This window comes from Panicum hallii, chromosome 4 (genome assembly GCF_002211085.1).
Source record: "Panicum hallii strain FIL2 chromosome 4, PHallii_v3.1, whole genome shotgun sequence".
In the NCBI taxonomy this organism is placed as follows: domain Eukaryota; kingdom Viridiplantae; phylum Streptophyta; class Magnoliopsida; order Poales; family Poaceae; genus Panicum; species Panicum hallii.
This window is the reverse complement of record NC_038045.1, coordinates 37,264,631-37,336,719: the sequence shown is the minus strand read 5'-3', so window position 1 is coordinate 37,336,719 and position 72,089 is coordinate 37,264,631. Positions and strand designations below refer to the sequence as shown.

Genomic DNA, 72,089 nt, shown 5'->3' with positions numbered 1-72,089 from the left:
GTACCACAGACGGTGAAGGAAATCCACTCTTTTCTGGGCTTAGCAGGATATTATCGGAGGTTCATTGAGAATTTCTCCAAGATTGCGAAGCCTTTGACTTCCTTGCCAGAGAAGGGTGTGGACTTCTCTTGGACTGATGAGCGTCAGAAGGCCTTCGAGGAGCTGAAGAAGAGGTTGACTACGGCACCAGTCCTTACTCTGCCAGACCAGAGCAAGAGGTTCACAGTGTATTGTGATGCTTCGAGGAATGGTCTTGGTTGCGTCCTGATGCAGGAAGGCAGAGTGATAGCTTATGCCTCGCGACAGTTGCGCCGGCATGAGCTAAATTATCCCACACATGATCTGGAGTTAGCCGCAGTTGTGCATGCTCTGAAGATATGGAGGCATTACTTGTTTGGGCAAAGGTGTGATATTTACACCGATCACAAGAGCCTCAAGTACATTTTCACTCAGAATGAGCTAAACATGCGGCAGAGAAGATGGCTAGAGTTGGTCAAGGATTATGACCTGGAGATGCACTATCACCCGGGCGAGGCCAATGTTGTAGCGAATGCTCTGAGCAGGAAGAGCTATGTTAACATGGCCGTGGCTTTTCAGATGCCATAGGAGTTATGCGAGGAATTTGAGCAGTTGAGTCTGGATTTCTTGCATCACACCTCGAGTGCATCATTCGAGGCAGAACCCACTCTAGAGGCGGAGATCAGGCAGCATCAGAAAGATGATAAGAAGCTGCAGGAGATCCATGAACTGCTCAAGGTTGGCAAGGCACCTCATTTCAGAGAAGATGATCAGGGTACCTTGTGGTACAAGGGTCGGATATGTGTGCAAGATGTAGCGGATCTCAGGAAGCTGATCTTGAGCGAGGCTCATGATACGGCGTATTCCATTCATCCAGGCAGCACGAAGATGTATTATGACCTCAAGGAATGATTCTGGTGGTATGGAATGAAGCGTTCCGTTGCGGAGTACGTGGCTATCTGTGACACTTGTCAGCGTGTCAAGGCAGAGCATCAGAGACCAGCAGGTCTGTTGCACCCGTTGAAGATTCCAGAGTGGAAATGGGAAGAGATCACTATGGATTTCATTATGGGATTGCCTCGTACCCAGAAAGGGTACAACTCCATATGGGTAGTAGTGGATCGGTTGACGAAGGTTGCTCACTTCATTCCGGTGAACACTACTTACTCCGGCGCTAGACTCGCAGAGTTGTACATCTCCAGGATCGTCTGTCTACATGGTGTTCCGAAGAAGATCATATCTGACCGAGGATCTCAGTTCACTTCACGGTTCTGGGAGCAGTTGCATGATTCGCTGGATACGAAGCTACGCTTCAGTACTGCTTATCATCCTCAGACAGATGGGCAGATAGAGAGAACCAACCAAGTGTTGGAGGATATGCTTCGAGCCTGCGCTATTCAGTATGGTACCAGCTGGGATAAATGCCTGCCGTATGTAGAGTTTTCATACAACAACAGCTATCAGGCCAGTCTGACGAAATCTCCTTTCGAGGCTCTGTATGGTCGGAAGTGCAGGACTCCATTGTATTGGGATCAGATTGGCGAGAGGCAGGTGTTTGGCCCAGATATTGTTCAGGAGGCATGTAACACCCTAAGGTAAAATTTTTTTATTTATAATGAATTTAATTGGGCTCCAAAAATTTTCTAAGGATTTATTTTACCTAGATTGCATTTATTTATAATTTAATTCACAAAGAATTAAAATTTATTTTGGCTCAACATGTTTGTGCATTCATGCTGGTGCATAAGTTTTATTTGGTTGAGTGCATAGGAGTTGAATTCAAAATTTAGTTGAATTCCAATAGATTTGAGTTGCTTTGAAAAGAAAGGGAAGGGAACAGGAAAGTAGGTCAGTCATTCTTTCTATTCTCAGTCATTCCTTCTATTCTTAGTTATTCCTTCTATTCTCAGTTATTCCTTCTATACTCAGTCATTCCTTCTATTCTCAGTCATTCTTTCTTTCTCAGTCATTCCCCTAGCTCGACCCCACCTGTCGGTGACCATCTCCTTCTTTTCCTTCTTCTTCCCCACGCCGGCTCCCTCTGTTCCGCCCCGCCGTGCCGTTGCTGTATGTGGCCCCGCTCCACCCCGCAACCGAGCACGAGCCCATCGGCCAGTCTCCCGTGCGCACCCTCCTTCCAGAAGTTTCCTTCTCCGAGCCAGGATCGCACCGAGCGGTTGCACGATCCGCTTCTTCCGCGCGGGTCACGGCCGCAATCTCTACCGGGGCACGCACGCCGAAACCACCGGCCTCTTCCTTAATTGGCCCCTGTAACCCTTCCCTTAAACCCTCCTTGTGCCCTACCGCCGCACTGCAGCCGCCCCGAATCCCCAGCACCACCGGCATCTTGCTCCGCCGTGCAGCACCTCTGCTCCGACGTGGGCCGACCGCTCCGGTGCATCCTAGCTCCGGCCAAGGCGCGCAGCAGCTTCGCCGTCCCGCCAGGAAGCTCCCCGAGGCTTCCACTCTCGACCCCGAGCCTTGCCCGCGCCGGAATCGAGCCCGAGGACCGCCGCCGGTATCCTGCTCCGCTCTTGCGATTCCTCACCGCCGGTGATCCCCGGAACTCCCTAATCCCCATAGGACCTTCGCAGGATCTCCACGAGTCAACCAACAGTGAGCAGAAGCCCGGAGCGCCTCTAAGTCGACCTTTCCGCGAGCGCCGCCCATCCCCGCCGCTCGGCCCTCTGCGCCGACCACCCTACGCTGTTTCTCCGGCCAGTTCGAGCCCTCGGTGAGCATCAGCACATTCCCCTCTCCCTCTTACGCTAGCTATCATGGACCGTAGGCTGCACCCGAAGTCAGAACGCCGTCGCCGGCGTGCGCCACCGTGCAGACCCGCCATCCCTGCGAGCCCAACCAGATCGGACCGTCCGGACCATCGCCGTGCAGATCGGACCGTCCGAACTAGATCGGGTCCGAAACGTTCAATCCAGATCCGAAGGCCTAGATTAGAAGATACCCGGTTCAGCCTGGTCTTTTTGCTAAAGAGCCCCTGGGTTTTCCCGAAATCAACCCGCAGTCCACTTCCGTTCAAAAATAATTCCAGTTAAGCCCTGTTTTTGCACCAAAGCCCTTGAACTTTCCAGAAATAGGGTCCAATGTCCCTGGACGCGTGGTTTTGCAGTCTAAAACCGAAGTTTAAGGGTTAATTTCATTTTAGTCCTCAGTTTTTGCGCAGAACCCCTTGGGACCTTCTATTTTCTTACAGAAAAGCCCCTGGACCTTGTTTTAACCCTAGTTTTCGTGTCTTAGCTCCGTTTTAGGTGGTGTTTGCGCTCACACGATCGTTGTAGCGTGTAGAACAGTTCTACCATAGTTTTGTGTGCTGTTTTTAAGTAATGATGTACTGTTTCTTATCTTTTGTCTTTGTTTGCATGTATGTGTATGTGCTGGACCATGTTTTGACGCTGCGATCGTGAGTAGACGCTGAGCCTTTGGACGAGTACCAGGAGCCCCTTTCTGCAGAGCAGTTTGAGCAGCAGCAGGAGAACTTTGAGGAAGGCAAGTATAACATGAATATCCTATCACTTTTAAATACAATTTCATATTGCATTTTAATTTTGTATGCCTATAAGGATTTCCTAGCCACCTTTATCCCTATATATATATCCTTGGGTTGCATTGTGGTTAGTTTTGCTAGGTGCTGCGCTCTCACCTATGTTGGTCCTTTTTAATTAAATTTGATTAATGGATCTATGCAATTTAATCCTGAGAGTGGCCCTCTGTGCTGTGTGCTTGAGTGGCTCACGTCTCCTTAAAAGATGTTTTTGATAGAAACATGGTTTAGGGGGCCAGCACGGTGCTTAGTGCTTGGTTGGCCACTCTCCATAAGGACTGGTTCATAGAGCGACAACCTGGGACAACCGCGCAACCACAAGACTGGAATGAGACGGTCTTGACTTACTAATTAGGTCATTTTGGTTCGGGAGTAACTTACCTGCGTGGACAAGAGGGGTGGTAAGCTTCAATGGTCCCTGCTCCTCCGGATTGGTCTGTGCTGTGTGTTTTGTACCCCCGGAGGTGGGCCCGATCGTAGCTGATCCAGAAACCTTAGCGGTTACACCTTACCAATGTGATCCTTTGTAACGGTCTCGTAGTGTGCTTGCTAGCCATCTCACCTAAGGAAGTGAGACGAACAACTAGCGTAGCTCACGACTTGTGGGTAAAGTTGTGCAACCTCTCGAGAGTGTAAAACTGATATATCAGCTGTGCTCACAGTCATGAGCGGCCCAGATCCTCCGTCTGATTAGTTGGGTTATCTTGGTGGTTTGGATGGTTCTCAGTAGTTCTTAATTAATATTGATTAATTTCTTATGCAATTCGGGTTTATGGTAATTCATCCACTTGTAGTAATTAGCTTTAATAAAATTTACCAAGATTAAAAGCTAATGCAGTTGAGTCAGCTAACCTTAGAGCCTCATACTCGTGTTATACTTGTTGAGTACAAGTTGTGTACTCATACTTGCCTTCTCTACTCCTCTGTTTTCTCGGGTATATCTTCGACTGCTGCTCAGTACCCGGCGACGTGGAGAACCACATCAGCGGACTCGACGATTTCTAGGCGTTGTCACCCAGCCGACGTCCCTGTGGCGCCCTGCTTCTCCTGTATTCATTTTACGCTTCCGCACTCCTTGAACTGATTCTTGATTCAGTTGTAATAAAGATATTCATTTATAATTTATATGCTTTTATTTTGAGATACGTGTTGTGATATCTTGATGATTCTGTTGTATATATGCGTGACTTGATCCTGGCGCATATATGATTGCTCGATTTATGTTCTTATAAATCGGGTGTGACAGGATTGGTATCAGAGCCATATCGACTATAGGACGAAGCCTAGATAGAATTGGTCAAGTTTAGGACTTCTTTTCTCTTGCCTTGCTTCCGCAAATCTTCTAACATCATTTCCTACTTCTATTCCTTGAGTCTTAAGTTCTTGATTTGCTATCTCTCTCCCGTCTTTTCTGAGAAATAGCTTGAGTTTTCCGTAGACGTTGGCCTGAGTGTCTAACCCTATAAGCTATAAGTTTAAGCTATCCCAATGAAAATACGCTAGAACGAGTGTGTTAGTCGAGTAGTGTGATAAACTCGACTAAGTTGTGAATATTGAATGTTTGTTATTGTGCAAATGTTTGATTTGAATTTTTGGTTGATTGCATAGTCTAGTAGTTACACTTGTTCATGCAAATCGACCCTAACACAGACTTGAACAAAATAATAAAATTTAGTTAGATCGTTGGGGGTAAAACCTATACTCTTTTCTCTCTGCCATATCCTGTCGAAGTTTCATTTCCGCGGCTGCACAATATCTTCTTCTCATAAATTTCGTTCTGCTGCAAACGGATGGTGAACACCTGGAGCACCGGCACCGGTTCTGGCCAGCAGGGGCAGAACAACCAGAGCACCGACCAGCCGCTGCCGATGCCTCCACCTCTGACTCCGGAGCAGTTCTTCTAGCTCCAGATGCAGATGATGGCCACTCTGAACAATACTGTTCAGCCTCTGCAGCAGATCCACGCTCAGCCACCACCTCCTCCGCCGCCGCAGCCTCGCGACAGGCGTGCGGATTTTCTAAGAGGACACCCGCCGACGTTCTCTCATACAGCTGATCCACTCCAGGCTGACGACTGGCTTCATTCAGTGGAGCGTCAGTTGGATGTCGCTCAGTGCGACGACAGGGAGCGAGTCATATTCGTGGCAGGGCAGCTGCGAGGCTCAGCTCTCGATTGGTGGGAGTCCTATCCAGCTCGGGACCGCGACGTCCTCACTTGGGTCCAGTTCCGGGAGTGTTTCAGGAACCACCACATCCCTGCTGGAGTGATGAAAATGAAGCACAAGGAGTTCCTTGCACTTAAGCAGGTAAATTAGAGTAAAATCTTTCCGCAATTCCTATTTGAGCTCAAGCCCACCCTTGTTTATCTTCATGGAATTGGAAATGCTGAGTAATTTCCATTCTCCTTTTACCGGTGATTATCCTTTCAGGGAGCTATGACAGTGACCGAGTACCGTGATCGTTTCCTCCAGCTCGCTCGCTACTCCCCCGCTGAGGTCGCCAATGATGGCGATAAGCAGGAGCGCATCAGGGAGGGACTCGATGACCACCTGGAGTACGCGCTCATGAACCACCGCTTCGACAACTTCAACCATCTGGTTGATTCTGCCCTCAACATCGAGCGCAAACGCCGGGAGATTGAGGACAAGAAGAGGAAGATGGCTCCTGCTGTGTCGGGTAGCAACACTCAACCTCGGTACCAGTACCAGCAGCAGCAGCACCAGAGGCAGATCCAGCAGTACCAGCAGCGACAGCAGCAGTACCCGCCCCGTCCTCAGCAGCAGTAGCAAGCTGGACAGGGCCAGAGGCTTCCAGCGCCCCCAGCACGCTCTGCTCCACCGGTTCCACCAGCTCCGCGGCAGGGAGTGCCTACCCCTCCTGCCGGGCAGCAGGCTCCAGCACTTCCACGAGCGTGCTTTCACTGCGGCGAGCCGGGACACTACGCCAACATTTGTCCCCGGAAGGCGCAGTCCGGACAGCAGGGGCGCCCAGCTCAGCCCAAGGCGCCATCTCAGGGCAGGGTGAACCACGTGACAGCCGAGTCAGCGGCCGAGGCTTCCAACGTGGTTATTGGTACGTTCATGGTCAATACTCACCCTGCTACTGTGCTTTTTGATACTGGTGCTACGCATTCCTTCATTACTCGGTCTTTTGTTGAGCATCATGGCATTCATACTAGCACCCTGAAGAGGGGCATGTTAGTATCTTCACCGGGAGGGCAGTTGAGGTCTCATATCTTCTGTTCCAGAGTCAGTGTTGTCATAAGGGGGGTAGAGTTCAGTGCCAATCTGATGGTGCTAGACACCAAGGGTATGGAGACCCTTGTTAGATGGGGTGTCAAGATTGATTGTGCTCAGAGGACTGTCCACTTGTTGGCACCAGATGGACAGGAGGTCATAGTCAGTGCTTCGGAGCCTTCTGGAATTCTTTGTCAGATGGAGGCTAGACCCACGCATGGTATTCGCGTGGTGTCTGAATTCCCGGATGTCTTTCCGGATGATTTACCAGGTATGCCGCCTGATCGCGACATTGAGTTTTCTATTGATCTCTTGCCTGGCACAGCTCCTATTGCTAAGCGGCCCTATCGTATGGCACCCGTTGAGCATGAGGAAGTTAAGAAGACTGTCGACGAGTTGCTAGCCAAGCGCTATATCCGTCGTAGTTTCTCTCCTTGGGCTTTACCTGTATTGCTTGTAGAGAAGAAGGATGGCGCGAAGAGGATGTGCGTCGATTATCGGGACCTGAATGCAGTCACTATCAGGAACAAGCATCCATTGCCTCGTATTGAGGATCTCTTTGATCAGCTTCAGGGTGCTTGTGTATTCTCGAAGATTGATCTGCGTTCGGGTTATCACCAGCTGAAGATTCATCCTGAGGATATTCCGAAGACGGCATTCACCTGCAAGTATGGGCTATACGAGTATACGGTCATGTCCTTTGGCTTGACCAATGCTCCGGCTTTCTTCATGCATCTGATGAACAAGGTTTTCATGGATTATCTGGACACCTTTGTGGTGATATTCATTGATGATATCCTGATATATTCCAAGTCAGAAGTAGAGCATGAGAAGCATCTGAGGCTTGTGTTGCAGAGACTCAGAGAGCACAAGCTGTATGCCAAGCTCAGCAAGTGCGAATTCTGGATTGACGAGGTTCCATTCCTCGGTCATGTCATCTCCAAGGGAGGTAATGCTGTGGACCCCGGAAAGGTGAAGGATGTGCTTGACTGGGTTGTACCGCAGACAGTGAAGAAAGTCCGCTCTTTTCTGGGCTTAGCAGGGTATTATCGGAGGTTCATTGAGAATTTCTCCAAGATTGCGAAGCCTTTGACTTCCTTGCTGGAGAAGGGTGTGGATTTCTCTTGGACTGATGAGCGTCAGAAGGCCTTCGAGGAGCTGAAGAAAAGGTTAACTACGGCGCCAGTCCTTACTCTGCCCGACCAGAGCAAGAGGTTCACAGCGTATTGTGATGCTTCGAGGGATGGTCTTGGTTGCGTCCTGATGCAGGAAGGCAGAGTGATAGCTTATGCTTCGTGGCAGTTGCGCCGGCACGAGCTGAATTATCCCACTCATGATCTGGAGTTAGCCGCGGTTGTGCATGCCCTGAAGATTTGGAGGCATTACTTGTTTAGGCAAAGGTGTGACATTTACACCGATGACAAGAGCCTCAAGTATATTTTCACTCAGAATGAGCTGAACATGCGGCAGAGAAGATGGCTAGAGTTGGTCAAGGATTATGACTTGGAGATTCACTATCACCCGGGCAAGGCCAATGTTGTAGCGGATGCTCTGAGCAGGAAGAGCTATATTAACATGGCCGTGGCTTTTCAGATGCCATAGGAGTTATGCGAGGAGTTTGAGCAGCTGAGTCTGGGTTTCTTGCATCATACCTCGAGTGCAGCATTCGAGGCAGACCCCACTCTAGAGGCAGAGATCAGGCAGCATCAGAAAGAAGATAAGAAGCTGCAGGAGATCCGTGAACTGCTCAAGGTTGGCAAGGCACCTCATTTCAGAGAAGATGATCAGGGTACCTTGTAGTACAAGGGTCGGATATGTGTGCCAGATGTAGCGGATCTCAGGAAGCTGATCTTGAGCGAGGCTCATGATACGGCGTATTCCATTCATCCAGGTAGCACAAAGATGTATTATGATCTCAAGGAACGATTCTGGTGGTATGGAATGACGCGTTCCGTTGCGGAGTACGTGGCTATCTGTGACACTTGTCAGCGTGTCAAGGCAGAGCATCAGAGACCAGCAGGTCTATTGCAACTGTTGAAGATTCTAGAGTGGAAATGGGAAGAGATCACTATGGATTTCATTGTGGGATTGCCTCGTACCCAGAAAGGGTACAACTCCATATGGGTAGTAGTGGATCGGTTGACGAAGGTTGCTCACTTCATTCCGGTGAACACTACTTACTCTGGCGCTAGACTCGCAGAGTTGTACATCTCCAGGATCGTCTGTCTACATGGTGTTCCGAAGAAGATCATATCTGACCGAGGATCTCAGTTCACTTCACGGTTCTGGGAGCAGTTGCATGATTCGCTGGATACGAAGCTACGCTTCAGTACTGCTTATCATCCTCAGACAGATGGGCAGACAGAGAGAACCAACCAAGTGTTGGAGGATATGCTTCGAGCCTGCGTTATTCAATATGGTACCAGCTGGGATAAATGCCTGCCGTATGCAAAGTTTTCCTACAACAACAGCTATCAGGCCAGTCTGAAGAAATCTCCTTTCGAGGCCCTGTATGGTCGGAAGTGCAGGACTCCGCTGTATTGTGATCAGATTGGCGAGAGGCAGGTATTTGGTTCGGATATTGTTAAGGAAGCAGAATAGCTGGTACAGCAGGTGCGAGAGAATCTGAGGGTCGCACAGACTCGTCAGAAGAGCTATGCGGATGTTCGTCGCCGAGATCTGACCTTTGCCGTGGGTGATCATGTGTATCTGAAGGTCTCGCCGATGAGGGGAATTCGCACGTTTAATGTGAGAGGGAAGCTAGCCCCTCGATACATTGGTCCGTTCAAGGTGTTGGAACGGAAAGGTGAGGTGGCATACCGCTTGGAGTTGCCTCCCAACCTCTCAGGAGTGCACGATGTGTTTCATGTATCCCAGCTGAAGAAGTGCTTGAGAGTGCCGGAAGAGCAAGCACCATTGGAAGGGTTGGAAGTACAGGAGGATCTGACCTACACCGAGCATCCAGTGAAGATTCTGGAGACGTCTGAGAGAGTTACTAGGAACAAGAAGATCAAGATGTGCCATGTTCAGTGGAGTCATCACACCGAGGAGGAGGCTACCTGGGAGCGAGAGGATGAGCTGAGGAAGACATACCCCAATCTCTTTGCTAGCTAGCCTATCTGAATCTCGGGACGAGATTCCTGTAAGGGGGGTAGGTTTGTAACACCCTAAGGTAAAATTTTGAGATTTATAATGAATTTAATTGGGCTCCAGTAATTTTCTAAGGATTTATTTTACCTAGCTTGCATTTATTTATAATTTAATTCACAAAGAATTAAAATTTATTTTGGCTCAACATGTTTGTGCATTCATGCTGGTGCATAAGTTTTATTTGGTTGAGTGCATAGGAGTTGAATTCAAAATTTAGTTGAATTCCAATAGATTTGAGTTGCTTTGAAAAGAAAGGGAAGGGAACAGGAAAGTAGGTCAGTCATTCCTTCTATTCTCAGTCATTCCTTCTATTCTCAGTCATTCTTTCTTTCTCAGTCATTCCCCCAGCTCGACCCCACCTGTCCGTGACCATCTCCTTCTTTTCCTTCTTCTTCCCCGCGCCGGCTCCCTCTGTTCCGCCCCGCCGTGCCGTCGCTGTACGTGGCCCCGCTCCACCCCGGAACCGAGCACGAGCCCATCGCCAGTCTCCCGTGCGCTCCCTCCTTCCAAAAGTTTCCTTCTCCGAGCCAGGATCGCGCCGAGCAGTTGCACGATCCGCTTCTTCCGCGCGGGTCACGGCCGCAATCTCTACCGGGGCACGCACGCCCAAACCACCGGCCTCTTCCTTAGTTGGCCCCTGTAACCCTTCCCTTAAACCCTCCTTGTGCCCTACCGCCGCACTGCAGCCGCCCCGAATCCCCAGCACCACCGGCATCTTGCTCCGCCGTGCAGCACCTCTGCTCCGTCGTGGGCCGGCCGCTCCGGTGCATCCTAGCTCCGGCCAAGGCTCGCAGCAGCTTCGCCGTCCCACCAGGAAGCTCCCCGAGGCTTCCACTCTCGACCCCGAGCCCTGCCCGCGCCGGAATCGAGCCCGAGGACCGCCGCCGGTATCCTGCTCCGCTCTTGCGATTCCTCGCCGCCGGTGATCCCCGGACCTCCCTAATCCCCGTAGGACCTTCATAGGATCTCCACGAGTCAACCCACGGTGAGCAGACGCCCGGAGCGCCTCTACATCAACCTTTCCGCGAGCACCGCCCATCCCCGCCGCTCGGCCCTCGCCGCCGACCACCCTACGCTGTTTCTCCGGCCAGTTCGAGCCCTCGGTGAGCATCAGCACGTTCCCCTCTCCCTCTTACGCTAGCTATCATGGACCGTAGGCTGCACCCGAAGTCGGAACGCCGTCACCGGCGTGCGCCGCCGTGCAGACCCGCCGTCCCTGCGAGCCTAACCAGATCGGACCAGTCCGATCCAGATCGGACCGTCCGGACCCCCGCCGTGCAGATCGGACCGTCCGAACTAGATCGGGTCCGAACCGTTCGATCCAGATCCGACGGCCCAGATTAGAAGATACCCGGTTCAGCCTGGTCTTTTTGCTAAAGAGCCCCGGGGTTTTCCCGAAATCAACTCGCAGTCCACTTCCATTCAAAGATAATTCCAGTTAAGCCCTATTTTTGCACCAAAGCCCTTGAACTTTCCAGAAATAGGGTCCGCTGTCCCTGGACGTGTGGTTTTGCAGTCTAAAACTGAAGTTTATGGGTTAATTTCGTTTTAGTCCTCAGTTTTTGCGCAGAACCCCCTGGAAGTTCTGTTTTCTCGCAGAAAAGCCCCTGGACCTTGTTTAGCTCTAGATTCCGCGTCTTAGCTCCGTTTTAGGTGGTTTTTGCGCTCACGCGATCGTTGCAATGCGTAGAACAGTTCTACCATGGTTTTGTGTGCTGTTTTTATATAATGTTGTATTGTTTCTTATCTTTTGTTTTTGTTTGCATGACTGTGTATGTGCTGGACCATGTTTTGGCGTTGTGATCGTGAGTAGACGCTGAGCCTTTGGACGAGTACCAGGAGCCCCTTTCTGCAGAGCAGTTTGAGCAGCAGTAGGAGAACTTTGAGGAAGGCAAGTATTACATGAATATCCTATCACTTTTAAATACAATTTCATATTGCATTTTAATTCTGTATGCCTATAAGGATTTCCTAGCCACCTTATCCTTTATATATACTCCTTGGGTTGCATTTGGGTTAGTTGTGCTAGGTGCTGTGCTCTCACATACCTCGGTCCTTTTTAATTAAATTTGATTAAAGGTTATATGCAACTTAAATCTGAGAGTGGCCCTCTGTGCTGTGTGCTTGTGTGGCTCACGTCTCCTTAAAATATGTTTTTGTTAGAAACATGGTTTAGGCGGCCAGCACGGTGCTTAGTGCTTGGTTGGCCACTCTCCATAAGGACCGATTCATAGAGCGACAACCTGGGACAACCGCGCAACCACAAGACTGGAATGGGACGGTCTTGACTTACTAATTAGGTCATTTTGGTTCGGGAGTAACTTACCTGCGTGGGCAAGAGGGGTGGTAAGCTTCAATGGTCCCTGCTCCTCCGGCTTGGTCTATGCTGTGTGCTTGTACCCCCGTGAGGTGGGCCCCATCGTCACCGATCCAGAAACCTTAGCGGTTACACCTTACTAACGTGGTCCTTTGTAACGGTCTCGTAGTGCGCTTGCTAGTCATCTCACCTAAGGAAGTTTGATGAACAACTAGCGTAGCTCACGACTTGTGCGTAAAGTTGTGCAACCTCTCGAGAGTGTAAAACTGATATATCAGCTGTGCTCACAGTCATGAGCAGCCCTGATCCTCCGTCTGATTAGTGGGAATCTACCTTGGGTGGTTTGGTTTGGTTCTCAGTAGATTCATGCTTAATCTTGATTAATTATTATGTAACTTGGGTATGGTAATTCATCCACTTGTAGTAATTAGCTTTAATAAAATTTGCCAAGATTAAAAGCTAATGCAGTTGAGTCAGCTAACCCTAGAGCCTCATAATTCGTGTTATACTTGTTGAGTACAAGTTGTGTACTCACCCTTGCCTTCTCTACTCTTCTGTTCTCTCTGGGACATCTTCGACTGCTGCTCAGTACCAGGCGACGTGGAGAACTACATCAGCGGACTTGACGATTTCTAGGTGTTGTCTCCCAGCCGACGTCCCTGTGGCGCCCTGCTTTTCATGTATTTATTTTACGCTTCATTTATAATTTATACGCATTTATTTCAAGATACGTGTTGTGATATCTTGATGATTCTGTTGTATATATGCGTGACTCTATGGGTCACCAGTTCTTCAGCGAGCCACCCAAGGAGATCCCGCACAGGTACATGTGTGCTTATATACCGGACAGCAACAATCTGGTACATTCGGTGCAGAGGGCGGCTGGAGGAGTTTCCGGAGCAGATGCCGATAAGCAAGCGTGGCTAGCTGCTTATGCCACCGGGCCGAGTCATGATGGTACACACTCGACCCCAGGAGCGTAGATGGTAGACCAGATCAGTGCCATCTTAAGAGATCAATTTTGCATTCTACCAAAGAGGCAAACAATCGGCTATACTAAGCCGTATCCTAGTGACTATGATCTAATTCCCCTGCCGCCCAAGTCTCGGCTCCCTGAGTTCACCAAGTTTAGTGGAGTGGAAGGATCTAGCTCCATCGAGCATGTGAGCCGATACTTGGCGCAATTAGGAATGATTTTGGTGTCGGATCCCTTGCGAGTAAGGTTCTTCTTGCAGTCTCTTACAGGGCCAGCCTTTGGATGGTACACATCATTAGGCCCTGACTCGATCCGCACCTAGAAGCAGCTGGAGGAGCAGTTTCACATTCAATACCACTCGGAAGCTGCAGAGGTCAGGAGTGCCAATTTGGCACAAGTACGGCAGAAGCGAGGGGAAACCGTGGCAGAATATATCCAACGCTTCAGAGAGGTCAAGAACCGATGCTACTCAACCCGTATTTCAGAAAAGGAGGCGGTCGAGTTGGCATCCTTGGGGCTAGTAAAGCCGATCAAGGATCTAGTTTTCCAATTGGAGTTCAATTGTTTGGTGCACTTGGTGCAGAAGTTAACAACATATGAGCAGCGCCACCCAGAACTGTACCAAGATAGGTTCAAGCGTCAAGTAACATTGATCGACACAGAAGACGCTGAGGATTCTGGGGATGACCAAGAAGTAGCAGTTGCAGAGTGGACTCGGGGGGCGAATCCTATGTCCTGTAAATGGGTGAAGCAACAGGGACCTGCAAACGGTTTTTGCTTTGATGCGAGCAAAGTTGAGCAGATATTTGATCTGTTATTGAAAGAGAAGCAGTTGAAGTTACCTGAAGGCTATAAGCTTCCTACAGCACAAGAGCTGCAAGGGAGATCGTATTGCAAGTGGCATCATTCTTTCACTCATAACACCAGCGACTGCAAAAAACTCCATCGGCAGATCCAATCGGCTATTGAGCAAGGCCGATTGATCTTAGGTCAAAATGCCATGAAGGTCGATACCCAGCCTTTTCCAAGCGTGAATATGGTAGAGGGTTATGCCCGAACTGCGAGACGATAATTAGATTTTGCACTTGGCATTACCATGGCAGGGCTTGCCCCACGTCGCCATGCTAGGAATGAAGAGGCCGATCCTTGCGATCGGCCCCCAAAAGGGGAAAAGGGATATATCACGGAAGAGCAAGTAAGGCATGTTAGGAATCAGCGGTCAGCTTCTTTCGATCTCCTCAAAAAGTATGAATACCAGTACCAGCAACGCCTCCAGCGTGAGTCGGAGGAGGAAGAATATGAGCGCCGTACTGGGAAAAGTTTAAAGTAGCGGGGAGATACGCGTGATCATTGGCATTGCCCATTCTTCAAGTATTGCTGCGATTCTGGCATGAGCCGATTGCCTACCATCGAAGATTGCCCGGAGTGCAGATCTCGAAAGCATGATGCCGAAGGGGTCTCGGTGTTCCGACGTTTGGGACCTGTGCCACCCCAGCATGAGCAAATTCAGCCACTGCGCAAAAGGGAGGACTTTGAAGAGGAGGAGGATAAGTATCACCGGCCGCGCTGGTGCCCTGATGGACTTAACCGTTCCCAAAAATGCAGGGTACAGCGGCTGCGCAGTCTGGAGGAAGCCGAGGCCAGATATCTTGAGACACTAAGAAAGGCACGCCCGGATCTGGCGAACAAAGTTCACTACACTCAGAAAAGGGAGTCGCGTCCTCCCAAGGAGTGGCATCCAAAGCCAACAAGAGATGATGCAAAGATATCGGCTGATGCACATATGGTGTTTGTACTCCCTGCGGAGTTCCACGCCCAAGGCCGTGAAGAGTTACCGGTAGCCCAGCTTGACTTGGGGCCACGGCCAGTTATATTTGAGAAGCCCCGAGTGAAGAACTACAAGCATTTGAAGGCTTTATACCTCAAGGGTTACAAAAACGGCCAGCCTGTCAATAAGATGTTGGTCGACACAGGAGCAGCAGTCAACATAATGCCGTACTCAGTGCTGCGTCGGTTGGGGTGGTCCACTGGAGATCTAATCAAAACCAACATCACGCTAAGCGATTTCAACGGCCAAACATCGGAGGCACAAGGCATCCTTAGTGTGGATCTAACCGTGGGAAGCAAGACTGTCCCAACCTCTTTCTTCATCATCAACAGCAAGAGTACATACACTATCCTACTTGGTAGGGATTGGACCCACGCCAACTGCTGCATCCCTTCCATGATGCATCAATGTCTGATTCATTGGGATGGAGACGAGGTAGAGGTGGTTCATGCGGATGATCCGATCGAGATTTCACATGCCGCCATGAGCATCTGGGACGCGGAAGATCAAGAGCCGATCTCAGGGATCAGTTTGGAAGGCTGTGACCACGTCAAAGCTACAAAAAATGGGGTGAGGCTGGTCTTATCCACTGGCCTTACAGAGTAGACAAAATACAAAGGGCGAGTTGTTCTGACGTACTTGGCAAGGCCGATCCCCGCGATCGGCCCTAAAAAATAAAATGTAAATTTTTGATGACAAGTGTTTTACATGATTATAGCAGTTACAAGGAGGCCCGCTCTAGCAGCCGGCCATACATCAATTGTAAAGTTTCAAACATCAATGAAGATTATAAAGTGGCCGGTCTTAACGATCGGCCGAAACTCTTTTTGTTATTTTCTTTGTCCATTTGCAGCATTGACTTAATAGATGATGGAAAGTTAGGATACAGGTTTACGTCGGCTGACGAGCTCGAAGAGGTTGACATCGGTCCTGGGGATAAACCGCGACCAACATTTATCAGCAAAAAGTTAAAGCCCGTGTCTACGAGAGCCGATGATAGCTTTGTTGAAGGAGTATGCAGATTGCTTCGCCTGGGATTATACAGAGATGCGTGGGTTGGACAGGAGCATAGTCGAGCATCGGCTCCCTCTCAAGAAGGGATTTCGGCCATTTCAGTAGCTAGCGTGACAAATGAAGGCTGAAGTTCTGGTGGAAGTCAAGAAAGAGGTGGAGAAAATGCTAGAAGTAGGATTCATCAGGCCATGCAGGTATGCCGAGTGGATTTCAAATGTCGTGCCTGTGCAAAAGAAAGATGGCTGATGGCGAGTCTGCGTAGACTTCAGAGACCTCAACAGGGCTACTCCAAAGGACAAATACCCGATGCCTGTCGTGAAGACATTGATCAACGCAGCTACTGGTGACAAGATTTTGAGTTTCATGGACGGCAACGCCGGCTATAACCAGATCTTCATGGCTCCGGAGGATATAAACAAGACCACGTTCAGAGTGCCCGGGATAGTAGGACTGTTCGAGTATGTGGTCATGACCTTCGGGTTGAAGAATGCCGGCGCTACATATCAACGTGCCATGAACTACATTTTTCATGATCTGATCGGCAAGTTGGTTGAGATATATATTGACGACGTCATGGTGAAATCTGCGTCGGTTGAAGGGCACTTGGGGGACGTACGGCAAGTTCTGGGACGAACCAGAAGGTTCGGGCTTAGGATGAATCCGTAGAAATGCGCTTTCGGCGTATTGGCCGGTCAGTCAGTTCCTAGGTTTCTTGGTTCATGAAAGAGGAATCGAGATCACCCTAAAGAGTCAAGAAGCTGTAAAAACAATGGTGCCACCTACTACAAAGAAGGAGCTCCAGCAGCTCATTGGTAAAATCAACTTTGTCAGAAGGTTTATTTCCAATCTCTCCGGGCGGATTGAGACTTTTATGGAGTTGGTGAAAATTAAAGCTAATGACAAGTTTCGCTGGGGGCAGAGCAGCAACGGGCATTTGAAGAGATCAAAGAATATCTATCAAAACCACCAGTGTTAGTTCTACCCCAACAGGATAAGCCATTCTATGTGTACTTATCAGTAGGTGACACCTCCATCGCTTTAGTAGTGATACAAGTGCATGACGGCAAAGAAAGGGTTGTGTTCTACCTCAGCAGAAGAATGCTAGATGTGGAGACAAGATAGCCTAACATTTAAAAGTTATGCCTTTGTTTGTTCTTTACATGCACAAAGCTTCGTCATATCCTGTTATCAGCCGAGACGATTGTCATCTGCAAATCGGATGTTATCAAGCACATGTTATCGGCTCCTGTGTTGAAAGGCCGACTCAGAAAGTGGATGTTTGTATTGTCAGAGTTCGATATCCGATACCAACCCGTGAAGGCAGTCAAAGGGCAAGCGCTGGCGGATCTCATTATAGAAAGGATCAATACTGACATAGCAGCACTCTCCGTACGCGCATGGGCCATGTACTTCGACGGATCAGCTTGTGGAGATGGATCTGGCATAGGTATCCTGCTTGTGTCGCCTCGGGGGGCAACATATTCTTTTTCAATCAGATTACCTACCGCTTGCACCAACAATCTGGCGGAATATGAAGTGGTGCGTAAGGGTATGGAGTTGCTTCTTGAGGTCGGAGCTGAAGTAGTGGAAATTTTCGCGGATTCAAAGTTAGTGATTTCTCAGCTCATAGAGGAGTACAGGCATGAGAGTGAGTTGCTCTTCCCGTTATGGGTACAATGTTCAGTGGCCAATGATCTTGCACAGATGGCTTCGGGATACAAGGCTGTGGCAGACGGAGCCAATCTTCAGGTAGACCTATTGGACCAAGGAGATTGGAGAGCCGATATCTTTAATTACTTGAAGGATTCGGCTCAGGGGGCACCCAAGAGGATACGTTACAAGGCCATAAAATACGTCCTGATAGGGGATGACATGTTCTACAAGACTTTAGAAGGTTTGTTGCTCAAATGCTTGGGGCCGATTGAATCCAATCAGCTCTTACATGAGGTCGATGAAGGCACTTGTGGGACTCACCAATCGGCTCATAAGATGAAGTGGCTGATTAGGCGATCGGGGTATTACTAGCCCACCATGCTTGAAGATTGCTTCAAATATTATAAAGGATGTCAGGCATGTCAGAGGTCCGGGAAGATACAGATGGTACCAGCATCAGTAATGAACCCTATCATCAAACCACGGCTGTCCAGAGGCTGGGGCATGGACATGATCGGCAAAATTAATCCTCCATCCGAAGAGGCTCGATAAGAGGGTCCAGGAGCTTCCTCGAGGTGTTGTGGTCTTGCTCTGACGATCGGCGAGGAGTAGGAGCTGCTGGACGTCATGGACTTATGGAAGAAGCCGATAGGGCCGGATTGGTTCGCTATGCCGACTCCTCCGCGAACCTCAGGGTCCTCCTGTTCACGGGCTAAGCCTCCTCTGCTCACGTGCGTGTGCTGCAGAAACACGGTCGGCACACCCGCGTAGCCTCCTGCAGGATCGCCACGCCTGGTCGCATCTCCTGCGCGCTGTTCCCGTTCTGCTCTCACACCACTGGCCCTCAACTTGCTCGTGCGTGGCCTATTGCCTTGCACGCGCACTCGCCTGCGGAATTGAGCCGAGCCGGCCATCGGTAGAACACTCCCGCTCGCACCCGCGGATGTGCCAGTCCAAATCCACCTGGACCTCCGGGTCTTGCAACTCTGCCGCCCTCTCCACTTGCTGTGACGCCATCAGGGCCGGCCTACCACTGCCGCCGGTCTTGCGCTGCGCGTCGGACCCGCGCCGCGCTATTTCCACCTCGACCGCCTCGTGCTGCTGCATAGCTTCTCCTTCCGAGCTTGCCGCACCACAAGCGTAGCCGCATCACCATCCGTGGCCTCAGCCGCCCCACGCCGAGCACTCGACATGGTCGAACCATGGGAGGAGGCCCTGGACGCCATGCTGTTTGCAGACAAACTGCTACCAAACCCGCCTCTACTACTCCTTTGCTCTCTTGCGTGTGCCTCTGCTGCATGCACGTCCACTCCTCGCTACTCCTCTTCCTCCTGTTGCCGGACCCGCGCTCGCTCCAGCCTTGTCGCGCCGCACCTGCACATGCCCGAGCCGCGTGCGCCTCAGCTCCACGCCTACCGTGCCACCACGCGCTCGGGGCTGGCCGCTCCAACGCCTCCTGGCCCGCGTGCCGCTCACGCGCCTGCACCTGCACCTTCTCGCGTGCCTGGCCGCCAGCCACTCGCGCCCGCTCGGCGCCGCCCGAGCCGCTCGCCCGCGCCGCGCGCCTCCGCTCGCGAGCCACAGCCGCCCGCCGCGCGCCCCACACCAGCGCCTGTGCCAGCGCCCGCGCGCCTGCGCTTGCGCCGCCCGAGCCGCGCTGCACCGCGTCGGCTCGCGTGGGCCTGCGCGCCTGGCCGCCCTGTCGCCGCCGCCAGCCGCGCCGTGGCCCGCACCACGCTGCGTAGGTGGACACAGGGGAGGAGATCCCCTGGGCGCCATCGCCGGTGGAAGAAGAAAAGAAAGAGACGCCAGGGAGAGAGGCAGAACAGAGAGAGAAGAAAGGGAAATAGGACTTCCCAAGGACTTAAGCGCAAATCTAGAAACTTTCAGAGACCTTTCTGTAAAGCATAAATTTCTCACTAATCTAAAACCCTAATGAAGAAATGCCCAAAATGAAAGTTGGAGTGTTTTTCAAACTCTACAACATTGCTTTAGGGCTCAAATTCAAAAACTCAAAGTTTATATCTTTACACGCTAAATTTTGAACAAAGGTTGGATTTGAATTACTTTTGTCCTAAAGAGTGTAATGTCATAACATTTAGGGCCTAAATGCAAACATTTATGACATGTCATGATGATTTATGACACGTCATAATGATTGGATAAACATGTCATGATGACTTGCACCTTTTACACTTTAGTCCTGAGTAACTTCGAGAATTACTTTTGTAAATCAACTACTTGCATAAAAGGACTTATACTTTTATAAAATTACATAAATACCCCTATTTTCACAACTTTATCCAAATTTTTATACAATTCAACACATGCATTTCTAATGCAACTTTTTGGATAAATATATATTTTTACAGGACATAAAGTAAGAAAAACATGTTTGCAAAACCACCCTTCACTTATTTTGAAGTTACCTTACATCCAAATACATTTTGCAAAAACAACCCTAGTTTTTCCATAATTACAAAAATACCCTTTTTACTTGCACTTTAAATTTTCAAAAGCTTCACACAAACACACACAAGCTTTACACTAACAAGCACATACTTCACACTAACAAATAATATGCCTAGCTTACAAGTAATTGAACTGTCACAGCATCGACCCAAAAAGCACTGAAGCTACTCGCATCCTACGATGCAGCAAAGGGTATGTTCTAGTCGGGGACAATTTGTACAAGCATGGATCAGCATCAGGCATACTGATGAAGTGTGTCAGTATGGAGGAGGGCAAAGAGATACTCCAAGAGATTCGCGAAGTCGTGTGCGGGAACCATGCTGCTTCATGCACACTAGTCGGCAAGGCATTTCGATCTGGTTTCTACTGGCTGACTACTTTGGCAGATGCCGAAGCACTCGTTCGCCAAGGGCACCAACTGCCAATTCTTTGGCAAACAGCCCCATGTTCCGGCTCATAACCTCATCACCATACCACCTCAATGGCCGTTTGCATGCTAGGGCCTAGACATGATAGGGCCCTTAGCAACTGCGCTAGGAGGTTTCACACACGTGTTGGTGGCCATCGACAAGTTTACCAAGTGGATCGAGTACACGCCAATTGCAACGCTCACTGCAGATCGAGTGGTTACTTTCATCTGCAACATCTTACATCGCTCTGGCTTCCCCAACACAATCATCACAGATTTGGTATCCAATTTCCACTCGCATCAGTTCTGGGATTTCTGTGAACGCAGGTCCATTAAAGTCAAATACGTTTCAGTAGCTCACCCATGGGCCAATGGCCAGTTGAGCATGCCATCAGGCTGATTCTAGATGGATTGAAGAAACGACTCTATGACAAGAATAGTAAAAAGGACGGCAGGTGGATTAATGAGATTTCATCAATAATCTTGGGGCTTCGCACACAACCAAACAAAGCCACAGGACAGTCACTTTTATTTCTTGTATACGGGTCTGAAGCTATATTACCAGCTGATGTGATGTGGAAGTCTCCACAACTGGAAATGTTTGAAGAAGGCGAGGCTGCCAATGCAAGACACCTTGAGCTTGATTCGGCCGAGGAAATCCGATGCAACGCATTGTTGCAGTCGACTCGCTACTTGCAAGGAGTTCGTCATTATGATGATAGGAACATTCAACGATGCTCTTTCAATGTTGGAGATACGGTTCTTTGATGAACCCAGGATGATACCGGGCTACACAAGCTTAATTCACGGTGGGAAGGACCTTTCATTGTGCACAAGGTTACAGGCCCTGGATCTTATTGCTTACAGTATCCAGATGGCTAGGAGGTACCAAATTCTTGGAATATTGAACATCTACAACGTTTTCATCCTTGATCTACTGGGGACATCTTCTATTGGTGCCTGGAGACTGATACTTCCAGTACAACTCCGTTTTACCAGTTTACGACTGGTATTATATGCAAGTTGGCTGAAGGGGCCTTGCTCCCATACTCTTCCAGTAACTAAATACTAGTTCCCGACTAGTATCTTGGGTTACTAAAGGGGCCTCGTGCTCATACTTCCAGTACAACACCGTTCTACTGGTTTACGACTAGTACTACATGCAAGTCTGCTGAAGGGGCCTCTCTCCCTTATTTTCTAGTAACATATTACTTGTTTTCGACTCGTGCACTATGTTATTGAAGGGGCCTCGCTCCCATGACAAGAAGTTTACTAGTTTACGACTAGCTCTGCATACCAAATGACCCCTCATCTTCCGAATATTCCCTAAAATGACTCTTCAACATCGAAATAGTTAAACTATATCCAGCCGCTGGCTATTTAACCCCGCGGTAACGCCAAGTTAAAACTGTGCTTCCAATCTGCAATCCGCCAAGAACTTTCCAAAACTCCCAAATAGAGCCGCACTCCGCCTTCACCCTCTTGGAGAGCCCCAATCCAACCAAAATCTCCCCACCCCTTTCCCCGCAGCCCCCGAGCAACTCGTGGCGAGCGGATCTGGAAATGGCGCCCAAGAGACCTGAGAAGGATGGGAAGAAGGAGGCGCAGCCGCCGACCGGGGAGTGGACACACAGTAAGTGCTCTGTCAACGATCTCAATAAACTTATTTCTGAGGGATTGCTCCAAGACAAGAGCCTTGTCAACTGGCGCCCCTCTTTTTGCGAACCTTTCCCCATGGAAAATGTAAACGAAATCGTCACATTTTACCATTTTGCCGACGGGGTCTCGCCCTCCCCTCTTGCTCTTTTTTCATGGCTTTCTTTATTTCTATGAGCTTGAGCTCCATCATCTCAACCTGAATTCCATTTGCCATATCGCAATCTTCATCCATTTCTGTGAAGCCTTCCTCGGAATCGAACCCCATTGGGATCTTTTCCGCTTCCTTTTCCGGGTAAAACCACAACCCACATCCAAAAACCTATCCATTGTAGGGGACGCCGGCATCCAGCTTAGACAGCAAGCTGGCGATAGGTACCTCTCCTATAAATTCCCCTCCAACATTCCTAGATGGAAGAACCACTGGTTCTACATCAAAAACCATGCCCCCCAGCTTCCTGACAAATCCGGCAAACCCCCAGTCGTGAGGCCAGAGTGGAACACCGAGTTCCCCAGAGGAGACCTGGACCAAGTCGATGAGTTGCTGGCCATCATAGCAGCTCACAAAGAAATAGGGGTGACCGAAGCATCTATAATGTTCTCTTTCTTCAAGCACCGAATCCAGCCACTCCAACAACGCCACACCTTAGGCTTCGAGTACATAGGCGCTAAAGATTCCTCTCAGATGTGCACAGAAGAACTGACTGATGACGCTGCACTCACCCGGGTCAGGCGAGTGCTGCTGGATGTGGATGCGGTTCCCTATGTCCTGCAGCTGTGTTCTGCGCAAAATCCTCCAAAGCCAGTAAGTATTCGACTACTTTTTGTTGAAAACAAGTTCTGCTGCTCTGCCACTGCTAACTGAAATCCTTCTGCAGGGACACACAGAATTGTACCAGAGCTACCCTCCACAACCCGACATCCCTCGACCGGACCACCTTCTCCCCAGCGCCACAGCCGAAGTGAAGAGTTCTCGAGTGGCCGAGACTCTGCCCGGCAGCGAGTCCACTGAAGGCGGGAGCCCCCTGGCGGAAAGGGAAGCCGAGGGGGAGGCAAAAAGGGACAACTCCCCCGGACCCTCCGTGGAGTTGACTGAAACTCTGCCTTCGGTCCCGCAGGGTCGTCGGGTTGTGCGCAAACGGAAAGCACAAGTAATGGAGTCCTCCAGGTATGAATTTCCTGCATTGTTGTCATATATCGGTATTGTTGCATGCTAACATTATCCTTTTGCAGTCCGCCTGCTTCTCCTCCCAAGCCCGAGTGCCAAGAGGTGGGAACGAATCTATCAGCTTCTGCGACAGGAGTGGTTACCGTTGCCGTGGTGGGAACGGATCCATCAGCTTCTGCGACAGGAGCGGTAACCATCGCCGTGGCGGGCGCCACGCCACCAGCTGGTGTGACCCTACCGCCAGCAACGGGTACCGTGGTTGAGACGCCACGGGCTATGAGGGTGAAGAAAGTTGTCATGAAGAAGTCTTCGCTGTAACTTTACGTCTTGTTGCATAATGATCATCCTGTTCTCTTTGACTTGTGTAATGATATAACTAATTCTGCTTCATTAGGTCTGTGACTGCCAGGGGGTTTAAACCAAAGTCTGTGTCGGCTACTCCAGCCCCCGAGCCGCCAGTCCCAGTAGGGCCTGCGCCCAAGGGACCAGCCCCCGAGACAGACACGACACTGCCCGACCTGCCACCTCCCGAGCCCCAGCAAGCTGAAGCCAGAGTTGGTGGTGAGGAATAAGTCGAGGCCCCTGCAGCCGCTCTTGCAGATGGCACAGGTGAGTGCCTGACCGCCCACGGCTAGCTGCTTAGACCACAGGTATTATGTACTGAATGCATCTTGACTCGTAGGTGCCCAGCAACCACCTTCTAAAGAAACCGTAGGGACCTCAAGGAGCCCTGGAGACCTGCTGATGGCCAGACATGGATACCAAAACATCACCACCACAGATCTGGTGGATGATCCAATGCTGACGGATGACAACATAAAAACCTTCAAGAAGGCCTACAAAGAGTTGTACGATTTTGCCCTGGTAAGACATGATTACTCTTCTGCCAGTGTACGTTGTCGAGTTGCTTGTCTTAATCTCCCTCCTTATGCAGAATGTGATCAAGCATTCGCAAAAGAAAACCGAGAAACTGAAAGCAGTCGTGAGTGGCCACCAGGAGCTCACTTGTCACACCCGATTTACAAGAACATAAACCGAGCAATCATATATGCGCCAGGATCAAGTCACGCATATATACAACAGAATTATCAAGATATCACAACACATATCATGAAGTAAAAGTGTATAAATTGTAACTGAATTCTTTATTACAACTGAATCAAGAATCAGTTCAAGGAGTGCGGAAGCGTAAAATGAATACATGAAGAACAGGGCGCCACAGGGTCGTCGGCTGGGTGACAAACGCCTAGAAGTCGTCGAGTCCGCTAATGTAGTCCTCCACGTATTCAAAACAGGTGGCTCAGATTTAAAGAGAGGGCGAACCGGTATCTGCAGATCTGATCCATTGGATCGAGATCTCGCGGCTCAGATCGAAGGGATGTACGATCTAATCTCGACCGCGGGCTCTGGATCGGACGGCCGACACTTAACGTGAGCGAGGGGCGGCGGCGCTGGGTCACTGGAGCGGTTTCCCACGGCGGCGCGCGGCTCAGGCTCGCCGGACTTCACCGTACACGGCGCCCCGGGGGTCAAATCGACCGGGCTCTGGGTCCGGTGTGATCAGCGCGTCATGCGTGATCTTCCTGGGCCAAAGCGGGGCTCGAGGGTGCTCTGGGCTGCGCGTGCGGCGACGGAGGTGGGTCTGCATGGCGGCGCACGCCGGCGCGCGGCATTCCGGCCTAAGCAAGGGCTAAGGTCTACGACATATAGCGCCAAAAGGACCAGGGGGACATGCTGATGCTCACCGAGGGCTTGGATTAATCGGAGAGGCAGCGCAAGGCGGTCGGCGGCGAGGTCCGAGCGGCGGGGACGGGCGGCACTCGTGGGGGAGGTCGATGCAGGGCGTCTCCGGGCTTCTAATCCCCACGGATCGGCTTGTGGTGCTCCTACGGAGGTGCCACGGGGGTTAAGAGGGTCGGAGGGCTACCGGCGGCGAGGAATCGAGGGTGAGGAGCAACTCACCGGCGACTGTCCTCGGGTGGAATTCCGGCGCTACACGGGTCGGGGTCGTGAGGGAAGAGCTTGGGGAGCTTCCTGGTGGTGAGGTGAAGCTGACGTGGGGATTGGCTGGGGCTGGGGTCCGGCGGAGCGGCCGGTCCACGGCAGGGCAGTGAGCTCTGCGCCGCGGAGCACGCGGGTGGTGGCGCTAGGGTTCAGGTGGTGGCCGCGGGGTAGGGGGTAAGGGTGCAGGAGGTTTGGGGATCCTATTTGTGGGGCGGCGGAGCACCCTTGGCGTGCGGGCCCGGCGCAGCGGCTCGCCGGAGATCTGGGCAGTCGTTGCGCGACTGGTGATGCAGGGGAAGAAGAAAGGAAAGGAGAAAGGGGGTGCCGACAGGTGGGGTCGGGCGATCAGCGGGAAAGGGAGGGAGAGCGCGGGCTGGCTGGAGCAGGGTGCTGGGCTGAGCACGGGAGGAGGAGGTGGGCCGAGCGGAGCAGGCCACGTGCGGGAGAGGGAAGGGGAATGGGCCGCGGGGGCGGGGGGGGGGGGGAAGGGAGCTAGCCTAAGGGAAAGAAAAGAAGCAGGCCGGGCTGCCTGGGCTGGTCTGCCCTTCACCCAATCCCTTCCTATTTACTTTTCTAGTCTTCGAACTTAAATCCATTTGAGTGCAAAACAAAGTTTGAATTCAACCCTAGGCACTCACTCAAATAAAACTTATGCGCCAGCATGAATGCACAAACACGTTGAACCTAAATAAATTTTTAATTACTTGTGTAATTTAATTAAATTAAATGCAAGCTAGGCAAGATAAATCCTTAGAAAATTAATGGAGCCAATTTAAATTCATTATAAATCTTGGAATTTTACATTAGGGTGTTACATCGCTGCCAAGGAAAAATGACTATCCGAAGAGCGGACGAAGAACTGCTATCTTCAGAGAGAACTTGACCAACTGAAGCAAGAGCGGACTCGAGAGACGTGGCTCCTCAAGAACGATCTGCGCAATCTCGAGGAACAACTCAAGGAACAAAAGAAGGCACACCAATGCAAGCCCTTACTCTCCTCGAGTACTTCCACTTAACAATTTATCCTGGATTCTGAAAATATCTTCACCGCAGAGCTTAGGAAAATCTTAACATATAAAGAAGAGCTGCTTACTGACGTGAAGAATATGCTGTATCACCGTACAGATGATGTCGAGAGGCTGCAGAAGGTCATCGCCGACACCGAACAACAGTTCGCCGGCAGCCTTCAGCAGATCAAGACGCTGGGCGAAGAGAAGGAGCAGCGGCAAAAGGAGCTGGAGGACCTCAGGGGAGCCGCCAAGAAGCTTATGGACATTATGGACCCACAAGACGATGGTGAAGCAGGCGAGTGGCCCTTGCTGGATCGACTTCTCGGAGCGTCGTAGAAGGTCGTCAAGTTCCTTACTGAAGCCCCGGTTGCGTGTGTCAGCCACGCTCTTGCCTTTGTGAAATCCTTTTAGCCGGAAGCTCAACTAGAAACATTTGCGTAGGGAGTGGCTGCGGAGTGTACTGAAGAACAATTCAACGAGTACCTCCAAGAAGCCCGACCTGTAGCAGAACAAATAGTAAAAAGTGTACTGCAGGATTAAGATGTAAAAACAAGTACTCATTTCCTTGTGTATATATATATATTCTTATTTGATGTCTCTACTTGTATGTGCCTCAACTGAATTGTCATCCAGATTTAAAGGCTAAGTAGTAGACACTACCTTGGGTGCAGCGACCCTGGAAGTAGTCGTAGTAGCTCCGGGTAGGAACCCATCCAACAAGTTAGATACAACCCGATCGAGCAGGTCTAACCAGTTAGGAAAGAACGCGAGCATCGTCGCAAGACTGCCGTGCTTATGGCAAGAAAAACGAAGCTACCCTGAGTGCAACGACTCTGGGTGTAGTTGAAATCGCTCCTCGTGTGAGCGTGTCCAACAAGTTAGGTATAAACCAATCGAACGGATCGAACTCGTTGGGAAAGAACGCGAGCGTCATCGTGTGACTGCCGTGCTTATGGCAAGAAATCGAAACTACGCCAAGTGCAACGACTCTGGGCGTAGTCGAAATAGCTCCTCGTGTGAGCCCACCCAACAAGGTAGGTATAAACCAATCGAACGGATCGAACTTGTTGGGAAAAATGCGATCATCGTCGCAAGCGACCATCAAAGGTCACGACGAAAGTCGACTCATACAAAGCCTGAACGTGGCCGAAGCCTCCGTCAAAACTAGTAACACGAAGTCGATAGAACACAAACGTGGCCGCAGCCTCCGTCGATTTATAAAACATAAACGTGGCCGGAGTGTGACACCCTAGGTGTCAAATTGTACCATAATAGGTTATGAAATGTAATGAATGTGTTGAAATGTATAGGTTGGATGTATTTGTAGAAATAAGACCTTATGTGTAATTTTATAAGAATATGAGTCCTTTTGTGCAAGATGCATGAGTTACAAAAGTAATCTTCAAAGTTACTAGGGACCAAATTATAAGAATGCAAGTAATCATGACTTACCTGAAAACTTGCATTTAGGCCCAAAGTTATGTGTAATATATTTAACAAGGACAAAATCCTTATAAAGCTTAAAGTTAGTCCAAAGTTTCAAAATAAAGTTGCATACTTCGAGTTTGTTATTTCAAACCCTAAAACAAAGTTGTAGAGCTTGAAAAGTTTTACAACTTTCATTTTGAACACGTTTTCTTTTGAGCCCTAGCTTAAAAGTTATCGCTGGTTTACGGATAGGTCCCTAGAATTTCTGAAATTTGCAAATCAGTCCAGTCGTCTTCAACCTTCTGTCTGCTCCTCTGTTGCCCCGCCGCCGCACTGCTACCTCGGATTCCGGTCGCTGCAGTGCCGCCCCCTTGCCCTCTCACCTTCATGCGCCGCCTCTAGCCCTGCCCGCCGCCTTAGCCCACCTCCGTGGCCCCTTCCTGCACTGCCACGCGTGCGCCACCGGCCGCCTGAGCGCCACCAATGCTGCCGCCGCCCACCCGAGCCGCCGCCGTGGCCCTCGGCCTTGCGCCTCTCCCTTATCTCTCTTCCTCCCTATAAGTAGCTGCCCCGGGACCTCCTGAAGCTGGTTCCCCACTCCCTTGCGCCTCTCCCTCGCCGTAGCTCTGCTTCCCGTGCCACCACACCGCCGCCGCTACTGCCACCGCCGGCGACCCCCTTCCCAACCTCCCCAAGCCCGGCCAAGCCTTAAAACGAGTGCGTCTCGGTGCCCTCTCACTCCCCACCCCCTTCCCCTTGCCATCCGAGCTCCTCCTTCGCCGGATTTGAGCCAAACCGAGCTTGCCTCGACCGGCCATGGAAGAAGGACGAATCTCCGAGGATTCAACTCTTTCCGAGGGTCTATATGAAAGTTTTTGATTCTTTCTCCCTTCCAATGTGCTGAACTTCGAAAATTCATAGGAAAACATAGAAAATTCAGAAAATTGTAAAACTAGTTGGATCTGCATCGTTATTTCAAACTCTATCACTTTTATTTTATGATCATGTTGTGAAAGTGTATAGTTTGTGCTGTGTTTTAAATAGAAACAAAAGGGTGTTTTAATTAGATCTTTTGATCTATAAGAGAGTTGAAGCCCAAACTTGGAACATGTGATATATGTGTTATGGATAGCTTTGTGTAAATTTTTGAAGCCTAGACAAGCCCTCTAGCTTTGGAATCTTGCTACCTTTGTTCTATGCTAATAAAAGATTTATGATTTGATTCTAGGATATCTTTGCACGTATATAGTTGTAATCTTTACCATAGCCGTGTTTCCTTAGGTGCAATTCATGGTAAAATTTTGAGAAGAAGGAGTAGGAGTGTAAAAGACAAAGAAGTTCACGGGGTTTTCTGCAAGTTTTAGACTCATAGAAACAGTGTTGGTTGAGGACCTCTGTGTAAGAATGTTTGTTATTTCATGTGAGTGGTGTTGCTGACTTGTAAATTCAATAGAAAATTGTAGGAAATTCCAAAAATTGCAAAACCAGTTTTGTTGGAAACTAGATTTTGAACTCTACAACTTCTATTAAGTAAGTTTTATATGAAACTAAATATTTTTGAATCTATGTTAAATCTAAGATAAGAGAGTGTAATATCCATAGTTCCTACATGTTAACTTTGTTGATCATGATTTTTGGTATACAATCTCTATAGATTAAGTATGAATTGATGTGGAATTTTCAAACCTAATCTTGTTTTGTAATTTAAATTCTTTTAAGTTGATAAATTTAATTGGTTTTATAGTAGAATTAGCTAGGTATACCCTTTACAGCTTATCTAATTAGATCCATTTAGATCACACGATCAGTTGCCAGGATTAGCCGGTCGGCGGCCGAAGCTGACGGCGACACGCACGACGTTGACGCGGCGGCGGGGCGCACCTGAAAAATGGAGAGCTCCATGAGAGGAGAGCACACGGGAAATATAAAAGCAAGGAGCTCCATGTTAACTTTGCTTGAAGGGAAATAGAGGTGGCTATAGTATATATATATATATATAACCCTAACTACCAGCATTACTTTTCTGTCAAAACTTAAATTCATGCACAACTCCAACTTTACATTCTGTAACGACACCTTCGACGATGAGGTAAGGAGGTAAGGATCCTCAGCCAACTGAGGGAGCTTGGCCTTCCCGTCGGTGATGCGAACCGAACGCTGTTTCTCAAGCAGTGGCCTACTTGAGATGCTGCCAATGTACCAACTTAGGTTGACTACATTGGGAGTATAAGGTTCGGCGCAGGGTATGGCGATCGCTGTTCATACCCCCGCATTTTGCGGTACCCCCTGTGAATACGTTGTTTCGACGACGTATGTTAACGTTGTCTGTACGGCGGTAATGGTACAGATGCTGTTTCTATAGTGAACAGTAATGATTGGGGACGCTTCCATGATATGCTGGCATGAAAGGTTCATTGAATATATATATATATTGTGATTTTCTGCAGGTACACTAACCACGTCTACGAAATTAGGACGGCTAGGGTTTATCGACTAGATAATAGTGAGAGATGTATGTATAATGCCACCGAAATTAACCACGTAAGTCCAAAGATATTTGGCAGTTATTTTGGGTTGTGAGGACGAGTAGAACGTGCATGCATAACTCATCATCAAATACAATGTGTGTTTTGGTTCTTCTAAGGATGTGTGGTAGGTTGTTAATTTTTGGTGTGGTTAACGGGATTCTTGTGGTAGTGTTGGTCAAGTATCTTAAGTATCTTTCTGCTTTCCAGCCCTTGCTATATCAGAATAGTGTCTCGTCTTATTTACCTTGTAAGTCTTCAGTAGGGTAAATAAATTTTATCATCTGAATTTTGTTTCAGATGGTTGGAGCCACACGTGAAACCCCGGCAGGTTTCCGGGCAGATCAGTCCAGCAATTCCCAACAACCGTCACCACTACTTCCAAATCTAGCCGAAGTTTTGGCTCGGCAAACTGAACTTCTCAATTTATTAGTACAAGCACAGCAGAATCAACAACACCAGCAGTCGCAAGGTCGTGATGAACCTCTGGTAGCAACCTATCAAGATTTTCTCAGTACTCAGCCCCCGCTGTTCAGCAAAGCGGAGGAGCCCTTGGATGCCGATGCTTGGTTCCGCACCATTGAATCTAAGTTTGCTCTTCTTACGATTCCATGTGTGGACACTAACAAGGTTCATTTTGCTGCCCAACAATTACGCGGAGCTGCCCGTGTTTGGTGCGATAATTATTGTGCTATGCAAACTGATGGCCATGTTACCTCCTGGGAAGAATTCCGTAATGCCTTCAGGGCACATCATATACCTGAAGGGCTGATGGAGCGGAAACTGAATGAGTTCTTGGTACTTACTCAAGGCACCCGCACTGTACTGCAGTATGCACAGGCTTTTAATCACCTGTGTCAGTATGCGGGCTATCATGCTGATAATGATGCCAAGAAGCAAGATCGTTTTCGTCGAGGTTTGAATACTAAGCTTAAAAAAATGTTTGAACCTTATAAAGGCAGGTACATTCAGCGAGCTAGTCAACATGGCACTGACTCAGGAGGATTGTATTACGGCACACCATGCCGAAAAAGAAGCAAAGGATCTCCCCTGGACCCGCGGGCGTTCAACCCTCGCAATATCAGTTTGTTCAGAATGCACTGCCTAGAGTACCCCAATGGAATGATCCGTTTGGTGGACTGGTTTTCAAGCCGTCTCAACCACAAGAAGAGTATCAACCTCCTGTACCTCTGCAACAACCACAACAATTTGGCCCACGGCCAAATGTTCAACAAGTCCAACAGAGAAGCAGCACCTATCACGGTTTCAATTGCGGAAGTGCGGATCATTTCATCAGAGATTGTCCGCAGCCCAAGAAACCTAATCAAGGGTAGAGTTCCAGTCAGAATAACCAGAACAAGGGCAAAAGACCGATGATGCAAGTCCGGCAAGGACAAATCAACTTCACTACCCTTGCAGAACTTCCGAATGGAGCTCCTATCATGTCGGGTACATTTTCGGTACACCACAAACCAGTTGTTACATTATTCGATTCAGGAGCAACTCATAGTTTCATTAGTAACAACTGCAGTACCCGAATAGGACTTGATCTTTGCCCTACTAAGGGGTCATATGTGATCTCTACCCCTGGAGGAAAAATTACATCTGGCCAAATGATCAAAAAGGTGCCAATTCAATTGGGTAGCAAGGAAATCAGAACTGATTTGATTCTATTAAACCTAGAGGGTATTGATATTATACTTGGGACAAATTGGATGACAGAACATAGAGTACTGCTAGACATCTCTTCCCGAGTTATCGAGATTGACTCACCACATCAAGGAGCAACTACCCTCTATCTGCCCTAGCAGGAGTATCTGCACTCTTGCACTTATGCCATCACAGACATCAAGGTAAAAGATATTCCTGTAGTCTGTGAGTACCCCGATGTCTTTCCAGACGATTTGCCTGGAATGCCACCGGACAGAGATATTGAGTTCATTATTGAACTTCAACCTGGCACTGCTCCTATTTCCAAGAGGCCATATCGCATGCCTACAAATGAATTGGCCGAGTTAAAGATCCAACTCCAAGATCTTTTGGACAAAGGTTTCATACGCCCAACTGCTTCACCTTGGGGTTGTTCTGCTCTCTTCGTAAAGAAGAAAGACAATAGCCTAAGGCTATGTGTCGATTATCGTCCACTCAATGCGGTCACTATCAAAAATAAGTACCCTCTTCCCCGCATTGACATCTTGTTCGATCAGCTAGCTGGAGCTAAGGTCTTCTCTAAGATTGACTTATGCTCTGGTTATCATCAGATCAAGATTAGGCCTTGTGACATTCCAAAAACGGCCTTCTCAACCAGATATGGACTTTATGAATATCTGGTTATGTCATTTGGGCTTACCAATGCACCGGCGTATTTCATGTATCTCATGAATTCAGTCTCTATGCCGGAACTTGACAAATTCGTCGTGGTCTTCATCGATGATATTCTGATATATTCCAAGACTAATGAAGACCATGCTGATCACATACGCATCGTTCTTCAACGACTACGTGATCATCGCCTCTATGCCAAATTCTCAAAATGTGAATTTTGGCTGGATAGTGTGAAATTTTTGGGACACACCATCTCTAGTGAAGGCATATCGATTGACCCAACCAAAGTCCAGGAAGTTATGGATTGGAAGCCTCCAACTTCGGTCCATCAAATACGGAGTTTCCTCGGATTGGCGGGATACTATCGTCGATTTATTCCAGATTTCTCCAAGATAGCTAAATCTATGACTGAACTGCTTAAGAAAGAGGTTAAGTTCCGCTGGGATGATAAGTGTGATAAAGCATTCCACACTTTGAGAAGACTTCTAACAACTGCCCCAGTGCTAGCTCAACCAGATAATATTCAGCCTTTTGATGTCTACTGTGATGCTTCGGGAACTAGCCTTGGTTGTGTTCTTATGCAAAACAACCGAGTCATTGCTTATGCATCCCGAGCACTTCGGAACCATGAACAAAATTATCCAACTCATGATCTTGAATTGGCAGCTATTATTCATGCTCTCAAGATCTGGAGACATCATCTTATGGGTGCTAAGTGTAACATCTACACTGACCATAAGAGCCTCAAGTATATTTTTACCCAAGCTGACCTAAATATGAGGCAAAGGCGTTGGTTAGAACTGATTAAAGACTACGATCTTGAGGTACACTACCATCCTAGCAAGGCCAATGTGGTTGCGGATGCCCTTAGCCGCAAGGCACATTGTCACTGTTTATCCATAGCAACCATCAGTGACACTCTCTGCAATCAGATGAGGAAACTCAAACCATGCTGGAAATTGTGTTGACATCATTTCTTCAATATTGTTGACCTGTTGTTGTTCCAACTCTGCCCTATACATGCTGCAAAGGAAGAAAGTGGTTAGTTTACTGTGAGATTAATAGTAAATAAGGTCCGCAGAAATGAAATGATAGAATTTACTTACTTTTTGTGTACATCGACCTCTGCACAATTATTTAGAGCAAACCAAACCATGGAGTCATAGTCATTATCAAGGTAATTAAGTTTAGAAGCACCCAGCAGGTTAATACCATGTGCAAAAATGGAGGAATCAGTGGTTAAGATGTTGTGCCCTCCATCTAAGTTTCTTTCAGGCCTTGTGAACCTAGTAATAATGTCACTGAAATATGTTGAGCATTGGGTTAGACACTCGTATGCAGTGTATGCCTCTACAACAGATCCTTCAGATCTTGCTCTATTGCGGATGAAACACTTAAAGGTGCCCAATCTTCTCTCTATGGGATACATCCATCCATATTGAACCGGCCCCATAAGCAGTGCCTTGTTAGGCAAGTGTACTGCTAGGTGAACCATGACATCGAAGAATGCAGGAGGATAAATTTTCTCCAGTTTGCAAAGGATAATTACAATATCTTTCTTCATCAGATGTAGTTTATCAACCTTTAGAGTCTTCGAGCAAAGTTCTCTAAAAGACCTACCCAATTCAGCAATTTCTTCATATACATCTTTGTGCACCAACCCTTGAAGGGCAGCTGGTAAAATACACTGCAGCAGTATATGACACTCATGTGTTTTCAGCCCATTCAATGTTCCTGCCTCCATATTGACACATCTTGATATATTAGAGGCAATACCCATCTTGAATTTAACATTGCTAAAAAACTGAAAGAACTTCTTCTTTGCTTCTGGTGATAGAACATAACAAGCCCTTGGCTTTGTGAAGGAGTCACCCTCCTACACCATATGAAGCTCTTTTCTTATACCTCTATCTTCCAAATCTAGTCTAGCAGCAATGGTGTACTTTGACTTGTGATTAGAGAGTAGAGTTGCCACAATATTTTCACAAATATTTTTCTCTATGTGCATAACATCTAGGTTCTATTGTAGCTTCAGTTTGGACTAGTATGGCAAATCATACAAGCTAACCTTCAGATGCCATACTAGTTCTCCATTTCATCGTCATTTCCTTGTTTTTAGCTTTTCAGGATTCTTCCCTAGAACATAGGAAACTGCATCCAACCTTGCCATAACCTTATCTACTGTGAACTTCCTTGGCTGCTCTCTATTCTCATGGTGGCCGTTGAATGACCTATTTTTCCTCCATGGATGGTCACTTGGGAGGAAACGTCTATGGCCTATGAACCCAATTTTGTTTCTCAGACATTCGGAGCATGGATTCTCATCATAGTGCACACATGCGAAGTAACCCCCCATGCTTCTGCCTGACATGGTGTCTAGTGCAGGATAGTCATGGATTCCCCACAGAATTGCTACACGTAGTTTGAAATCTTTGCATTCATATGCATCATAAGTAGAGGTAACCTCCCAAAGTTTAAGCATATCTGCTATCAAAGGTTGCATGAACACATGGAAATCTTTGCCTGGTGATTTCTTGCTGGGAATAATCAAAGAAAGCATATAATTGGATTGGTCCATACACATCCATGGTGGAAAATTGTAAGGAACCACTATCACTGGCCAGATGCTATATGAATTGGTCATCTGACCGAAAGGGTTAAATCCATCAGTAGCAATGGCTAACCACAAACTGCGGGGATCATCAGCAAAACACTCGTAAGTAATATCAAAATCTTTCCAAGCTTCTCCATCAGGAGGATGTCTCATTTCATTTTGAACTTGGACACTCTTGTCCTTGTGCAATCTTGCAATTTTTGCCTGCTACTTTGAGATAAAAAGTCTTTGAAGGCGTGGAATTATTGGAAAGTAACGCAGCATCTTATGAGGAACTTTCTTTCTGCCCACCTTATTCACTTTATTGGAAAGCCAATGTTTGGGTTAAATACTTTTGCCTCAGTCGGACAGCCCAACACATGTAAATAATTTAATGTGTGTTTTCTTCCTATCCATTACTCATACGGTGTTTTTGGCACCGACTTTCTTTGGTACTTGATTAAGAATGTGAGCGGCGGTTTTCATCCACAAAATTATCGGTAAAGTGGAGTATCTTACCATACTTCTCACCATATCCATTAAGGTACGGTTGCATCTTTCAGCTACTCCGTTCTGTTGAGGCTCGCCCAGTGTAGAGTACTGAGCGACTATTCCATTTTCCTATAAGAACCTTGCAAAGGGTCTAGGAACTTGACCATATGGGATATGGTGACCATAGTACTCCCCCCACGGTCGGATCTTACTATCTTAATCTTTAAACTGTGCTGATTTTCTAATTCAGCTTTGAATATCTTAAACTTATCCAACGCTTCCTATCATTCTTTAATTGGATAAATATAGCCATAACATGAATAATCATCCGTAAATGTTATGAATGAGTCATAACCATCCACGGCCTTTACGGGAAATGGACCACAAATGTCTATGTGTATTATTTTCAAAACCCCTGCACTTCGTTTGGCTCCTTTCTTAATTTGTTTAACATATTTCCTTTAATGCAATCGATGCAATATTCTGTATCTGAAAAATCTAGAGGATGCAGAATGTCCTCTTTGATTAATCGTTCAATTCTCCCCCTCGAAATATGGCCTAAACGATAATGCCATAATTTTGTTGATGTTTCATTATCGTATCATTTTGCACTTGGTTTGTACATTCGTAGTCGAGGAAGACTCATTTTTTCTTCATTGCATACAACATTCACATTCTCATGCATAGATAACATATAAAGCTTGTCTTGTCGGAAAGCAAGACCAACACACCTATCATTAACCTTAATCAAACATTGTTCTTTGCCAAAATGGCAATCAAATCCATCATCTGCTAAGCATGAGACTGAAATCAAGTTTCTACTCAAGGAGGATACATAGAGCATATTGTGCAAATGAAGAACGAAGCTATTATTCAATTCTAATGGGAGTTCTCCCATCGCTTCAACTTCGACCTCGACGCCGTTAGCGACTCTAAGCCTTCTTTCTCCTCTTTGTAGGGTCCTCCTCGTACTGAATCCCTATAAGGAATTGGCAACATGAATGGTTGCACCTAGGTCAATCCACCAATTAGATTTTGCACAACATAAATACAAGGACTCATCTACGAATCTAATAATGTCCTCACCCTTTCTGTTCAGATGCTTTGGGAACTCCAGACAGTACTTTTGGTAGTGTCCAATCTTCCTGCACCATCTGCATTAGTCCCTGCCCACTAATTCTTCATGGCTCTGTCTTGGATGGTGAACATTTTGTGGAGCCTTTCCATATGACTTAGAAGAAGAGCCTCTTTCCCACTGAGATTTCCCTAGTGGTTTAGCATTCTTGTCATGGTAGCTCCTCTTCTTATCTTGCTTCATATAGTTGACGGAATCACCATGTGAGCCCTTAAGTCATTCTTCTTCTTGCACACACATGGCAATGAGTTTCTCAATATCCCATTTCTCTAGGTGTAAGTTGTAATTAACTTCAAAGGAATCATATTCTCTAGGCAAAGAAGCAAAAACTAAGTGAACTAGAAACTCATTTAGGAGCTTCATGTTCATAGGCTTAAGCTTGGATGCCATGTTGCTCATTCTAAGTATGTGCTCTCTTATCCCTCCACCATTGTATTTCTCAGTGACTAATGCTTAATAAGAGTGCTTGCTTAAGCCTTTGAAGAGCCAGTAAATTGACTCTCCACCTTCCTGAGATACTCAATGGCAGTGGTACTTTCTGGGATTGCTCCCCTTATTGCCTCCACAATGGAGCTCTTAATCACCATCAGGCACTTGCGGTTCGACTGATCCCACTTTGCCTTATCAAGGTCATATTTCATTACTAACAGTGCATGTTCACGCTGTCGAGCGGTCCATGCTGCGTCGGTCTCGTTTTCTCCCCTCACCAAGTCTACAGGTTTAGTGGGACAGGATGAGGTCAGTGTTAGATCAATCTTGAATAGTGCAAGTGTCATCTCAAGCTTCTCTCTCCACGAGCCATAGTTCCCTCCATCGAGGAGCTCGATAGATGAGATAAATGACATTGGGTTGTAGCCTGAAAATAACAAATTCAAAAAGGATTGAGGATATTTAATAATAATACTTGCATGCTTTAAGTTAACGTTGGTCAAAATTAAAACATATAACATTTACTACTACATTAATTCTACGTCACCGTTGGGCAGAAATAGAACAAATGCATGGGAAAGCTCATGAATAAAATATTATAATATTGTTATTATCAACTTTGGTTAGAAAAATAACAATATCATAATAAACTTGAAAATTTAACTACTCTTCCAATTAAATTGTTGCGTTGGTTCTAATTTAATTAGAAGATAAACACAAACATTAAAGCAGTGGAAATGTAATAAAAACTACTTTTTTAGAAGCATTACTATGTACTCATCGACTCCCTGATAAATTTATCACGTTGGTATAAAAGTATTAGGGATAAAACACTAGGAATGTATCTGAAATAAATAAAATTCTCAATTTTCTTCTGAACATTTGGCCCAGCGATGAGATTTTGGCCCACTCGGCTTACTTGCGCGGCCACTGGGCCTGCTCGCCTACATGGCCCACAACCTGCCCGCACACTAGGCATTGTGCGCCCCGTGTCCCAGGCCGCAACCTGGGCCCAGGCCGGGAATTCGTCTCCCAGCCTGGGCCAAAAGTGGCCTGGCAGCCACTGGCCATCAGATCTGATCCGATGGTTGCGTGTCATTCTCGCCAGGGCAAAACTAGGCGCCAGCCGCTTCTCCCTCAACCCTAGCCTCCATTCTTCTCTCCCCTTTCTCTTGCTCAGCTTGTGATCGAGTTGCGGCCGCTCGAGGCGAACCGGAGGAGAAGGTTGCGCCACCGCCGCCAGTCCCCTCGCCGGTGCGCGCGTTCACCATAGGGTGAACGCGCTGCCATCGAGCGGTCTAGCGACGGTGCCCTAGCCCCGAGCCCGCACGCCATCGACATGGTGCCAAGCGGCGGCTTGTCTTCCCACGTGGCGGCGGTGGAGCGCCGGCGAGTCAATGCCTTGAGGTGATCTTCCCACTCGGCAATGGCCGGCGGTGGTGGGCACAAGTAGGTTTACGTTAGGTTTTTTACTGTTTCTTTTCTTCTTCCGATTTGCATCGAAATCCTTTTCTTCTTCTCGATTCTTTTACTTCCCCATCCTTATCTACTCACTAGACTAGCGATTGATACCATTGTTAGCTTAAACAGGACCTCTAGGAGTAGATCAAGTGGGTTCTTGCATTATTGATAAGATAAACAACAAGGTTTAACTAAGTTACACCAACAGAGAGAGGTAGAGAAAAGAGAGAGGATGAATATCCATCAGTCTTGGTGGAGGAGCTTGCCATGGCGACGGTGTCGGTGTTGTGGTGGCGGGAGTGATGTCGGTGGTCGAGGACGTCGGCGTCGAGAGCGTAGGGGTGGCGGCACGGTCGTGGATGATGGTGGCGGCGCGGTGCAGAAGGTGGCGAGCTTCCCGCCGCTTCAGCGCTCCCTAGGAGATCGGTTAGTGTGGCAGAACCAACCTGAATTACACCAGCTCAAGTACGCAAGTCCTCTCTCTCAAGGGCTCACTACAAGAATTATGATTTTTTATGACAAAAGTCCTCATAACGAGGACAAATATCGTCATATATTGTAACATTATATGACAACAAAATCTATGTCTTCATAAATTCATGAGCTCTTGAACTATTTATGACAACTCTCTTCTTTTGGTCACATAAAGATGCCAAGTGTCATCACAAAATGTCAACTAGAGTAGCCGACCGTCTATTATGGTTTTAATGACGACATGAAGTGGTTTTTTGTGACCTTTGTTCTACGTCACTGTTTGTTAATTATAACATGATCCCCAAACAGAAGTTGAACTTGGCCATTTCGAATCGTTCCCCAAAATTCCCCAGTCCCACACAGCGGCGGGCGGTGTTCGGGCGGCGGGCGGGCAGCGTCCAAGTGAGCGGACCGCGGCTTTCGAGCGCGGCTGCCGGCGGTGGGTGGGTCAGTGTAGCGTTGCGGGCGAGCAGGCCGAGCTTGGCGGGCGGCCTAGTGGAGTGTGGCGGGTGGCGGATCTGGACGTGCGGGCGGGCGGAGCAGGAGGCCTCTGGTGTGAGGCCAGGGCGTGCGGGTGGGCGGACCCGGGCATGAGGCCAGTGCGTGCGAGCAGGCAGAGCAGGGCAGTCTGAGCTCGGCGTGCGGGTGGCCTCTGGGCGAGCGTCGGTCGGGGTGGTAGAGCATGGCCGCCGTCGTGCTGCCTCTGGGCGGAGCTAGCTCCCCCTCTCCCCAGCTGATGGCGCTGGACGGTTCTAGGAGACTGCTCCGGCGGCGACGGCGACGACGGCGCCATGTCCAAGTGGGGTAGCTCGGCTAGTCAATCGAGGGGCAGTGGAGCGTCCAGGATGGTTGAGCGCCATCTGGAGCCAAGCTCGATGTGGGAGCTATAGCCGTATCCTCTTGTTAAGGAGACTGGACTCCCCTTGATCCCATGCCCTGACTGTGGGATGGTGAGGGTGACAGAGAGGCGGTCAGGGAAGGACACGACCAAGAACTACCTGCGTGTGTTCTTAAAATGTCCATGGAACTCAGTGAGCATCCACTTGTATGATTTGAGCTGAGAAGTTGTTCATCCCTCAATCCCTGTTTATCCAGCTATGGTTAACGAAATTGTTTTGTTATTGTTGTAGTTTCCTAAGCTTTGCGGGTTCTATAATTTCCAAAGGCAGTATTTGGATAAGCTGGAGGAGCTTGGCATTGTCACAATCCACAAATTCCCCCTGGCAGTGGACATTGGTGATGAAGCTGAAGAGGTAGCAGATGCATCATCTGGGAGAATGGTCATGAATATGCGGGCTGGTGAACTACAGATTGAGGCCAAGGTGGACAATCTGATGTGCAAGTTCAACCTTTTGATGTCTGTTTTAGTAGTTGGTCTTGGCTGTGTGTTGATGTATGTTGCAGGCAGGCAGTGAAGTCAAGTTCACTGCATAATGTATTTTAGTCTTTGTAGGCGATGGTTGCAGTGTAGTATGAACAATGCAATCTGGTGCAGTTGGTCTTCACTTTTGTAATGTAAGAACACTGTGGTGCATTTTCAAGCATTGCAATCTGGTCGATGGTCAAGCAATGCAAACTGGTTCTTTTTCAAGCAATGCATTTTATTCATGTGTGAAACTTTATGTGCCAATATTGGATGGGCTTGCATTCAGGCAAGCAAGAAATGAAAAGGAAGGAAATGGAATAGTGTATTTAGCAAACTTGTGCGTGATGAAATATTGGCAGAATGTATGTTACTTCCGGCCAATACATTTTGTGACAAATTATGTACATTCCATGACATGGCCTTGGGGTCATAAAAACCCAGTTTTCCATTTTAGGACAGATTCTGGGCATGACACATGAAGTCTCCATATATATACACACACATCATGTGAATGAAATCTGGACACTACTGTAACTTGCATCACACATGAAGTATACACTAAAAATAGAAACATTGCATATAAGGTCTTACAATCTCTTAATTCAGATACAAATGTAGTAGCATAATTGAAATACAACAAATTCAATAACAGAAAAGTTCATGCATGGTTCACATATGTCTAGAAATGCAAAGGTCAATCAACATCACTGTCTTCTCCTGAAGTATTGCCTTCTTCTGGACTATGGTACTCAAGGTAGGTTTCATTTTCATCTTCGCGGTCTGCTTCATCACCTTGAGCAATATGTTTTTGTCGACGGATACTCTCGATGAGGTCTCTACTAATAGGGCTGCCTGGTTCATTATCCATGTGCAACAAATCCATATCTGGAGGAATGTCTCTCACTGCACCATCTCTAGATGAAATATGCTCCTCTTGGTATGCCTCTTGAGATCTCATTTGTACTTGTTCATGGATTGGTTGGTTTGTGTCGGACTCTTCGACATCAAATATATGTCGGTGGCCAAATTCTTGTAGCACTCGCCAACATGGCCCTAATTTTGTATCTTCCAAGAAAAATACTTATGTAGCATCTGTGGCCATAATGAAAGGATCATCCTTATACCATCGGCTTGTGATGTTTATGCTCTTGAAGTAATCATCATCTTTCATGTGGTATGTCCTTCCCCCAAGATGGTACTATTCACATCGTAATAAGATAATGGTTCTACTCCCTTTGCTGTTCTTACTGTAACTCAACTCAATAATGTCTATGATTGTCCCATAGAAGTCCATTGTGTCATCACCGTGAGTACCTGGGCACTTGATGGTGGAGTTCTGTGTCTTCCTATGTTCATCACGAGCCGTAGTGTGGTACCATACCCCATTGATTATACAGGCTGTGTACGAACGTACTCGCGGATCCGACCCACATGCTAGTGAGTATAAGTCTTCGTCAACAAGTGTTGTGCCTTCATATTTCAATTTGGTAATCTGCCAGTAAAAAACATACAGAATTATTGAATTTGAAAATGTATTGGATCATAAATGATGAAGTCATGCTGTAGAAAGTAGAACACACATGATTCTCGAACCATGCAACAAATTGTGTTGACATCTTTTTTTCAACATTGTTGACCTCTTCTTGTTCTAATTGTGCCCTATACATGCTGCAAAGGAAGAAGGTAATTAGTTATTTTGTGACACTAGTATTGAATAAAGATGGATGCAATAGCAGGAATTACTCACTCTTTGTATTCGTCAACTTCTTCGCAATTATTTAGAACAAACCAAACCATGGAGTCTATGTCTTTGTCTTGGTAATGAAGATTTGAAGCACCCAACAGGTTAATACCATGACCAAAAATAGAGTAACCATTGGGTGAGATGTTCTCTTGTCCATCTAAGTTTCTTTCAGGCCTAGTGAACCTAATAATGATCTCACTGAAATATGTTGAGCACTGGGTCGTACACTCATAGGCAGTGTATGCCTCTGCAATAGATCCTTCTGGTCTTGCTTGATTGCGAACGAAATGCTTAAAGGTGCCCAACCTTCTCTCAATGGGATACATCCATCCATACTGCACCGGTCCCCTAAGGAGTGCCTCATCAGGTAAGTGTACTGCTAGGTGAACCATAACATCGAAGAATGCTGGAGGATAGATTTTCTCTAGCTTGCAAATGATAAGCACAATATCTTCCTTCATCTGGTGTAGTGCATCAACCTTTATAGTTTTGGAGCAAAGTTGTCTAAAAAACCTACCCAATTCAGCAATTACTTCATATACATCTTTGCGTACCAAACCACGAAGGCCAGCTGGTAAAATATGCTGCAGCATTATATGACAGTCATGTGTTTTCAGCCCATGGATTGATCCTCCTCCCTCCATATTGACACATCTTGATATATTGGAGGCATAGCCATCTAGAAACTTAACATTGCTCACAAATTGCAAGAACTTCTTCTTGTCTTCTGGTTTTAGAACGTAACAAGCTCTTGGCTTTGATGATGAACTACCACTGTCATCTAGCAAATGAAGCTCTTTTCTTATACCTCTATCCTCCAAATCTAGTCTAGCAGAGATGCTGTCCTTTGTCTTATTTGGGATATTAAGCAGAGTTGACAAAATGGCTTCACATATGTTTTTCTCTATGTGCATAACATCAAGGTTGTGCTGTAGCTTCAATTTTGACCAGTATGGTAAATCATACAAGCTAACCTTCAGATGCCATACTGGTTCATCTACATTACGGCATCGTTTTCTTGGTTTTGGCTTATCTGGATTCTTGCCTGGAACATAGCAAACTTCATCCAACCTTGCCATAACCTCATCTGCATTAAATTTCCTTGGCTGCTCTCTTTTTTCATGCTTGCCATTGAAAGATTTGTTTGTCCTCCAAGCATGGTCGTTAGGGAGGAAACGTCTATGGTTTATGAAACCAATTTTGTTTCTAAGACATTCGGAGCATGGATTCTCATCACAGTATACACATGCAAAGTAACCCTTAGTGGTTCTGCCTGACATGGTGCCTAATGCAGGGTAGTCATGGATTCCAAACAGAATCGCTGCACGCAGGCTAAAGTCTTTGCCTTCAACTGCATCATAAGTTTTTACACCCTTCCAAAGCTCTATCAGGTCTGCTATCAAAGGCTGCATAAACACATGGAAATCTTTGCCTGGTGATTTTTTGCCTGGAATTAGTAAAGCAAGCATATAATTGGATTGGTCCATGCACATCCATGGTGGAAAATTGTATGGTACCACTAACACTGGCCATATGCTATATGAATTGCTCATCTAACCAAATGGGTTAAATCCATCAGTAGCAATGGCTAACCTCAAATTGCGGGGATCATCTACAAAAGACTTGAAAGTCTCATCAAAATCTTTCCAAGCTTCCCCATCAGCAGGATGTCTCATTTCATTTTCAAAGGGTACCCTCTTTTCCTTGTGCCATCTTGCATATTGTGCCCGCTACTTTGACATGAAAAGCCTTTGAAGGCGTGGAATTATTGGAAAGTAACGGAGGACCTTGTGAGGAACTTTCTTTCTGCCCTCCTTGTTCACTTTCCATCTTGTGAAGCCACAAACTGGGCAATGATCATCGCCTTCATGGTCCTTCCAAAACAAGGCACAATCATACTTGCACACATCAATAGAAACATAACCAAAACCAAGCTTCCGAAGCACAGCTTTCATCTCGTTATATGACTTAGGAATTCCGGGCACATTCTTCAAAGTTGAAGAAAGCAACTCAAGGAATGTATCGAACCCAGATGTTGTTATCCGATTGTACACTTTTATATGCAGCAGTTTAATCATGAAAGATAGCCTAGTCTCCTCGGTGTAACCTGGATAAAGTTCATGCTTTGCCTCTTCCATGAGTTGTTTATATAAGTTACCACCGAGGCCATGGCTTGCTGCGTCGCGCAAATCTTGAATCAACCCCTGAACTCCCCTTGCACCGTCATCTATGACATTTTCAGCTTGTCCTTCCTCATCAAGTGGTGCCTGGCCTTGGTCAGTTCCATCACATGACATATCTTCAGGTACAACAGCGAGTTCTCCATCATCATCTTGTCCAACATCATCTTCTTCCTCTCCATGATGAGCCCACCTAATATAGCACCTAGACATACCATTGAGCTCGATATCCTCATGTACATCATCTAGGCTTTTCTCTTTCTGGTTCAGGCATTTTCGGCATGGGCACTTGATTTTCTCATCTGCACTACTATATCTACCTCTGACATATTCCATGAATTGTTGAACACCAGACAAAAAGGCCGGCGAAAATGGTGCACTTGAATAAATCCAACTTCTATCCATCTCGACCTGGATAAATTAGGTGCAAAGAGTAACAAATCCATCTTAAATCCCTCGACTAAAGTTAAAACACTACAAGAAAAAATCTAAATTGACAGAGGTACACATCACTGACCTCACCTTGTGGGGGTGGTCGTTGCCGCGCGTGGATGCTGGTGGGGGGTGGAGCAGCTCGTTTTGCTGGTGAAGATCCACCGTGGGTTGGACCCCTGGGCTCCACGTACCATAGTGCAGGTGAGGGGAGGGGCGGCGGCTGCTGGAGGTGAGGGGATGGGCGCGAGATGCAGGTGAGGGGAGGGGCGGCGTGACAGGTGAGTGCAGGTCGGCAGCAAGCCTGCAGGTGAGGGGAGGGGCGGCGAGGTAGGTGAGTGCGGGTCGGCGGCAACTCTGCAGGTGCTGGTCGCTGGCAAGGCAGCAGGTTGGGGCGGCCTGATGCCTACAGGCAGTGGCCAAGCGGGCACATAGTGAGCTTCGTAGCTCAACCTTTATTAAAAAAATAGAAGCCTGTGAAGTACCCCTACTATATATGACATGTGGACCCAGATGCTGTTTAGGCTTGAGTGCCAGGTATCAATGACATGTGGGCCCAGATGTTCATTAGCCTCTCTTGCGCCCTGTCAATTGCTCAGGCATTTGTTTTTATAATCCATGTCTAAAACTTGTAACAAATTTTTCTCCTACATACCATCTCGAAATCTGATGCATTTTTTTCTAAAAATTTCTAAAATCATGATCTTTCAAATTTTTGTGTTGATTTTGATTATATTTTCATGTTACAAAGTTTGAACGATTCACAAGTCGAGGGAACAATCTCTCCTATAGCCTCATGAAACTATTAGTGAGACATGTAATTTTTATGAACAAACTTACTGCCACTTTGTCGAATGAACTAACTACCAAAACAAAAAGTGTTCATTTTGATGAGATGTGCAATCTTTGTGTTCATCACTTTTTATTTTGAAAGTATTTAGTACACCAATTTTTAGTCCATGGACCATCAAATTTGAAATTCAAATTTGAAACTGTCAAAAAAAGTTCAAATGAAAAAATAGCCAAAACCAAAAATGTAGATCTGGACGAGTTGAACATTTTTGTTTTATACATTCATTTCATTTTCAATTGTTTACTAGGCCTAAAAATTGGTTTGAAATCCTAATAGAACTCAAAGGGTCACTGACAAGTGGACCCGTGCATTACAACCAATTTTGCCCCAACCCAAGACTGGCCACCGACAATCCGGGCCCACCCGCCAGGGCGAAATTTTTGCTGCCGCACCTGGCTCTCTCCCGCGCTATCCCGCTCGCCGACACACAGGACCCACCCCACCTCCCACTCAAGCCATCCAAACCCCCCCTCGCCTTATCCTCTTGCCCGGCTAGGGATAGGGGAAAAATCCCCAATCCTTGGTCCCCTCTCCTCGCCGACACACCACCCCCGCTGTCCCTCAAGCCCCAGCCCGCTGCCGCGCCGACCCACCACCCCCGCTGTCACTCAAGCCCGCAACCTCAATGAGCATGGCCTCCTCCTACCTCCCCGCCACTTAGCGGCGCCCAGCGCGGGCGACGTCCACGTCAACGCTAGAGGCCGGAGAGCCCCGTCGACATCCTGAACTTTGCTCCGACAGAGGCGCCTGTCAGACCCGGGGCCACCGTGCTGGGCACATGATGTAGTTTAAAGAGGTCTAAGAGATTGTTGTCGGTCAAAACCCACCGGCGAGCAGCGACAGGCAACACGAGGAGCCGGGAGGCTTCCGGGACTGCTGGTGGGCCCCGGTCCCTCGGTCAACGGCCCAAGAGTCCGGCACACACCCTGGCTTGGTGAAGTGCTAGGCGTGCCACCTGACCTATACCTGATCAGAAAGGTGTAGAAGTCGTTCAGCAGCTATCTTCCTGCATGCACAGACATGTTTAAACATTAGTCCGAGCCGTGATCGGCTCTTACAATGACTCCCATGGTCAGCCAAAGAAGCCGATGGAGTCATTGTACTTGATCAGACCTGTCCTCGTGCCAGGCTGGACCTTCGGGTACTCTACCAGAATCAGCTAGAAGAAGCCGACTGCTATGCTCAACAGATCGGATCTACTAAACATATGATTGTTTGCACGAATCCGACAAGAAAAGGTGAAAACATGCTCTGTAATTACCAAATTAATCTAACCTGCGACGATAAAGCTTTCACTACATAACCGGAACATCCTACGCACGATTAAGCCTAACAAACATGAAAGATTACCATACACTAACCCAAAAAGAGGCCTAAAAACCAACTAATAAGTTGATCCCCGGAACGATCCCTCATCAAGTTATCATAAGGCACCAAACATGCAGCCGGAACATTCAACCCGTTTGAAGGGCCTAATCATGCAGATATTAAACCAATTCTTTGTAAGACAAAGAACTACCATAACAGATTGGATCTACTAGGTAATAACAGAGCAAGATGCTACCCCTGCGCCCGAGATCGGACACAAGGACAGCTCAACGATTACAAGCAGCAAACAAAATATGATTTACTATCCGAACCAATGCAGCATCATAATCGTTTAAGATAACTAGTGCTACTCGCCATCAAAAATGCTTCAGTATGAGCAACACAAGGATAAACAGATAAACGCAATATTGCCCCGACCATGCAGGGCATGATCGGAGCAGCATGTCGATTACCTGGAGAAGAGCCCTTGAAAGGGGTGGCGATGCGCCGAGAGTTTGTTTGTGGATGATTGATTCTCTTTATTGATTCTCACGATACATATTTATAGTCCGGAGACTTTGATCTTAACTAACCCTAGCTAATTACGATTCAATCTCTAACTCACTATATTTAAACTATTCTTGGATACACGGCCATCCTGGCCCTTGACATGTTTGTATAGAGGCCGATTCGCAGACCATTACGATGATTCTCTTCAGCCCATGTTGCTCTCGGCCCATCCTTTGGCCCAGACAAATTATGGTGATAACACATGCCCCCTGGTTTTGGCAATGATAATTCCAAAATCATTGTTTTTTCAACTTCTTGGACTTGCGTACGCACGTACTGTTCTCAACGCCGCTAGACACGGCCCTTCGACTTCCAAGGCCTGTACACACGCATCACCTTCCAATCTTATTGAGCACGTCCCTTCGTCTTCTCCCTCGGGAAACGCGGTACCGCCGCTTCGCCTTCCATCTTTGCCTCTTTAAACCGGTATCAGCGGATTCACTTCCACCCATCTTCTTTCCCCGTGCATTAGCCGTGCTAGCTCACTTTGCATCCCCCGATAATGGCTTCTTCTTCCTCCGTTTCTTCCAACTCCCCTTCATCTTCTCTCATCATCTCCATCACGTCTCCTGACTCTGAAACCATTTCCATTACCTCTCCTGATTCTGAAACCTCCAGAGAGACAACACCGGAATTCGATCCAATGGCTTCATATGAAGATCTCGCTCCTCTGTATTGGGATGCAGAGGAGTGGGACTACAGTACCTGGTCAGAGGACGACGAGCCCCTGACCGACGATGAAGACCTCCAGATCCTTCTTCACGGGGTTCTGGACGAAGACGACGACGACTCCTGGGATGGCGACTTCTTTTCTTCCTCAGAAGAAGATACCCAGATTATCTCTTCGGACGGTGATTCAGCAGCGAGAAGATACCTCTGCGGCGGATCGTCGTCTTCAGAGGATGACGAAGACTCTAGAGACGACGCCAGTCGTAGCAGTGATGATGGCGACAACAGCAGCAGCATTGGCGACGGCGATGGCGACGACGACTCTAGTGTTTCCCCCCGTATAAGCGCCACAGAACCCTAGGGGCTTACTGGTGGTAGCTCATAGGGTCTTCCGCCATTGCGCGCAGAGCCGGTAGATCGGCTTCTTTTGTAACCACCCTTTTGTAAATAGATCCTTTGTTTTAGTCAAGCCAATCCTTGACTTTTAATCTCAACGTCCGATGGCATCGCATCGGTCCTTTCCCTTGCATTATTCGAACTAATCTCGAGTTCTTCTTTTATTCCGGGTTAACAAAATCTCAAGAACTCGAGTACTTTGTGAATGTTCCTGCTAACAGAAGTACTCTGTAATCGACCCTTTTTGTTGTTGGATCCCGTTCCCTCAGTCGGATCAAACTATGCGAGTACCAGGGAAAACCCTCGAGGAAGTCGAACCTGTTCTTTTAAGATCAATAGACTCCTGCGATCGTCCTCTCTGTTTTTATCAAGACCCAGAATTGGGAGGACCCAACTACTGTTTCTGAAGTCGATGGCTTAACATCGGCTATTCGATCCTTAATTCTGCGTATGGACCGGCACTACTTTTCCTCCACAGGTCTGACTTGTTCATCTTATCCCATCCTGTAGCCTGATGCGTTGCACCGGCTTCTTAAAGTACTCGATGAGTGCTGTCTTGCAGCCTACAAAGTACCCGGTTAGATCAACTCGATGTGCTGCAAAGTACTCGATTATATCCCTGCCAATGCCCTGATTATACTAGTCCATAGCCTGATGCATCACATCGGCTTTATTACTCATCTTCCCACATGCTCGGGAAATATTTCTTGAGATGTTGACCGTTGACAGCCACTGGAAATTTACTACCATCTAATTCCTCAAGCATGTATGCGTTCCCTGGTAGAACTTGGTCAACTCTATAAGGCCCGTGCCAATTTGGAGACCATTTACCATATGCTGCGTCCTTAGTCCCCAATGGCAGCACCGCTTCCCATACTAAATCCCCAACTTGGAATTCCTTCGGTTTAACCTTCTTGTTGTATGCATGGGCTACCTTGGCCTTATTTTCCTTGATCTTTTCCAGCGACCAAAGCCTGAGTTCTGTAATATCTTCCACATTATCGCTCATTAGTGCTGCATACTCTTCAGCAGTCAATTCATTCTGGAACTCTATTCGTCTTGAACCGGCCATGATTTCCCATGGCAATACGGCCTCCTGCCCATATACCAGATGATATGGCGAAGTTCTTGTTGCCCCATGACATGAAACACGATAAGCCCACAATGCCTCTGATAATACCTCATGCCAACGCCGTGGAAATTCATCAATCTTCCTCTTGATCAACTTGATCAGGCTCTGATTGGACGCTTCGGCTTGTCCATTCGCTTGAGCGTAGTATGGAGATGACCTGATTAACTTAATCCCCATGTCGGCAGCGAACTTTTTGAATTCATCAGATATGAACACCGACCCTCCATCTGTTGTAATGGTCTGAGGGATTCCAAACCTATGGATAACATGTTCTTTGACGAAATTGATGACGTCCCTTGATGTCACCGACTTCATGGGCACAGCCTCTACCCATTTAGTAAAATAATTTGTAATGGTCAAGATGAACTGATGGCCTTTACTCGATGGAGGATTAATCTTACCGATCATGTCCATGCCCCAACCCCTGAACGGCCAAGGCATGATGATAGGATTCATGGCTGATGCTGGTACTATCTGTACTCTTCCAAACCTCTGACAGGCCTGGCACCCTTTGTAGTACTTGAAACAATCTTCCAGCATATCAGGCCAATGATATCCCGAGCGCCTGATCAACCACTTCATCTTGTGGGCTGATTGATGAGTTCCACACGTACCTTCATGGACTTCATGTAGGAGCCGATTGGATTCAATCGGCCCCAAGCACTTAAGCAATAATCCTTCCAGTGTCCTGTAGAACAAGTCGTCCCCTATCAGGATGTACTTTATGGCTCTGTAGCGTATCTTCTTAGGTGCCCCCCGAGCCAGATCCTTCAAGTAATTGAAGATATCGGCTCTCCAATCCTCCTGACCCAACAGGTGTATTGGAAACTCAGCTCCAACCGCTGTATCCTTGTAACCGGAGGCCATCTGAGCGAGATCATTGGCCTTAGAATTTTGTATCCTTGATATCTAGTAGAAATTTATATATCTGAACTGGGCTATTAACTCCTGGCATTATCTCCACAAAGGAAACAACAACTCGCTTTCACATCTATACGTCTCCGTGAGCTGAGAAATGACCAGTTTTGAATCCCCGAACACCTCTACTGCCTCTGCTCCTGCTTCGAGGAGTAACTCCATACCTTTTCGCACCGCTTCATATTCGGCTAGATTATTGGTGCAAGGTGTTGTCAACCTGGTCGAAAAAGAATATGTTGCCCCCCAAGGCGAAACGAGCAAGATACCTATGCCAGAACCATCGCCACAGACCGACCCGTCGAAATACATTGCCCATGCGCGGATGGAAAGGGCCGATATGTCTGTGCTGGTCCTTTCTGCAACGAGGTCAACCAGTGCTTGCCCTTTGACTGCTTTTGCCGGTTGGTACCGGACATCAAATTCAGACAGAGCGAACATCCATTTACCAAGTCGGCTTTTCAACACTGGGGCCGACAGCATGTGTTTGATAACATCCAATTTGCAGATGACAATTATCTCAGCAGAAAGCAGGATGTGGCGGAGCTTCGTACAAGTAAAGAATAGACAAAGGCATAATTTCTTGATTTCAGGGTACCTTGTCTCTGCATCCAGCATCCTCCTGCTGAGATAAAAAACAACCCTCTCCTTGCCATCTTGCACTTGTATGATGACTGAAGCAATGGAAGTGGCACCGACTGACAGATAAACATAGAATGGCTTACCCTGCTGGTGTGGGACTAACACGGGCGGCTTGGATAAATATTCCTTGATTTCTTCGAACGCCTGTTGTTGTTCTGCCCCCCAGCAGAACTCATCGTTGGTTTTAATTTTCACCAACTCCATGCATGGCTCGATTCGCCCTAACAGATTGGAAATGAACCTCCTAACAAAGTTGATCTTACCGATGAGTTGCTGGAGTTCCTTCTTCGTAGTAGGTGGCACCATTGTTTTTACAGCTTCTTGACTCTTCAGGCCGATTTCGATCCCTCGTTCATGAACCAGAAAACCCAGAAACTGACCGGCCGATACACCAAAAGCACATTTTTTAGGATTCATTCTAAGCCCGAACATCCTAGTTCGTTCCAGAACTCGTTGCAGATCTCCTATATGTCCCTTAGCCGATGCAGATTTCACCACCACATCATCAATATAGATTTCCACCAGCTTGCCGATTAAATCATGAAACATGTAGTTCATGGCTCGTTGATATGTGGCACTGGCATTTTTGAGCCCAAAAGTCATGACCACATACTCGAATAACCCGACTGCACCTGGTACTCTGAATGCGGTCTTGTGAATATCTTCTGGAGCCATAAAAATTTGATTATAACCAGCATTACCATCCATGAAACTCAACATCTTATGACCAGCAGCTGCATTAATCAATGTTTCCGCAACCGGCATCGGGTATTCATCCTTTGGTGTCGCTCTATTGAGATCCCTAAAGTCCACACAGACTCTCCACCGGCCATCCTTCTTTTGTACAGGTACAACACTAGAAATCCATTCGGCATACCTGCAAGTCCTGATGAAGCCTGCTTCTATCATCTTTTCGACTTCTTTTTTGACTTCTTCCAGGATTTCAGCCTTCATTTGCCGTGCTCGCTGCTGGAACGGCCGAAATCCTGGCTTGAGAGGTAGCCGATGCTCAACAATACTTCTGTCCAACCCAGGCATCTCTGTGTAGTCCCAAGCAAAGCAATCTGCATATTCTTTTAGCAATAATATCATTGACTCCCTTATCTCCAGATTTAACTTCTTACTGATAAATGTTGGACGTGGCTTATCCCCAGAACCAATGTCGACTTCTTCTAGCTCGTCAGCAGATGTAAATCCGTATCCTAGTTTTCTGTCATCCATCAAGTCGATACTGCAGATGAACAATGAATATGGTATAAAATGATTTGGCCGATCGCAGGGATCGGCCGACTTGTTCTTTTCATTAACTGGTGCACATAGCCGGCTGCTTGAGCGGGCTTCTTTGTGAACTAAATAAAAATGTAATATGGATGACAAAAACAACTCGAATTCTACTTTTTGGGGCCGATCGCGGGGATCGGCCTCTCCTGTCTCTTTGGCGCAAGCTGGCTTGGGCACCCTATCTACTCTGTAAGGCCGGTGGATAAGACCAGCCTCACCCCATTTTTTGTAGCCTCCACACGGTCGCAGCCCTCCAAGCTGATCCCCGAGATTGGTTCTTGGTCTTCCACATCCCAGACACTCATGGTGGCGTGTGACACTTCGGCAGAATCATCCGCGTGGACTACTTCGACTTCATCGCCATCCCATTGAATTAGACATTGGTGCATTGTAGAAGGGATACAGCAATTGGCATGAATCCAATCTCTTCCAAGCAGAACGGTGTATGAACCCTTGCTGTTGACCACAAAAAATGATGTAGGGACAGTTTTACCTACTATCGTCAGTTCCACGCTGAGAACTCCTTGTGCTTCTGATGTTTGTCCATTGAAGTCACTTAGCGTGATATTGGTCTTAATTAAGTCCCCAGCAGAATGCCCCAACTTGCGCAGCACTGCATATGGCATTATATTGACTGCTGCTCCTGTATCGACTAGCATCCTACTGACGGGTTGGCCGTTAATGTACCCTTTGAGATATAACGCTTTCAAGTGCCTGTAATTCTTTTCTTGGGGCTTCTCGAATATAACTGGCCGTGGACCCAGGTCAAGTTGAGCCACTAGTACCTCCTCACGGCCTGGTGCATGGAATTCTGCAGGGAGAACAAACACCATATGTGCGTCAGCCGATGTGTCCACATCGGCTTTCGACTTCTTGGGCCGCCATACCTTCTTGGGAGTACTCTCTACTCGTTGAGGGTCGTAGACCTTTTCTGCCAAATCTGGCCGCGCTTTTCTTAATGTTTCCAAGTACTGGGCTTCGGCTTCTTCCAGGCTACGCAACCGCTGTATCCTTCGCTTCTGGGACCGGTTGAGCCCATCAGGGCACCAGCGTGGCCGGTGATATCTGTCCTCTTCATCCTCAGAATTGCCCCCTGCGCGTGATGTCTCGACTTGTTCATGACGAGGCCGTTCTGGTCCCAAACGCTGAAAGACTGAAGTGCTTCTGGTATCTTGCTTCTGAAAGTTGCATTCTGGACAATCTTCAAGCGTGGGTAATCTTTTCATACCAGAATCCCAACAGTATATGAAAAAAGGGCAATGCCAATGATCCCGTGTATCTTCTCGCCTTCTGAGGCATTTCCCAATGCGTCGCTCATACTCTTCTTTTTCAGTTTCATGTTGGAGATGCTGCTGATACTGGTACTGGTATTTTCTTAGGAGATGAGAGGAAACTGGTCGTTGATTCCTGACATGCCTGACCTGTTCCTCGGTGATATAGTCCCTTTCTTCTTTTTGGGGCCGATCGCGGGAATCAGCCTCTTGCCTCCTTGAATGTGAACGTGATGTATGTCCTGCCATATTGATACCAAGCGTGAAATCCAGTTGTCAACGCGTTGATCGGTCGTACCCTTCCACCATATTTACATTTGGAAACGGCTGAGTATCAACCTTCATGGTGTATTGCCCTAAGATTAATCGGCCTTGCTCAATGGCCGATTGTATTTGTCGCCGGAGTTCTTTGCAGTCGCCAGTACTATGGGTGAAGGAATTGTGCCACTTGCAGTATACCCTCCCCTGAAGCTCCTGAGCTGTCGGGACCTTGAAACCTTCAGGGAACTTTAATTGCTTCTCTTTCAGGAGCAAGTCAAATATCTGTTCAACTTTGTTCACATCGAAATCGAATCCTTTTAAAGGACCCTGCTGCTTCACCCACTTGCAGGACACAGGTTTTGCTCCCCAAGCCCACTCCATGACTGCGATTTCTTGGTCGTCTTCGGAGTCTTCAGAATCTTCAGCATCAACCATTACCACTTGGCGCTTGAACTTGTCTTGGTACAACTCTGGATGGCGTTGCTCGTATACCGTCATCTTTTGTACCAGACACGCCAAAGAGTTGAACTCCAGCTAGAAAACCAAATCCTTGACTGGTTTTACCAACCCCAAGATTGCTAACTCAACAACTTCTTTCTCTGAAATTCGAATCGAGTAGCATCGATTCTTAACTTCCCTAAAACGTTGGATGTATTCTGCCACTGTTTCTCCTCGTTTCTGGCAGATTTGTGCCAAATCAGCAATCCCAGCTTCTGCAGCTTCTGAATGATATTGAATATGGAACTGTTCCTCCAGCTGCTTCCAAGTGCGGATAGAATCAGGACCCAATGATGTGTACCATCCAAAAGCCGGTCCTGTGAGAGACTGCGAGAAGAACCTTACTCGCAATGGATCTGAAACCGAAATCATCCCCAATTGCGCTAGATATCGGCTTATATGTTCTATGGAGCTGGATCCTTATGCTCCGTTGAACTTAGTGAACTCAGGTAGCCGATACTTATGTGGCAGAGGAATCAAGTCGAAGTCACTTGGATACGGCTTGGCGTAGCCGATCGCTCGCCTTCTTGGGAGGATGCCAAATTGATCCCTCAAAATAGCACTGATTTGATCTACAGAATGAATTCCTGGGGCCGAGTGCGTACCTTCCTGACTCGGCCTCGTTGCGTAAGCATCCAGCCATGCTTGTTTGTCAGCATCGACTATGGGTGTTCCTCCAGCTGCTCTCTGCGGAAGTTGCGCTGGGTGACCACCATCTGGTATATATGCACAAATATATCCATGCGGCACCTCCTTGGGAGGTTCGCTGAAAAATTGGTGATCAGCAGGATCACGTCCCACCTTGTATATGACATATGCCGGAGAATTCTGTTGCTCCGGGGCAGCAAATGCATAAGGCAATGGCGGCCTGGCTTGAGAAGGCAACTCCCCTCTGTGACTTCCTAAAGCAGGTCCTGTTGGGGAGTACTGGTGCTTCATAATCTCCTGCACCACGCGCAGCGCAACACGCTCAAGTGTATTCACCAGACTCTCAGAATGGCGATGCAACGAGTGAGCCACCATATAATTGACCTCCTGACGGAGAGCCCGAGTACGTTCTTCTGTAGGGGTAGATAAATCCACTTCATCGAGAGCCCCTTCAGATGAAAACCCCTTCCATCTGATGCCATGGTGACGAGTCCTCTCAAACGAGCCGAGGAGATCGGCTTCAAAAGCAGCCTTTATTTCATCATACTTCTGCTTATACTCTTCAGACAACTCCTCATAAGTGATCGGGTTCTCACTCGGCATCTTGTCAATGGAAGTTGATGAAGCCGAAGAAAATGATGTAGTCGACTGCAGTTGATGTGGTCGAAGTAGTCGATGTAGTTGACGCAGTAGTTAATGTAGTCGATGTAGTCGATACGTCAACGCAGTTGTCGATGTTCTTCCCACCAAGCGTGCCAGAATGTGTTGTTGGTCAAAACCCACCGGCGAGCAGCGACAGGCAACACGAGGAGCCGGGAGGCTTCCGGGATTGCTGGTGGGCCCCGGTCCCTCGGTCAACGGCCCAAGAGTCCGGCACACGCCCTGGCTTGGTGAAGTGCTAGACGTGCCACCTGACCTATACCTGATCAGGAAGGTGTAGAAGTCGTTCGTCAGCTATCTTCCTACATGCACAGACATGTTTAAACATTAGTCTGAGCCGTGATCGGCTCTTACAATGACTCCCGTGGTCAGCCAAAGAAGCCGACGGAGTCATTGTACTTGATCAGACCTGTCCTCGTGCCAGGCTGGACCTTCGGGTACTCTACCAGAATCGGCTAGAAGAAGCCGACTGCTATGCTCAACAGATCGGATCTACTAAACATATGATTGTTTGCACGAATCCGACAAGAAAAGGTGAAAACATGCTCTGTAATTACCAAATTAATCTAACCTGCGACGATAAAGCTTTCACTACATAACCGGAACATCCTACGCGCAATTAAGCCTAACAAACATGAAAGATTACCATACACTAACCCAAAAAGAGGCCTAAAAACCAACTAACAAGTTGATCCCCGGAACGATCCCTCGTCAAGTTATCATAAGGCACCAAACATGCAGCCGGAACATTCAACCCGTTTGAAGGGCCTAATCATGCAGATATTAAACCAATTCTTTGTAAGACAAAGAACTACCATAACAGATTGGATCTACTAGGTAATAACAGAGCAAGACGCTACCGCCGCGCCCGAGATCGGACACAAGGACAGCTCAACGATTACAAGCAGCAAACAAAATATGATTTACTATCCGAACCAATGCAGCATCATAATCGTTTAAGATAACTAGTGCTACTCGCCATCAAAAATGCTTCAGTATGAGCAACACAAGGATAAACAGATAAACGCAACACTGCCCCGACCATGCAGGGCATGATCGGAGCAGCATGTCGATTACCTGGAGAAGAGCCCTTGAAAGGGGTGGCGATGCGCCGAGAGTTTGTTTGTGGATGATTGATTCTCTTTATTGATTCTCACGATACATATTTATAGTCCGGAGACTTTGATCTTAACTAACCCTAGCTGATTACGATTCAATCTCTAAGTCACTATATTTAAACTATTCTTAGATACACGGCCATCCTGGCCCTTGACATGTTTGTATAGAGGCCGATTCGCAGACCATTACGATGATTCTCTTCAGCCCATGTTGCTCTCGGCCCATCCTTTGGCCCAGCAAAATTATGGTGATAACAGAGATTAAGTTCGTCTTATCTCTTATTCATTTTGTTTATCTCTTGTTTATCCCGTTTAAATAGGAGATAGAGCTAACCAACACGGAGGGGATCTACTCGAGATATGTTCTGGTATGATTCCTCAGCGAAGATTGGTTAGCATCTTTGTAACTCTGGCCGCTCGGATATATAAGGGAGGTCAGGGACCCCTCTCAAAAGAGAAGATCACTAGGTCATTCTACACCAAAGGCAATACAAACCACCATACAGGACGTAGGGTATTACGCATCTTGCGGCCCGAACCTGTCTAAGCTTTGTGTTCCTTGCACCTTCGAGTTCCTGATCTCGGCGTTCCTTCACCCAAAACTTACCACCTTGGGTATATCCCACGGTGGGTAGCCGGTTAAACACCGACAGCTGGCGCGCCAGGTAGGGGAGCGCACCGAAGATCCACCGGCGAGCTCGATGGCGTCTTTCAATTTCATCAGGTGCTGATGGCCGAAGAAGGCGAGGACGATGGGGACCTTCCCATCGTCAACTTTGAAGCGATCTCCAAAGATGAGATCACGGCCAACGCTAGCAATGAGAACGACGCCGATCGAGAGGCGCGGAGGGCCAGGAACAGGGCCCGCACAATCCGGCGGAGGAGGGCCAACGAGCGTAGGCGATCTATGCATCGCGAGCTTGACCCTGAGTTCGCCGCCGTAAGCGAGCGGGGTTTCAGGACTCCGGTGGCCAACATCGCTAGGGTGACGGCCATCCTCGAGCGCAGCCACGATCCGGAGGTACGTCAAGCACTTCTCTACGCGCAGAGGGCTTGGATCCAGCTGGATCAACACAACCCGGCGCCCACCATTCGGGAGGAGCGCGTGGGCGAGAGTCGAAGTCAGGCTCACAGCCGAACGGCTGGCGGCCGTCCTCGATACCAGATCAGCAACGACAATGCTCGTGGGAGCCAGGCCCCTGGCGAGAGGCAACAGCCACCGCAAGAGGGTCCACTGCGATAGGCTAATCATCGACCTCCTTCGGAGGACCTGCGCCAGCACATCAATGAAGGTCGCGACGCGCGGACCGTGATCTCCTCCAGGCGCAAGGTCCGCGAAGAAGTCGAGACTGAAGGTACTGACTGTAGCGATCGATTCCCTGCGTTTTCTGCTCGTTTCAGCAGCTACAAGTACCCAGAGGGCTTCAAGCCGATCGGCATCACCAAGTACGACGGCAAGCAAGCCCCTCAGCAGTGGCTACGTTGCTACTCCACGGCCATTGAGGTTGCAGGGGGTTCAAACATCACCAAAGTCGTCTACTTCCCGATGGCTTTGGACCCTGCACCGCTCACTTGGCTGGAAAGCCTCGGCAGCAACTCCATCGACTCCTGGGAACGACTTAAGAAGGTCTTCATCGACAATTTCCAGGGTGCGATTGCCCATGCAGGTACTCGACACGACCTTGCCCAGTGCAAGCAAGAACGTAACAAGCTCCTGCGGTCCTACACGCGTCACTTCTTCGACGTTCGCGCCACTATCGCAAACATTTTGGAGGATGACATCATCGATTGCTTCTACAACGGCATCACCGACCCGGGCATCTACAGGGATTTCGGGCGGAACAGGCCAAAGACTATTGCGGGCCTTCGTGATATGATGCATGATTGGTCCGAACAGGAGGAGAAGATGCGGGAGCGGTTCCCGCGGCGTCAGGACAACAACCTGAGGCGTCCAAGCGATATCGCAACGATAAAGGCCAGCGGGACTTTTCAGGGCCACCCCGGAAGCGAAAGCCAGATGATGTCATCACGGCTATCGATCGTCCTTCGCGGGGCAAGAAGTCGACGACACAGGAGGAGTTCAAGAAGCTCCTACAGAAGAAGTGCCCATGGCATCCGGGCGCCAGCCACGCCGCCATCGACTGCTATCACCTTCGGAGGACGTTGAGCAACTCCGGTGGCGGAAAGAAGAACAAGAAGCCTGCTGACAAAGAACCCGAGGATGATGATCAAGAGGACCACGGGCGCAACCTGAAGTTTCAAGACGCGTCAAAAGTTGCCAACGTCATCTTTGGGGGAGATGAGGATTTTTGCCCCAGGCGGGATCAGAAGTTGCTCCTCCGGGAGATTTTGTCCATCGAGCCGGCGGTACCACGACCACTCCGTTGGTCGGAGGTCCCCATCTCATTCTCCCGCGATGACCAGTGGACGAGCTTTTCGGAGCCCGGTAAGTTCCCTTTGGTCCTGGACCCTGTGGTGGCGGAGGTCAAGCTCACCAAGGTCCTAATCGATGGCGGGAGCGGGCTCAATCTCATCTTCGTCAGCACTTTGAAGAAAATGGGCCTGGATTTCAAGGACATGCTGGTTCCCAGTAAGTCTCCCTTCTACGGCATCGTCCTAGGTAACACGGCACACCCGCTGGGTACGGTGGTCCTCCCAGTCACCTTCGGCACGCGGGAGAACTACCGTACCGAGTTCATCAAGTTCGAGGTGGCTAACTTCAAATCTTCTTACCATGCTATATTGGGTCGACCGGCACTCGCCAAGTTTATGGCAGTGCCACATTACGTCTATTTGCTTCTTAAGATGCCAGGACTCAGTGGGGTACTCACCCTCCGCAGCGACCTGAAGAAGCCATAAGACTGTAATCAGGAGGCGATCCAATATGCTTCGACTACTTGCGTGCCAGGTGCTTCGGGAGAAGTACTCGCGGCCGCGCAGCAGCTTTCCCAATCTGGGCTGGAGATTCCTTCCAAGAAGGCCAGCAAGTCGAGCATCCAGTCGACTGATGACGTGGCCCTCAAGTCGATCCAGCTTCAGGAGGGAGATTCATCTAAGACCGCTATCATCGGTGCCGGCTTAGGTGACAAATAGGAATTCGCGCTCGTCAGCTTCCTTCGGGCTAACCGAGACATATTCGCATGGAAACCAGCGGATATGCCAGGGGTGCCCAGGGAGTTGATCGAGCATGCTTTGAATGTACATCCGAAGGCTACACCTAAAAAGCAATGCCTGCGGAGGTTTTCCCACGACAAGCGTGAGGCCATTAAATGGGAGATCGCTAAACTTCTCGCGGCTGGATTCATTGAAGAAGTAATCCATCCAGAGTGGGTCGCGAATCCCGTTCTTGTAAAGAAAAAGAACAATGAATGGAGAATGTGTGTCGACTACACTAATCTCAACAAGCATTGCCCAAAAGACCATTTTGGGCTGCCGCGCATTGACCAAGTTGTCGATTCGACGGCTGGTTGTGTCCTTCTTTGTTTTCTTGATTGTTACTCAGGTTATCATCAGATCACGCTCAAGGAGGAGGACCAAATCAAGACTGCCTTCATCACCCCGTACGGGACTTACGCCTACAAAACAATGTCCTTCGGGTTGAAGAATGCCGGAGCAACCTATCAGCGTGCGATCCAGATGTGTTTCGCGGATCAGCTACACCGGAATGTTGAGGCTTATGTGGACGACGTCGTCATTAAGACCAAGGCATCCAGCGACTTAATTGCAGATTTGGAGGAAACATTCAGCAGTTTGCGCAGATTTTGGTGGAAACTCAATCCCACCAAGTGCGTCTTTGGAGTGCCTTCAGGGAAATTGCTCGGGTTCATCGTCAGCAACCGGGGCATTGAAGCCAACCCTGTAAAGATCATGGCCATCACTGATATGGAGGCTCCTACCACAATCAAGGATGTGCAGAAGTTAACAGGTTGTATGGCGGCCCTGAACAGGTTCATCTCCCGTCTCGGGGAGAGAGGACTACCTTTCTTCAAGCTCCTGAAATGCCAGGATAAGTTCCAATGGACGGAGGAGGCTGAGCGGGCCTTGCAGGATCTGAAACATCATCTTCAGTCTCCTCCGATCCTTACAGCACCGTTGCCAGGGGAGGATCTACTACTTTACATCGCGGCAACAACTCATATTGTCAGCAGTGCTATTGTAGTCGAGCGAGGCAAAGAAGGCCATGCGTTTGGAGTGCAGAGGCCTGTCTACTTCATCAGCGAAGTCCTCTCCGAATCCAAGGTACGGTATCCAGCTGTTCAAAAGCTCTTGTATGTAATCTTAATCACATCCAGAAAGCTACACCATTACTTCGACGAGTACAAGATCACTGTGATCACGGACTTCCCGCTGGCGGATATTCTTCATAATCAAGATGCCACGGGGCGCATATCCAAGTGGGCAGTGGAACTGGGGGCTTTATCAATCGACTTCAAGCCACGCACTGCAATCAAGTCACAGGCTCTAGTCGACTTCATGGCTGAATGGAGGGAGAATCAAGTCTCAACCCCAGTGGACAAGTCAGAGCACTAGACCATGTATTTTGATGGGTCCCTCAAGCTCAACGGCGGTGGCGCTGGTGTTCTGCTTATTTCTCCACGAGGTGAACAGTTGAAATATGTCCTTCAGATCCTGTGGGCGGTATCCAACAACGAAGCCGAGTATGAAGCTTTGCTTCACGGGCTCCGTTTGGCGATATCACTAGGGATCAAGCGACCACTTGTATATGGCGACTCTCTCCTTGTCGTTCAGCAGGTCAACAAGGAATGGGACTGCAACAAGGAGACAATGGATGCTTATGTACAGGAAGTGCGCAAATTGGAAAGCAAATTCTCCGGCCTGGAGGTTCATCATGTATTGTGGGAGCACAATGTTGGCGCGGACACCTTGTCCAAACTAGGGTCCACACGTGCCCAGGTCCCATCGGGAGTCTTCGTCCAGGAGCTCAAACAGCCATCCATTAAGTCTTCTCTGTAGGTAACCATCGACGTGGGTCCCCAACAACCCGATCGAGAGGTTATGGTGTTGCAGGAGGACTGGCGAGAGGTTTTTATCGACTTCATTCGAGACCAACGGCTACCAGCGGGAATCGACGCCAAGAGCGCAGAAGCTGCACACGTCTTATGACGAAGCAAGGGCTTTGTCCTGGTCGACGGCAAGCTCTATCGGCGTGGCGCTCGGTCAGGAGTTCTCATGAAGTGCGTCACAAAGGAAGATGGTTGCGACATATTGCGGGAGATCCACGAGGGCGTCTGCGGCAACCATGCGGCTTCGAGAACGCTGGTGGGGAAAGCATACAGGGCCAGTTTCTGGTGGCCCACCGCAGTGACTGACGCAGAGGATCTCGTGCGCAGGTGCCAAAAGTGTCAATTCTTCGGCAAACAGACTCATGTTCCCGCCCATAGCCTCATCACTATACCGCCATCTTGGCCCTTCGCTTGTTGGAGTCTCGACATGATCGGGCCCTTTCACGACGGCGCCAGGCGGCTTTACCCATGTGCTGGTGGCCATCGACAAGTTCACCAAGTGGATCGAGTACAAGCCGATAGCCAAGCTCATGCCAGATCGGGTCGTCGACTTCATCTCAGATATTTTGCATCGTTTCGGCTTCCCCAACACCAGCATCATGGACTTGGGATCAAACTTCACGGCAAACCAGTTCTGGGAGTTCTGCAAGAATGCTTGTATCGTAGTTAAATATATCTCGGTTGCACACCCAAGGGCCAATGGACAAGTCGAAAGGGCGAACGGCCTGATCATTGACGGCCTCAAGAAGAGACTTTATGATGAGAACAGCAAGAAGGGAGGCAAATGGGTGCACGAGCTATCACACGTCATCTGGGGGCTTCGGACTCAGCTGTCCAAAGCCACAGGCCAAACACCTTTCTTCCTTGTGTATGGATCCGAAGCCATTCTACCAGCCGATATCATGTGGAGGTCTCCAAGGGTCGAAATGTACAACGACGGCGAGGCGGACGAGGCGCGGCAGTTAGAGCTCAATTCTGTGGAAGAAGCTCGCTGCACCGCTCTTGTCCAGTTAGCTCGGTACCTGCAGGGGATCCGGCGATATCATGATCACAACGTCAGGGAGCGGTCATTCAATGTTGGTGAATTGGTCTTGCGTCGTATTCAAGACGAATCTGGCCTACACAAGCTAAACTCAAGGTGGGAGGGCCCGTTCGTCGTCAAGCAGGTTACAAGGCTAGGGTCTTATCGACTACAATTTCCAGAGGGTCACGATGTCCCGAACTCTTGGAACGTTCTGAACCTGCGCAAATTCTACCCTTAAGTCGAGGCCCGGCGATCGCTAAATCCCCGAGGGCTCAGAAGGTCTCCTTTCCCCGAATCAATTTGGAGGCTATGAGCCACATGACCCGGGTTGTACATTCCTTTTTACTTACATGACGGCCATGGTCGCGTGCAGACACAACTATAAATCGACTTCTTGTCGTGAATGATGTGGGGGCTACGGCCACGGTCATCGCCTTTTAACTCCCGTTCCTGATAGAACCCTCGGCTCCGCCCCACCCCTCTACATATCGAGTCCCGCCGCAACCTTGGATGGTCGCACGCGACAGCAGTCGTAATTTTCCAACATAGTCGATCCGCTCGACTGGCTTACACCCAGTACGCTGGAAAGGCTCGCATAAAGAGCTATCTCAACTACATCTTGAGTGGCCGCACTCAGAACAGTCTTGTTTCTGCCAAAAAGAATGGCAAACCCGCGGCACCGCCCGCACCTGCTCCTAGCAAGCTCGATCCGTCCGTCCGGGTCCTGCCTAGCTTGCGGAGCACGCTCACAGCAGGAGCGACTTTCGACTACACTCAGAGTCGCTGCACTCGGGGTAGACCTGTTTTTCTGCCTTACGCACGGCAACCTCGCGATGATGCTCGTGTTCTTTTCCTAACAAGTTTAGACCCGCTCGATCGAGTTGTGGCTAATCTGTTAGACGAGTATTAGCTACCCTTCGGGTCGCTGTACCCGGGGAAGCATCTACAACTGGAGCCTTGTAAGCCTGGACCTCAATTCAGCTAAGCACGCAAACAAGTAGAGATATCGAGTGAAGTATTTACATAAGGGAATGATTACTTGTTTCTCACACCCTAATCCTGCAGTACAGTATGTACAATTCGCTCTGCTACAGGTTGAGCCTCTCGCAGGTACTCGTCGAATTGTTCGTCCGTGCAGTCTGCTGCCATTCCCTGCGCAAAAATGTCCAGCTGCGCGTTCGGCAGGAAGGATTTTACATACGCAAGGGCGTTGCTAACGCATGCGACCGGAGCCTCAGACAAGAATTTGAGCACTTTCTTCGGGGCTTCGCGGAGTCGCTCGAGCAGGGGCCGCGGGCTCACCTCGCCTTCTTCTGGGGGATTCACCATATCCACCAGCTCCTGGGCGGCCCCCCTGAGGTCCCCTAGCTCCTTCTGCTGCTGTTCGTCCTTCTCGCCCAGCGTTTTGATCTGCTGAAGGTAGTCGACGAAATGCCGTTCAGTGTCGCCAATTACCTTCTGCAGCCTTTCAACATCATCTGTACGGCGATACAGCATATTCTTCACGTCAGTAAGCAGCTCCTCTTTGTATTTTATTATTTTCCTAAGCTCTGCGGTGAGGATATTTCAGCAACCAAGGGAAATTACTAAAGAAAAAGTACTCGAGGGAAGCGGGGGCCTACCTTGGTGCGCCTTCTTCTCTAACTTGAGCTGCTCCTGGTACTCCGCTTGTTGCTCCTTGAGCTGTTTCTGGAGCTCGGAGTTGGCCCCTTCGAGGTTTTTCAGGTCATTCTTGAGCAGCCGAACCTCTCGAGTTCTTTCCTGCTTCAGTATATCAAGCTCTCGCTGTAGATAGCAATTTTTCGTCTTCTCCTCGGAGATGCGCTTGTCCAGGGCAGCTAACTCCTTCGCATCATTCACAACTGCGCCAAGCCTCTCCGATTTCTTCTGGGATTTGGTGATTACATGCTGCGCAACGGGCGGAAATCGGGTCAAAACAGCCCATCAATGTGCACAACCGGAATATCACTCTAAGTCTTACCATGGAGAAATCGTATAGTTCCTTGAAGGTGCTCTTGAAGGTCCTCAAATTTTCAGCCGACAGCAAGGTGTCGTCTACCAGGTCGGTGGTGATGATGTTCTTGTACCCCGGCCCAGCCCTCAATAACTCACGGGGGTTCCTCGAAGACCCTGCGATGTCTTCGGGCGGTGGTCGCCGGACACCTGCAAGTACAAAAGTTGTCAATACACTGTGCCCAGACCCCGGCAGCAGGCCACGGGCGGGTAAACGCTTGCCTGTGCCATCAGTAGGAGCGGCATCAGGGGCTTCGACTTGTTCTCCGCCACCGGTTTCAGCTTCGTCATGTCGGAGCTCGGGAGGCGGCAAGTCGAGGAGCGTCGCATCCGCTTCGGGGGCTAGCTCCGGGGGTGTCGGCTCTCCAGGCGCCGATGGCTCGGATGCTGCAGCAGCTGGGGCCGGTTCCGCACCGGAGGGATCAGCCCGGGTTAATGGCTCTGGGGCTGCAGTAGCCGTGCCCGGGTCCAGCTGAAGCTGCACCGCGCTCGCAGCCCTGATGACGTCGAAGTCGTTGTTATACAAGCTGGCAAGAGCAATATTTTCAAGCGACCGGAGGTAAACTTAAAGTGTAGATTTCTTTTTGGCAGCCTTTTTCACCCGCAAGGCCCGTCGCGGAATCCCTGTCGTCGGCGGCGAGGCTTGATCGGCCGATTGAGTGGTCCCCGCTGCGGCAATGGTCACTGCAGCGACGGCGGATGGGCCTGTTTCCACCTCCTCGGGTTCGGTCCCGGGCGGCGGAGCAGGAAGACTACAAGTGGATACTGTCAGTATTCAATGCTATTGACACTTTGCAACTCATCAAAACAGCAACTAAGTACCTGGATGACTCGACTTCTTGCGCCTTGCGTTTGCGCACTAGTCGATGGCCCTTTGGCACCGGTGGTAAAGCACCGGTCAACTCCACGCTCTGGTCGGAGGAGTTGTCCCGGCGCGGTTCTCCTTTGGCTTCTTCTCCCGCCTGCGAGCCCATGCCTTCGGTGGACTTGTTGCTGCATTGAGCTGCAGCAAGGTGAGCCCTCTTGGCTGCAGCGGCAGCAGAGGGGAGGAGGTGATCTGGTCGGGGGACGTCAGGTCATGGCGGGTAGCTCCGGTACAGCTCCGTGTGTCCTTAAAGAAAGTTCTTCAGTTAAGCAACGGTGCAAAAGCGGTTATCTTCAGCAAAAAGAAGTCGAATACTTAGTGGGCTAGGTGGATTTCATGCGGAAAACAATGTGGGCACGTACGGCATGGCGTCCACGTCTAGCAGCACCCGCTGAACTCGTTGGAGCGCGACTTCATCCGGCAAATCCTCTGTGCATATGCGAGAAGGATCAGCGGGGCCTGTGTACTCGAATCCCAGGCGATGGCGCTGCTGGATGGGTTGAACGCGGCGTTTGTAAAATGCGAACATGACAGAGGCGCCGGTCACTCCCTTCTTCTTCTGTGCCTCAATGACGTCCAGCAGCTCTTTGACCTGATCCATCTCCCCGCCGGAGGGTTCAAGGTTCCATTCTCCCCTTACTACAGGTGGTCTGTTCGACTTCGTTGGAAGAGGGGGAGCATGGTTTTTGATGTAGAACCAATGGTTTTTCCATCCAGGAAGGTTTGAGGGGAATTTGTATGACAGGTATTTTTCGCCGGCTTGCTGTCGCAGTTGGATGCCAGCGCCCCCTACTACAGAAAGTTTCTTTGTGGTAGGCTGGGGTTTGACGCGGAAGAGGAAGCGGAATAGATCCCAGTGGGGTTCGATTCCGAGAAAGGCTTCGCAGAAGTAGATGAAAATGGAAATATGGCAAACGGAATTAGGGTTGAGGTGATGGAGCTCAAGCCCGTAATAATATAGAAGGCCGCGAAAGAAGGAACAAGTGGGGAGGGCCAATCCCCGTTCGGTAAAGTGGAGAAATGTGACGATTTCATCAACATTTTCCATGGGAAAAGGTTCGCGGTAAGAGGGACGCCAATTGACAAGGTTCTTTTCTTGCAACAACCCCTCGGAAACTAGTTTGTTCAGATTATTGAGAGAGCACTTACTATGTGTCCACTCCGCGGTCGATGGCTCCGCCTCTTTCTTCTTTTTCTCAATCTCTGACTTCTTGGACGTCATCTCCGATGCGCTGGCCATGAGATGCTCGGGGGCTGCGGGGAGAGGTGCGGGGAAGTCGGAGCGGGAGAATCTCCTTGGGGGGATGGCGGCGGTGCTTGGCTCAGATTGGGGATTCTTGGTGGCTTTTGGCGGAATGCGGATTGAAAGCGCGGTTTTTTCCTACTGTTACCGCGGGGTTAAATAACCAGCGGGGTGGGGACAAGTTACTGTTCCGAAGTTCAGGAGTCACTTCCAAGAATATTCCGAATCTGAGGGGGCATTGGATGGATTGTTGGGATTAAATATTTGATTAACCATTTTTTCAGGGTTAGTTAGCCCGAAAAAAGGGGTTTTTCGAATTAATAATCTAATACCCATCATCTGTATCATCATTTTGGTAATTTCGCAAGTTGTCATTTTTAGCCTGCATGCCACGGTTGTTGGATCCTTATCTCCAAATTTTGTGGGATTTGGATTCAAGGCTCGGGGGCTGCGGGATACGTGGCATCGACTACATGTTTTTCAAATTTCTTTGAAAGATAAGGAGGATTACAGACTAATGGGACCCTCAGCCTGATTCTCCGATTCAACCTAAGGCTCGGGGGCTACTCCATATGGAGTGCGATTTTTTAAAATCGCACACCACAACAAAAATTCGGGGCATGAGCACCTCATAGCTTCGATGCAGCCAAGCAAGTACTCGAAGAAGAGTTTCAAGACAAAGCTTCAGAAGAAGTCGAAGACTGCTTCGAAGGTACTCAATAAGCCTGCAGTACTCAGCTACGAAGAGCTCGGGGGCTTGTCAGACCCGGGGCCACCGGGCTGGGCACATGACGTAGTTTAAAGAGGTCTAAGAGATTAAGTTCATCTTATCTCTTATTCATTTTGTTTATCTCTTGTTTATCCCATTTAAATAGGAGATAGAGCTAACCAACACGGAGGGGATCTACTCGAGATATGTTCTGGTATGATTCCACAGCGGAGGTTGGTTAGCATCTTTGTAACTCTGGCCTCTCGGATATATAAGGGAGGTCAGGGACCCCTCTCAAAAGAGAAGATCACTAGGTCATTCTACACCAAAGGCAATACAAACCACCATACAGGACGTAGGGTATTACGCATCTTGCGGCCCGAACCTGTCTAAGCTTTGTGTTCCTTGCACCTTCGAGTTCCTGATCTCGGCGTTCCTTCACCCAAAACTTACCACCTTGGGTATATCCCACGGTGGGCAGCCGGTTAAACACCGACAGCGCCCCGAAGGCATCCACGTGCACTCCTCAACGCCGGCTATACTCTGCTTCCTCCTCCTCCAAAGGTACTCTGCTTCCCCCTTCTCCTCTATTGCTTGGTATTTGCACGTCTAGAAATGTTCAGAAAAGTTACAGTCTAAATACTGAAGCTGTTGCCTGCAAATGAGTTAATGAATCATGAAGGCAGGTTCTGCCAAGGACCTGGTTTTGTCTTACATTCTGTTAATTGTTATTTTTTCTTCTTCCTAACATTTGTTAGTTCTTTTGCATCTCTTTTATAGAAACTAAATCCAGTTTCTGCTCTCTGTGTGTTTCATGAAACTAAGTAAGAAATGAAAAAAAACCCAGTACGAGCTGGAAAGGGATGAAAGGGTAAGGGAGGTCCAGGAACTTTTTGCATCTCTAGGTATTCCAATACTAGCTCAGGATGTTAGAGATGTTTTTTCCAAAAAGGAAAAGTGCATGGGGAAGACAATAGAGTCTGACAATGAATATGACCCATCCTCTGACATTGATAACCAATGTGACAGTGATGATGACTACGATGATGACCTAAATAATGAGGATAATACTGAGGTGAGATGCATTACTAGGCCAATTAACAAGTATGTTGTTAGTCTTTTTCAATCATGTACTTCATTGTAGTCATTTAATGTACTTCACTCATTATCCTTAATTGATAAGATGCATGTTTCTCTTGGCAGGTACGAGTGATGGTTCCAGGAACTCAACCTAAGAAGCAAAAGATGACACAAATGGCGGCTGCAAAGCAGCTGCCACCATGCTCGCCTTCCAAATTTACTAGGAAACAGGCAGCTAGGCCTACTGGAGGCCGTCCACCACCTAGGGATGCAAACCAGCTGCCACCATGCACGCCTACCAGATTGACTAGGCAACAGGCAGCCATGGCTTTGCCTGGAGGCCGTCCACCACCTAGGGATGCAAACCAGCTGCCACCGTGCACGCCTACCAGATTGACTAGGCAACAGGCAGCAATGGCATCGCCTGGAGGCCATCCACCACCTAGGGATGTAAACCAGCTGCCACCGTGCACGCCTACCAGATTGACTAGGCAACAGGCAGCCATGGCATCGCTTGGAGGCTGTCCACCACCTAGGGAAAGATTGCCCTTGCCTGCTAAGACCGCTTCGAAAGCCAACCCTAAAACTAATCCCATTTCCAGTGATTCTAGATTACCCAGCACCAGTCCACCCATATCTACGCCTAGTGGAAACACTGAGCATAGTACTCCTACTCCTACACCCATCCTTGACGTGTTTCCGCAAGTTACTCCCACGACTAATGTTAACCAATCAGTTCCTATAGAAACCTCGCCAGGTGTACAGAGCTCTAGGCAAAGCAATGACATCAATGACTCAAATGACCAAGTTGATGCCGATTCAGAGGGTCATACAATTGAAGGAGAACCAGTTGGTGACTTTGTTCCTGGTAATCAATATGTGTTTCCAACCATTATTTTCTATATTCAATATCTACATTTGTGGCTGCTATAATAACCCATTTTGCATGTTATTTGCCAATGCAGCACCCCGAAAGGAAGTCCGCAAGAAAACCATAGGGCTTGGCTTAGAGAAGATGATAAAGAGAGGAAACAAGCTGCCTATCCAAGTGGCTGAAGGGAAGAAAAGACCTGATGTCCCACTTCAAGCAGCGAAGCTGGCATCAGAAACTGGTGTAGCTCTTAGACACAAGCTGCCTATCTACACATCTTGGAAGCTTTATGAAAAAGATGGGGGGCCAGTAGAAGTAAAAAAAGTGCTTGATAAAGTGGCGGTGAGACACCTAATTCACTTCAACTACTTTCTTTCATTACTAGCTCTACTCCCATGTAAGAAATTTTGTCAAATAAATCATTTGTGTGACTGCAGAATAGGTTGGATGTGGATGTTAAGAATGATGGACCAAGCAAATCTGCATGCACTGATATCATTAAGAAGGGAGTAAAGCAGCAGAGGTATCACCTAAAAAGGAAGTACTTCGACGAGTCCCTGATAATGGAACAGCTGTTGGCCAAAGAACCTCCACCTAAAATGAAGAAAGAGGAGTGGATCCAGCTCGTAAAGTACTGGTGTGACCCAAAGAATCAGGTCCATGGCCTGCATCACTGCTTTTGTTAACATGCAATCAAACTGTGCCTGTGAATTAGAACTTTGTATTGCATTTGTGGTGCAGGAGAAATCTGCGAAGAATAAAGTAAACTGATCCAAGGTGCAGCTTCACCAAAAAACTGGTTCTAGGTCCTACATAGCCTATCGATACAGCCTGGTAATACTATTGCTTTCACTTCGGGGCACTTTTGGGGTGCTTTTGGGTTGTATGTTCAACATCTTTAAGCTCCTGTTATGTTGCAAAGGAAAATGTAGTTCATGGCTATTTGTAGTGTTTTTCCTCTACTGAATAGTTATTTCTAGTGTTTTCCCTTTTGGAATTTATTTGCACAGGGAAACTGAGAAAGATGGATGAAAAGGGCAAGGCTCTTTCTGATACTAAATATTTTGCTTCTTGTACTGTATGTGATTATTTTGTTCTGCATGCACACTGATTGCCTGGTGTTCGGCTGGATCCTTTTGTTACTATGCAATGCAAACTGAGATTTGTGCTTCAAAGTCATCCAAGGCTTTTACATGCTGAAGGGGCCTAAGTACAACAACAGCGATCCAGATGCTATAGAGTTCTTTGGGGAATGTATGAATAGTTCCAAAAATGGTCGCACTCCTCTTGCCAATGAAATATATGTAAGTTCCAAAATGATTTGATACATCTATTGTACTCAAGTACGTGCCTGGCCGTGTTATTAACTTCATTCTCTTTATGTAGGAATGGATGGTCGCAGAGAAGGATAGAGAGCCAGAAGAAGGAGAAGCAAAAAAATCTCCCACCAAGATTGTTGATGAAACTCTTAGCGAGATCAGCCGCTCATCCACATTTCTTCGTAACATTGGTGCCCCTCGACCATCAAAGAATGCTCAGTCCTCATCGACAACAGCACAAGCACGCATCCGAGCTGAGTTTGAGGCAAGCCTCCAAGCTGAAAGAGAGGAAGCTGCTAGGAAGCCGGAAGAGTTGCAGGCATAGCTTGAAGCTCAGCAGGCCGCACTTGAAGAAAACCAAAATTTGCTGCGGCAAACCCAAGAGGAAGTGAGGGGGATGACTAGCAGGTTTCAGGAGACTAATGCGCTGCTGCGAGCTGTCCTGAAACTTTAGAAAGATTGAGGTATGACTGCAGTTTCTAAGGATGAGGCCTTTGTCTAAGCTTTTGCTACATTGCTTCAACTTAGTCTGTGCTTGGAACTTTGTGAGAACTATATGCCATCTGGTTGTATGTTAGATTGTGCCATATATTTGTTTGTTTGCTGGAACATGGAACAATATGCTGCAACCTAGAACCTGGAACTATGTGGTTGAACAAGTATGC

The 72,089-nt window shown here is 48.3% G+C and overlaps 1 protein-coding gene across 1 annotated transcript; it reads right to left on the bottom strand.

Annotated features, from left to right (window-relative positions):
• Positions 1–44,172: 44,172 nt before the first annotated feature.
• Positions 44,173–65,628, bottom strand: LOC112890457. The gene is made up of 3 exons (XM_025957346.1): positions 65,560–65,628; positions 65,437–65,487; positions 44,173–45,033 (listed from the first exon to the last, which is right to left on the bottom strand). The coding sequence occupies exons 1-3, from the start codon at positions 65,626–65,628 to the stop codon at positions 44,173–44,175; spliced, it is 981 nt and encodes a 326-aa protein (XP_025813131.1).
• Positions 65,629–72,089: the final 6,461 nt, after the last annotated feature.

What these genes read in the sequence shown, in the direction of transcription:
- LOC112890457 (XM_025957346.1), bottom strand. Translation starts at nt 65,628, where the DNA reads ATGACGAAGCTGAAACCGGTGGCGGAGAACAAGTCGAAGCCCCTGATG. An exon ending in CGCTCCTACTGATGGCACAG is followed by an intron (nt 65,488 to 65,559) that starts GCAAGCGTTTAC and finishes TTGTACTTGCAG; the next exon opens with GTGTCCGGCGACCACCGCCC. An exon ending in AGGGTCTTCGAGGAACCCCC is followed by an intron (nt 45,034 to 65,436) that starts GTGAGTTATTGA and finishes TAATTTATCCAG; the next exon opens with GTCGAGATGGATAGAAGTTG.